This window comes from Sceloporus undulatus, chromosome 2 (assembly GCF_019175285.1).
Source record: "Sceloporus undulatus isolate JIND9_A2432 ecotype Alabama chromosome 2, SceUnd_v1.1, whole genome shotgun sequence".
Taxonomy (NCBI): domain Eukaryota; kingdom Metazoa; phylum Chordata; class Lepidosauria; order Squamata; family Phrynosomatidae; genus Sceloporus; species Sceloporus undulatus.
The window spans coordinates 313,765,402-313,826,349 of record NC_056523.1 but is presented as its reverse complement, the minus strand read 5'-3'; the positions used below and the strand labels follow the sequence as shown (position 1 = coordinate 313,826,349).

The following is a 60,948-nucleotide window of genomic DNA, read 5'->3' as shown; positions in this document are numbered from 1 at the left end:
TTGTTGTTATTCAGCCACCATTAATTACATTGGCGTTTTCCACCAAGAATAGCCCAGTTGAGATTATATGGCCAAGAAAGCTGTACATGTTAGCCCAAAACATAATGCAGAAATAATTCACTTTGAGATTGGTTTAAGTGCCCTGGTTCAATGCTAGGGAATTCTGGGAATTATTTTGGAGACATGCAGGATATTTAGCCTTCTCTGTCAGAGAGCTCTAGTGCCACAATAAACAGCAATTCCCAGTATTCTCTAGAACTGAGCCAAGGCAGTGCAAGTGGTCTCAAACTGGATTATTTCTGCAGTGTGTTTTGGACCATTTATACAGAACCTGTAGAACAAGTCAATTCCCTGTGTGGTTGGTGGACAATTTTTTGGGGGGGTGGGCGGATATTGGGCTATTTTAGGCTGAGGAAAGGCCTCTTTTTTCAATAAGAACTGATCAGGAGATCAATGTTGAGGTCAATTCCTGTTAAAAAATAAGGTCTCTTCTGGAGCTACAGTGACATAGGGGTGAAGAGGATGAGCAGAAAGGGGTGGCTAGAAGCCACTCCCAGCCTGATTGCCCCAGGGCCACAGCAAACACATGTTGCGGCCCCAAGGGTACCTCCTCGCACAGCCCCAAATAGGAGCAGAAAAAAATCTGTTTCTTTTGGGGCTGGATTTGCGCAGCCTTAGGTGACCCCGGGACATGTTTCAGGTGCTCCGGGGACATGTGTCATGTAAATGACACATCCCCAGAGCAGTGAAAAGCTGTCCCTGTCTGCCTGTCTGTTTCCAGCTTTAGTGAGACCAAAACATGCCAAAATTACCCCCATGCCTCTGATGTGCAGAAGGATATTGGAGTACATTATTTTCCTTTACAAAGTAAAATATTTGGGGCTGCACTTTCCCCAGCCCTATACCAGAAGATTAAGAGCTTTAAAAAATATTCACTTTTGCCGGACCATCATCATTCATGCTTCAGAATTATGTTCTGAGTGCTTACAAAGTAAAATCCCACAGCCAATTTAACATATAAAGAACAAACAAATTAATGAATCTTTGGTTACCTAAAAATTATCACTATATCTGAATAAATTAAAGGCACAAAGTGGCACCAGAATTATTTTGCTCCTCAGCCGTTTCATCTTTGGTGTCGAGGCATTAAATCAGAGCTTCAAAAATTGCTTTTTTGAACTACAACACCCAGAATTCCCTAGCCAACATGATCAGCGGGAGTCATACTTTCAAAAAGCAACTTTCTCAAGCTCTTAGTTGAACTTTATTTCATGACTGCAGTTTTTTTTTAAAAAAAAGGAATTGAAATCTTAAGTACTTTTTAAAAAACAAAGCCCTTAGAATGGCAGGGCTTTAAAGTTCGTGGATTATTTGTATCCTTCAGTTTCACACAGAGCATATATTTATACAAAGATCAGGATTTTTAAAATGTCACTCAGTTCTTCAGTTCGATAGTCCCAAACCAAGTTGCTTGGAAAAGAAAATCAGAGTGTCTTCATAATCTTGCATAACTGTCCCTGGTAAAAAGAATCCTGAGTCTTTCATTAAAAAACAAAAACAAAACTGTGCAATTGATTTTTAAAAAATCCTTCTTGCCATAGGACACAAGAAGTCATCAGCTGGCTTCTTCAGCGTGCCTGACTTCTGCCAAGTTGTTGCCAAGTACTGCAGTTAATGAAGCTCGCCTTTTTCGAATGATCCGCCCAGAAGCAATAAGATCAGCATAACCACGCTGATGTGAGAAGGCGTAAGCTGAACGACGCCCTGATATCCCACGACGGAAGACACTTGGCTTTCGCTTCCACTTTTCTTCTTCGGCTTTGTACTTCTTGCGATTCTTCTGAATCTTTAAAGGAGAAAGTTGTACAATAGGTTAAACTGAAGGAGTAAAAGAGGCATAGCACTTTGGATCTCCCAAATAATTAAAATTAAAGACATAAAGTTAAGATAACAACAATCAGTTAATCAGCAAGTGATATATGTTCCCTTGCTTGGCCATGAAATCTGCTGGGTGATCTTGAGCAAGTCACATGCTCTCAGCTTCACGAGAAGGCAATGGCAAACCTCGCCTGAGCAAATTTTGCCAAGAAAATCTCATGATAGGTTCACCTAAGAGTTGCCATGAGTTGGAAATGACTTGAAGACCCATAACAAATATAACACCACATCAGATCGCAATGATAAATAATTTCCCCCCAAACTGCTATCATGGATGTGGGCAAAAAGGGACATATATTCATATGTGGTGGTAGTGTCCATGTGTAAAAAAAAATTGGTTAGAAATTGGTTAGTGAAATAGAAAGACATGGAGAAACCTCCAATTTAATAAAGAGTTGTTTAACTTCAAATTTAAGAAAATCAGGACTGAATAAGATAGAGGAAACAGCAAACAAATAAGCAAAGTCGTATATCATGTTGTTAAACTAGTCAAATTGTTGCAGTGTGAGCTTTTAAGGGCAACAAACTACTTGAAGGAACTCATGGGGTTAGCAGCCTGTGAAACCCTGCAGTACAGTATTTGTGTACTGTATCTGTATACTAGAGGTGGAGAAGGGGGAGAAAGTGCAAGCCCAAAGCTCACCTAGGCTTATTTTCATCACAGTAAGCCACAGGTAATTGTAAGCCTTGAAACACAGCCAATAAGCCAGGTTTTCTGCCAACTTATTGTGTTTCAGAAACATATGTAAGACTAGCTACTGTCATGCAGCTCATTAGGTTCTGAGCCTCTCTTTCTACATACCTTATCACTTTCTGTAGGCCAAATAGTCATGGTCAAGAAACGGAGTGCTACCACAGGGAGCAAGCAAATTGCAACAGATAATATTATTGTCAACCAGATATAAGGCTGTCGGAGGGCATTTGGAGCAGTACCTGGAAGGATACAAAAAAAACCCTGTATGCAACTATACACAAAAGCCCACAGTATCATTCAGTTCACAAACATGCTTATAAGCCACAATGGCTATTATATGAAGGAGACAAAAATGTAGTGAAATTGTCTCCATACCCACTAGGTATCTCTCTCTCTCTCTCTCTCTTGGCCAAAAATATTTTCCAGGAAAAAATGGGGAGGATGTTAGGAAGCATTGGACCCTTCAAAAATAGCCTTGGGGAAGCTGTATATGACCCATGGGCTACACTTTCATCATCCTGCTATAGGTGTATTAGGCTGGCAGTAATGAAAACGTGCATTAGGAAGTATCCACTATCTTTTTATGTACATAATTCCTCACCAGCTCAGTAATGCTGTATCAAAAGCTTCAACCTACCCCTATCCACAGTGGTGACGGATTAGCTCATGGGTGTGCAAGGAAATGCCCTGCTGGGCTCTGGGACTGACCCTGCTGACACTAGGCTGGCCATTTCTGCAATCACCAAGTTAAGCACTTTCTGCTTCACAAGCTTTCGGTAGGATCCTGGCCAAATCTGGTTTCTTTTATGCTTGCTACTGTACATAATGTGACATTTTAAGGCACTAACACATTTGCAGTTAGAGAGAGTACGTTCTACTAACCTGTAAACTGAAAAATAGAAGGGAAAAGGACATGGATCCCAGAACTGTGTAGATCAAATGTAATACCAAAGTAAAGTGCAATGCTCCCAAATATTGAGAAAGCATTAACAAATGTCCAGTAAGCTGTATCCAGACCCATCTGCAAACAAAACAGACAACCAGTTAAAGACATAACAGATTTGGGTATTGGGGGGGGGGGGCACAAACTCTGGAAGCTACTGAAATTTGGTGACCTTTCAATTATAGCAGAAGGATTCTGATTTAACTGCTATGGATCCCTCTAAGAAGGAATCCTGGGCTTTGCAGTTTACAGAGGAGTGTGAAGAATTCTGAGACAGAAAGTTCTAGTACCTCACCAAACTACAAATCTCAGGATGCAGCCATAGCAGCTAAAATGGAATCATTGGGGCTTTCTATATTGCCCTTTGGGACGTCCGGAGAACGTCCCATTTTAAAAAAGGGGCGTCTCTTATAGACGCCCCTGGGCCTAGTACGGACTCTGTCCGTACAAGATGGCGCCGGCCCTTCTACATGGCCGGCGCCATCTTTGCGTATCGGACGCTGAGCGTCCGTACGCGTCACGTCGCTTGTGACGTAGCGAGTGCGCCCCTGGCGCCTCGCTACGTCGCAAACGCGACGGAAAAAGAAGCTCCATTTTGGAGCTTCTTTTTCAGTCCGCAGGGGAGCCGCGCCGTATGGAGGCTCCGGCTCCGCCACGGACTAACTGGCGGCGGCGGCAGACCGCCGCAAAGCGGCGGTCTGTACCCCGCCATTGTGCTGTATTTGTGTCATGTGAAAGGACCCACAGGAGAACAGAAAATGGGATGGATGCAGTTCTCTTCCAGATAAGGCTAAAAAAGAAGATTGGGCCAAAAGCTTACTACCTTTGTATATTTGTTATTTTTCACGCTGACTTTTGAGAAATCAAAGGAAACAAGGAGACATACCAGGTAGTCTTTTCTCTGCCCTCATGTCTGGTGCACTTCAATGCCCCTAGCTCCTCTCCTTTTTCTACATTCCAGTGTCTCCAAATAGATTCTCACGTTTCTTGCCTCATATCTTTCATGCTGGTTTACAAGCTAGTGAGCTGTTCTTGGACAAAAGGAAGTATGAAGCTAGAACTGCAAAAGGCCTAAACCCTTGGCACACGGGCACTTTACAAATGCTTCCTGTGTACTAGCTAGAGTAATTCTATAAAGATAACCCAAAACTAGTAATTTTTCTAAACTCTGCTCTCTCTTCTCTTCCAACTCACAGTCTTATTGATGGCATCATCATAATGCCCCACTCTAGAAGTATAGGACTTAGGATACGTTTTCCTAATTCCTCCTTTCCCTTTTGTGGAATCTGGCCACACAGCACTGGTATACAATGGCACAACTCCTGCACAGAGCTAGCAAACATCTGCTAGATATCTGTATATGTTCATGCTGCTTGAAAGCTTGGTTTGAAATACTGTATTTTCTGGAGTATAAGACTACTTTTTAACCCAGGAAAATCTTCTCAAAAGTCAGGGGTCGTCTTATATGTCAGGGGTCGTCTTATAGGGTGGGTGCTGAAACTTCCAAGCTGGACTGGAGAATCTGCAGTTGCCGCATATGGTGGGGGGAACTCAAAATGGCCACGGCCGCATCCCCTCTGTATGTGGCGAACATATGAAAGCAGCAAGGGCGGCGCTGTACAAGAACGGTAGAATAAAATCTTGGAGACAGGGAGGGCTGACCAATCCAAGCAGGCTTTGCATACAACAAGTTTTCCTCCTAAGTACCTGCATGTCATAAGCATTTGAATTAAAATTACCATATTGAAATCAAATCTGATTTTTAAAATTTTTAATTGATGTGCGTTGGAAGAGGGGTAGTCTTATACAGTGAATATATCCCAAACTCTATATTTTTAGAAAAGTTGGGGTTCGTTTTATACGCCCAGTCGTCTTATACGCCAGAAAATACGATAAAGTTTTGAGAGTGCATGTGGAAGGGAGAATTTGCCCCTCTCCTAGTTCTGCTGGAGAAATGACCAAGTTGTGCCCCACCCAGTGTTAGTGAATCTGGATGATCAAATTGCTCATTCCAAATATTTGATTTGTGAACTTCAGAGATCATAAAAATCAATCTACTTGCCTGAAAATTAACTGCAATTATGAGAGAAGAAGCTGCAGTGACAGCAAATGATTGGTAATCAGAGGGTGCTTCTCCGTCTTGCCCCATGGTTTGTAGATAAGCTCCGTATGGTATGAAGAAAATAATCAGGGATGTTACAACACCATGGAAGAGGCTGATGAAGAACTTCTTGTAATTAAAAAGCAAGTCTCTCTGACCCAATATGTATAAGGTAGGAAACCGTATGCTCAGCTTGTCACTCACATCCTTCAATGAAAGAAATATTAGATTATTATAATACAGTTTTCTCTTCATTTTAATCCTCCTAAGTACTCAACAACATTACACATCCCACAACAAATACTTATCTCTTTCTTTGATAAAATTACCAGCTTGGTAGATGAAGGGAATGCTGTGGATATAATATATCTTGATTTCAGTAAGGCCTTTGACAAAGTTCCCCATGATATTCTTGCAAATAAGCTTTTAAAATGTGGGCTTGACAAAGTAACTATTACATGGATTTGTAACTGGTTGACCGGCCGAACCCAAAGGGTGCTCAACAATGGCTCTTTTTCATCCTGGAGAGAAGTGACCAGTGGGGTCCTACAGGGCTCTGTCCTGGGCCCAGTGCTATTCAACATTTTATTAATGACTTGGAGGACAAAATTGGGGGCATACTTATCAAATTTGCAGATGAAACCATTTAGGAGGAATAGCTAATACCCCAGAGGACAGGATCAAGGTTCAAAATGACTTGAACAGATTAGAAAACTGGGCCAAAGCTAACAAAATGAAATTCAACACGGAGAAATGTAAGGTACTGCACTTAGGGCGAAAAAATGAAATGCACAGATATAGGATGGGGGTACACGTGGCTGAATGAAACTACGTGTGAAAGGGATGTTGGAATCCAAGTAGACCATAAGTTGAACATGAGTCAACAGTGCGATGCGGCAGCTAACAAGGCCAATGCGATTTTAGGCTGCATCAATAGAAGTATAGTGTCTAGATCAAGGGAAGTAATAGTGCCACTCTATTCTGCTTTGGTCAGGCCCCACCTGGAATACTGTGTCCAGTTCTGGGCACTACAATTAAAAAAGGACATTGAGAAACTGGAGTGTGTCCAAAGGAGGGCGACTAAAATGGTGAAAGGTCTGGAAACCATGCCCTATGAGGAACGACTTGGGAGCTGGGGATGTTTAGCCTGGAGAAAAGAAGGTTAAGAGGTGTTATGATAGCCCTATTTAAATATTTGATGTCATGTTGAGGAAGGAGCAAGCTTGTTTTCTGCTGCTCCAGAGACTAGAACACAGAACAATGGAGGGCAGGGAACCGTCCCATTAAAAAGATTGTATGTACAGCGCTGTGTAAATTTACAGTGCTTTATAAATAAAGGTTAATAATAATAATGCAAGCTCCAGGAAAAGAGATTCCAGCTCAACATTAGGAGGAACTTCCTGACAGTAAGGGCTGTTCAACAGTGGAACAAACTCCCTCGGAGTGTAGTGGACTCTCCTTCCTTAGAGGTCTTCAAACAGAGGCTGGATGGCCATCTGTCGGGGATGCTTTGATTGTGATTTCCTGCATGGCAGGGGGTTGGACTGGATGGCTCTTGTCTTATCTTCCAGCTACGATTCTATGATTCTATGAATGACAACCAGTTTGCAGATGGTAACGATTACAGTTAGAAGTTGCCAGATTTCAACTAGAGAAACAGGGAGCAAACCTTGTTCCAGGTATAATATATCTGCTTTGAACAGTGGAATATTACTCTCTGATTCCGTGTTATCCAGTAAAAGTCATGCTTTTATTTGTAGCCTTGCATACTTATACAATGGAATTAGAAAAGATTCAAACCCCTTTCATACTGCTCATTCATAGGTTTCTTCCTTGCCGAAATCTGTGCCAGTGCATGGACATCCAGGCCAAGGAAAGGGTGGCCAGGGGACAGGGCTACATCTGCATTCATCACAATAGCACAAAAAGCATGAAGGGGTCTCCAATACAGTATTGCTTAGAAGTACAGAAATACAATAAAAATGCCCAAAACATGTACATTAATTTTGTAGTTTCCATGTTGTGGGTAATCAACAAATACAACAGAAATGAAAATGGCAAAAGAAAAGGAACCATTAGTTTCCAAGCTGGATTAATTAAGAAAAAAATGCTGGGTATGTATTTTGCTCTTGGCTGAATTTTGCATACTTCTGAATTCATCTCTATACAGGAGTTTACAGTTTGACAGGTGCATTGACTGAGTTCTTACATATTTTCCTGGGAGGACTTTAATCTCAAGTTTGTTGCAAGGGGTTTCCTAGCCCAAAGGGAGAGAGGATTCGGGTCTAATGCAAGAAGTAGTGTTTGGAGAGCCAGTGTGGTGTAGTGGTTACAGTGTTGGAATATGACTCTGGAGGCAGGGTTTGAATTCCCACTCAGCCACCAAAAGCCACTGGGTGACCCTGGGCAAGTCACAGCCTCAGAGGAAGCAAAAACAAACTTCCTCTGAACAAATCTTGACAAAGAAACTCCATGATAGGTTCGCCTTAGGGTCTCCAGCAGTTGCAAATGATTTGAACGAACAAAACAAAAATGAAAGCCTTTATGAAATCTCTGTATAATGCAGTAGCAGACACAATTGGAACCTATGAAATTATGCAATAACTTGATTATTATTCATCTTAATCTTGTCAATCTTAAATAGTTTATAGTTTAATGATTACTTATTATCAAGCCTGTTAAAACAGCTAAATAGAGAGATAAATTCCCTATTTAAGTCTTTGTGAAAATTAACATCTGGAAAGCCGTATGATTTGATGTTATATAATGTAGCCTTACATGTAATGGAATACAATGAAGCTTAAATGCCCAAACACTGCTATGTCTACATTTCTCCCTAGGGGGAATGTGTATATACAGTATATTTATATCAAATGCTTATAATAAATAGGCTGAAATAATACTAAAGAGCCTGCTCATTGCCCATGTGAATATCATCAAATTTCAATACTTGAGGATATTTAAATTGAATGTTGGTGTAAGTCCACCTGTCTAGTTTAACCACCATCATGAGTTGGGCACTAAGGTGACCAGACGTTGATAAAAGTGAGCCTGGACACAATATAAAATTAGCTGACAAGTGGCAAGGACCCTCAATCCCTTGGTCTAAGAGATAGGGGTGGGAAACCATGCTTATTTCATTATAGTGACCCTACCATAGGGTTTTCTTGAAAAGATTTATTCAGAGGAGGTTTGCTTCCTCTGCCTTCTTCTAAGGTTGAGAGAGTGTAACTGGCTTGAAGTCATTCAGTGAGTTTCCATGTTTGAGCAGGGATCAGAATGCTGTTTGCCCAAAGTACTAGTCCAGTGCTCAGTCCACTGCACCAAACTGGCTCCCACCTCCTTATCCCAACCGTCATGTATGTTGGAACTCTCATTCAGATAAATAAATACCTTATTCTTCCTTTTTTAAAAATCCCGGTGCATACAGGGTATATTTTATTGCTTATATATTAGCTGGTACATACCTGGTCAAGCAACCCAACTAGAAGAACTGGAAGGCTTGAATATAGTACATTGTAGAGTGTGATAAACCAATCTTCATAAGCAGTCTGTAATTGTAAACAAACCAGTCATTTTTAAAAACATTTAAATGTGAAGAGACAGTTGTCCAACAATTAAATGAATAGCAAAAATTTGAAAAACCAGACAAAAGTAATAATACTTCTTTGGAAGCAGGTTGTATACATAAAATAATAAAGATAGGAATTTGGCAAGCAGAAGGAACAACTGCTGAGAACAGCATATAAAATTTTGCTGAATTCTCTCATGCATTTGTGGCCATTCTTTCACTGGTCCTAGGATCACTTTCGCCCATTATTTATACCAGGAATAGACAAATGGGGAAAGCTAGAGAGTGGCATTAGCTCTCCCCCACTGGAGACCTTGGACACCTGCACTCTCATACCACACCTGCTCTTGGAAAACATTTTTTGCCCCCAAATGCCTTCTAGAGGGCAGGGATGGCATTTTCACCATGTTTTGGGCTCTTTTGGCTAAGGAAGAGGCCTTTTAAAAAACAGGATGTGATTTACTTCAGGTTTTAAAAAAACTAAAAAAAAATGCTTTAAAAAGAAAGCCTTCCAGTTGACCCAGGAGGAGGGCAAGTTTGAAATATGGTGAAAATGCCTTCCAGGGACATTTGGGCACATTTTGGAGCAAAAAAGCCTATTCATTTACAGTGGTGCCCCGGGATACGAAATGATCGCGTTACGAAATTTCCGGGATACGAAAAAGTTAGATTGGAAAAAACTGTTCCGGGTTATGAAATATTTTTCGGGTTACGAAATTTATTTCGGCGCGAAATTCAAACGCAAAGCGCGGCTAGCGGCTTTCCAGCGCTAACGGAAAGCCTTTTCGGGTTGCGAAATTATCGGGTTACGAACGGAACGGCGGAACGAATTAATTTCGTAACCCGAGGTAGCACTGTATTTCATTTGTATGTTGCCATTCCCCCAGAGTAAGACCTAAGGCAGAGTAGGACCAGAGTAGGACCTCTGAGACAGCTTTACAATCAAGTTTTAAAAACAATTACATAAAATGGTATAAGATCATTTAAAAGACATTAGGAAAAAGTTAAAAATACAAATAAAACCTCCCAAAAAGAAGCTCTCCTGCTTACACATTAAATGCCTACTTAAACAAAAAGTTCTTTGCTTCCTGGCAAAAAGAAAGCAGGGAGGGGGCCACACAAGCCTCCTGTGGAAGGATGTTCAAGTCCTCACCAAGCAAGTCTGTGATAGTCATGGGACTGAATAAAAGTCCTCTGTAGATCTCAGAACTCTGGCAGATGTATGCGAAGATATAGGCAAAACAGACGGACAAAATAAAGAGCCGATTCGAAGTGGGCAAAAAGAAACCGGGATAGTCCGACTCAAGGTAGAAAATGTGTATCTTTGCTGCTGCATATAAATGGCCCAACACAAGTGTGGGGCTGCAGCAAAGCAAATAAATGAAAGTGCAACAACTCCAATGGATGTCATTACATCATACACCAACCAGACAGTCCAACAGGAGCTCATGGGGTGAAAGAGGCAGGTATGGGGCACCTCCATGATTGTGCTATCTCAGTGTATCACTTGCACATCACACATGTGAACGTGTGGCTGATAAAAGGGGTGGCCATGCAATGGGATGGCATCTGTGTAGATGTGGGAGGTACCTGGTTGCAGGTGGTGTGTTCGTGCGACGGTGTGCGTGTATGGTGGGCACACAACAAAAAATTACCCAGTGACGTGGCTTGACACCTTCGGCCCTTGCTTATTTGGCCTGCCTTGGGAGCAGGACATGTGGACAGTGGGGTTTTGACCCGCTTTTGGAAAAAGCAGGATTAAGCCATTTTTCCTGCCTGTCTGTTTTGCTCCACAGTCTTTAAGATAGTCTGGGCCTAAACTGTATAGGGCTTTATAGGCCATGGCCTCTGGGAGGGCCTTGGGCAGGGGCACAAAAACAGCCCATGGGCCACACTTTGCCCACCTCTAATGTATACTGTGATTGAGCTAGAGGAAGTAATGGGGAGCTCTGCACCTATTTATTATCAAAACTAGTTTACAAGAGAGTTAATAGTAAAAAAAAGCTAAGCTAATAAAAAAAATACAGAGCAAAAATAAGCAATAACACTAATTCAAAACATAAACTGAAGAAAATAACATGAAAGCAGACTAAAAACTGATTGCATCCTCTTCTCTCCTCTTGACATTCTAACAACTATTTCAAAATACCTTTACAGCACAATTCTGGAACATTTGTGTCAAAGAATAAAAACTCATAAATATTATTTAATAACTGATGCACTTTTCTCAATTTGAACTAATATCACGAGCCTTGTTTTTTCTCACCTTAGCTGAATAACCATTGAAGAAGGAATACCAGAAGTGAACTAAAGTAAAGGCAAAGTTTTTGTAGAAGAAATACCGAAGGAACTTGCACATCCTTATATATGACCATCGTCCATGAACAAGCAATAATCGTTGTAGGTATCTGAATTGGCCAAAAGAATAATCACTTGACATGACTGCTTGCATACCCTCTTGTCCACTTATTCCAACACCAATATGTGCAGCTAGAACAGAAAGGTACATAGTGGAGAATTACTTCCAGTAACTCTGTGGAACAAGTTATCACATTCACCCAAGAGCAACCAAGATTATAAATTACATAGCCTTCAGAATTTTTTGTAGATCAGTCACCTTTGTATTTACCCCTGCTGTATACAGAAGCTTGAAAAATGCATTTTGTACACGTGAAGAAATTTCATACATGCCTTCCTACTTTTCCAATATTAAAATTTGACTTTCATGAATTGTGCAGAATATAACGAAGTTTAGAAGCACCAGAAAGAAAAATATTGATCCAAAATACACAAACCGTGTAAACTTGCCAGAAAACAAAAAATGAAAAGAAAACAGAATAAAAGATTTACTAGTGCAAGAATAAGGGTATGAAACAGGATTGCCCCAAAACACTAGGGTACATTTTTCTGGAAGAAAGGTTAAAATGTAATGGAGGTTAAGCCTGTGGATAGTCAACCTTGTTTTTCTTTGACAGCTGTGCTCCAGTATAAGCCATATTTGATGTTTTCAATATATTTTGCAAAAAAGTGTTAAATTAATTTACATTAGTTTACTTATTCTCTTTTTTCTTTCATAGCTCATATAAGACGACATGAGAATGAAGGGTTTGGGGTTATTTTGGCACATAGTACAGGGCAGAAAGATCAAAGAGGACACAGAATTTGGAATGTGATTATGACAGTTACAGGAAAGAAAATGGTAAAGCACCTAAGTTATAAAAAGTGAAAAAGAACAGCACTTAGCATCATACTCCAACCAAACTACCTAAAATGATGCCTATTACAGCCCCACAGATTTATGCTGCTAATATATTTTTAAGCTTTGATACAGTTTTGACATTGACAATGGGACAGCATATTTTGACAGTGGGAGATAAGCTTTTGCCTGCAGAAGGACCCATGTCTAATCTCTGGCAATTCTAGCTACCCCCCCCCCCCTCATATTTAACAATACCCAGAAAGACCTTTGCCCAGGATCATAAAGCTGCATTAAAGCAGACAGTCCAGGGTGAAATCAAGCAATAATTTGATTCAGTATAATGCACTCCATAGGTTCCTTGCCAGCAGAAAATGTCAAAAATCACCACCAGTATGCAGTAACCTAACTAGAGTGGCTTTAAAAGGACAACTTACTTTTAATCATATTTACATCATTAGCGCCATCTCCAATGGCCAAAGTTATGGCTTTCTTGTATTTCTTCACAAGTTCAACCACCATGGCTTTTTGCTTGGGTGTAACACGGCAGCAGATCACAGCACTGCACTCGCAAGCTAAATCAACAAAATTCTTCTGCTGCTGTTCCTTATTCAGCTCTGCTCTTCTTTTACTCTCCATGTGTTTTTGTTTTTCTTCCATTGTTCTAGGAAACTTAAGTTTCAGGAGTTTCTTTTTTTTCTTTTTCTTTTCCAAAAGAATTTCATTCTGTAAGAAAAGTTCTTCTCTTTAAACTTTGAACATGTGTGACAAAAGTACATTACAGTCTACTCTTCTGTGTGCAAAGCAGAATATTAATAGGGCAAAAGTTGATAGTAAAATTGCTCACAGAATGCTGCTACTACACAATATATTAGGGAGGCAAATACTCTCTTTCATGCTCTTTCCTTAAGGAATGAAGAATTTTAAAAGTGTTCTCCCTGACTAATGTAAGTATTAAAGTTTATGCCCATTCTTAATGATTTTAAAAATATTTTGGGAGCTTCAATGGAAATTTTATTTATGCAAAAACAATGTACAAATTATATTTCCACAAAAGGCCAAAAAATAAAATAAATAAATCTTGCAGCAGCTGATCATTTTTGACAGGATGTCTCAATTGCCACAACACCTTTTCTCATCATTTGAGTATTCTTTACAAGCTATGTATGACATGTATGACATATATACATGGAGGGTGGTCCCACTGATTTTAATGGCAGCATAGTGGACATCTATGTGGCTAATGATGGAACTGGACTGAACTCAAGCCAAAAAGATGTTTAGCTGTTGATGTGCTCCGAGATGAAAGGAAAGTCTGAACTTGCACAACACATATTAAGGGAACGTGAAATGTGAATAGTATGACTCAGGGGAAGCTAGGCATAGTAAAACAAAAAACAAAAATATGGAATGTACACTACAATACTTGGGGTGAGTGAGCTAAAGTGAAAGGGAGTGTGAAATTTTGAGTCAGATAACTACACAATGTTCTACTAAGGAAATGAAAATCTAAGAAGAAATGAGGTAGCATTAATAGTGAAGAGTTGCAGCAAAAGCAGTCAAAGGATATAGTCTGACCAAATCATGTCAGTGAGACCTCAGGAAAAACCCATCAGTATAACCATAATCCAAGTTTAAACTCCAACTATAGAAGCAGTAGAAGAAGAAATGGAAAGATTTTGTGCTGGGATCTATCTAAGAGGAAACTGATCACACACCAAAACAGCACTTCTTGTTAATCATAGGCAACTGGAATGCAAAAATAGCAAACGGAGCATCATCCAAGACTGTTGGAGAACAAGGACATCACCTAATGTCCAATATAGAAATCAAATAGACTACATATCTGGAAGTCTGTCAGAAATCTAAGATCTTCAGGAGAGGTCCTGTTGCGTGTCCCAACACCTTGTGAAGTTAGGTTGATGTCCATCAATATGTAACAAGGCTTTCTTTATAGCAGCAATTCAACTGGAATTCCCTACTCAAGAAAGTTAGGCTAGACCCAGCCCTTTTAAGCTTCGGACAGACAGCCAAAACAGTTCTGTTCTGCATAGTATTCAGTGTTTGAAACTGTTGTTTTAACTATTTTAAAACTGGAGTCTAGGATTATTTTGAGATTGCTTTAGGAGTTTTAAAAGAGTATTTTAATGTGTTTTTAAATTGTTTCTATCTTCGGTTTTTATTTCTTCATCACTTGAGGAGCTCTTGTGGGCTGGGATGTGATATTGAAATAATTTAAATAAATAATAATATATGGATTAACACCACCTATTCTTTCCCACAAGATACTTCTGTTCAGAATTTTTAGGTATCTATAAACATTGAGGTAGATCAGTTCTAAGTATTCGTATTGACATTTCTGAGCTTTCTACAACTTCTTTCACCATTGTTTAATAGTGTGCAATCATTAACAATCTTATCAAATATAACATCTTTCTAAACAGCAGTCTGTATAAAAGGCATATATAGTGGGGTCCAAAAAAGAGGATCTGATTCTGTAAGCCTGCTGATAAGCTTAAGCAAATGGCTAAGTATCTCAGAGTGGTGTGCAAATCAGCAAGTTGAATGAAACAAAGAACAAGCTATTCTACTTCCATGACTCCAAAGGAGAGTCCTTGTAAAAGGTACAAATATTTGTTCCATTAAAAACACATATAAACCATGAGCTGATGATTAACCTGCAATACTGTGTTTTTGTTCAAGAAAGAGAGAGAGAGAGAGAGAGAACAGAACCATACTATCTGCATAAGAATTTGGGTAGGTTCATGGGAGCTACCTCTGAAAACTGTGGAAAGAGTTCTTCATACAGAGTATTGGTCAGTTCAGTGGTTTGTTTCTGAGCCTAATTCAAGGTGCTGATTATAACTTGTAAAGTGCTACACAGCTTGTAGACCAGACTATGAGCCTGCCCAGGTATTAAGATGCTTGGGAGAGATTCTTCTTCTCTCTCTTTTGCCACCATCAGAAGCACAGAGACGGAAACATAAGAGAGGGGCTTCTTGGTGGTTCTGGAACTTCCTTCCAATGGCTCCATCTCTGTTGTCCTTCCACCAGGAGGCAGATACATTTTCCAGACAAGGTGGGCTATCTGAACTGATTTTCTACACTTGATGTTAGCCAAAAGGCAGAGAAGCGATTTTCTGATGAAGTTTTAATCTGTTGAAAGCTCTTATTTTCCCTCTATAGACATGCTTTGGTTGGTGCTTTTATTGAGTGTATTTCTAACTGATGATTTTTTAAAAAAATATTTTACCCACAACTTTGTTTCTTATATCTCTGAATGTGGAGTTTTTGGAGTATTATTTTTATTTCTATTTCTATTTGTTTTTATTTTCTAAGTCCCTTTGAGCCCCTGTTTGGGGGGAAAGACAAGATATATACAAATCAGCATCAGCATCATTATCATCATCAGTATCATCTTGTTAGCTGCCTTAGGCAATGTTTTAGTGCAAAGTCAGCACATAGTTCTAATAAACAAATCACATGTGTGACCTAGGAGAACTATGTGCTGATCTATTTTAATTGTTGTGTCCTTAGACAACATTAGACATTAGGGATCTGGTGGCTTAAGCGGTTAAGACTGTTGATTGCAAATTGGCAAGTTGGCAGGTCGAGGCCCGGTTTAATGGATGAAAATGGGAGAAGGATGAGAAATGGCTGAGGAGTTCAGTAAGAATAGTCAGGGAATTGCTGCTGCCACCTCCTTACACACACGTCTGCCATCTGAGGCAGGTGTCTCACTCTGCCTAACAATGCTATCACTTCAAAGTAGCAAGTGTGACTATTCTGTACTTACCAACCACGAACCAGTGATAATGAGGGCACGGTTCCCACCTGGTGGGAAAAAACGTTCATTATCCCTTTCAGATGAATTCATATTCAGTCCAATTCTGTTCTTCTGGTTTTCCATCCTTGTTTGCAAAAGAGCACTGGGGAGGATGGGACAAACAAAAGATCTATCACATAAAATGTAGTTATTAAATTGGAAAGGTTAAAAAAGATCTAGGCCTACTAGTAGATCCCCTTGTTGATTTAAATCAGATCAACAAGGATATCTGAGATTCAGTCATTTAACAACAGGAACAAGAAAATGACTTTTCCCCATCTTAAATTTTATAGCTGAAGTGGGCATTTTTTGTGCAAGGGTTTTGACTTCTGTTCAGTTCTGTTACAGCGTGCCCGTGTTTTATGTGGGCGTGCCATACGTGGCTTTCAGCATACGCTGAAAGATGCACCGGAAGAGCCTGTTGCATGCCCTGGAAGAACTAATGGGGTGCGTGCCTGTGGCGTGCGCTCATTGCTACACTGCAGGCGCAAGCCCCATTACTTCCAACGGGGCTCCAGCACGCATGGAATTCCCCTTACGCGGAAGGAACTGGAACAGATCCCTGCATAAGGGGAGATCGCAATGTACTCAAAAACAAAACAAACCCCCAAAAGCTTGATCTCAGAATTCTTTAATTCTACAGGTTGTGTCTCCCTTATCTGTAATTCCAAAATCCAAAATACTCCAAAATCCAAAACTGTCCAGATGGATGGCTGAATAGTGGCATCTTTGCTTTCTGATCAATCACAACCTTTGTTTCATGCATAAAATTAATAAAACTATTGTGTATAAAATTACTTTTAGACAATGTATATAAGATGCATATCAAACATTAATTTCATATTCAGACTTGGGTCCCATCACTAAGATATCTCATTATGAATATGCAAATATTCTAAAATCCAAAAACCTCAAAGCCAAGTCACTTCTGGTCCCAAGCATTTCAGATAAGGGAGATTCTACCTATATGAGTTTATGCCTTTGCCCACCCACTGAAAAGATGACATCAGACAATGAAATGGTGTTGTTTTTTTTTTAAATAGACAGCTATTGAAATAGCAGAGTACCAGCCAAGAAACAAAGTATAAGGAAATGTGAATAGCCAAAGAGAGCAAGGACATTTGGTGGCAACCTAAGATGAATCGGGGCTCATACCTGGTGCAGAATTTGGTTATACCAGCAGGCATCCTCAGTTTGATACTGCATACTCATGCTATGCTTCTCTCCACCGGTTGGCACTTAGTAGACCCCTGATGGAACAAGGGATTCTCCCATGCCAGTTGGCACTTAGAGCTAAGTAGAATTACATCCCTTTACCCCCAAATAGACAGGAAAAGAATATTTAAAAATGCAGACAAAATATGGGTTTTCCAAGTTTCAGAAAAAACTTGAGGAGAATCCTTGACAAGAGTATCTTCACAGTATTCTGCATGAAAACTATGTGAGGCTTTTTGTGCAGAAAATGGCATTTTCTATGTAAATAGTAAGTTCCTTGTCAAGTCTTCCTTCAACATAGTGTCATTTTCTGCACAAAATTATGGCTTCCTCCTCACACAGAATAGATTGCAGACTGCAAATAGTCCTTGAAAAGCATGTGGTTCTTAAGAACCTCTCACAATGACGGGGAAAATGGTAAAATTATTTGTTGTGCCCTATGAGAATGAAATTTACAAAGATTTGTATTCCTACCCCTAGGTGCCTTAGGAGGCTTACCTCAGCAACGCCTCACCCCACCCACCAGCCACCAGAAGTGGTTATTATAAGTCAATTATCTGTTAAAGATGTTTAAGAAAACAATTAACCACTAGGATTTAGAAAGTAGACCAGTTGCCATTAAAGACACACAACAAGAAATCTGAAAGCATATCTCTTATTGGTCTTAGAGGCACTAAACAGAGTTTGCATTCTTCTAGAACCTCTAACATGTTTCTACTGGCTACAGGATTTGCTAAGCTTCTTAGTATTTATGGTGCAATCCCATTGGCTTCATCATGAAAGAATGTCTGTTCCAAACAAGAAATTCCACCTGAAATTGCATACCTGCAACAGGTATGGGCCTGAGAAACCATTGCTTCTCTTCTGAAAAGTAGCCAGGCACAGAGTGATTTGAACCAGAGAAGCGGCAGCTGGGAAGGAAACTCCCAGGCTGAGGAACTTCCTCCCACTGGAAACTAAATTGGCTCCATCTCTAGAGTCACTGTGGAGGCGCGAGAGGTGGGACCACACCGGTTGACACCCAGATGGGGTTGACACCTGATTGGCCACCCTTATTTCTTCAGGGCAGGAGGGGTGCACACACTCTGCTCTGTTCAGGGTTTCCTCTCTGGGGAGAAAGCCCAGAACAGAGGAGGAGGGTCAGACTGCTGCCATCACTCCCCAGCTGCCTTCCAAATCTCTGCTTCACTTGGAAGGCATGGGATTGGGAGCCTGCCTCTGAGTCCCTGCTGGACTGGGAAGCCATGGGAGGGAGGCTGTCCTGAAGTAAAAGTTTGTGGAAATAGTAAGGAAGTACTAAAAAGATGCCTCTCAAGAAGGTAAAACCCACTTTGGAAGGAACAGAAGGGATTACTAATGAGATGAAAGCCAGTGTGGACCCCTCCATAGCTGAGACATAGCAGTGTGGAGATATGGAAAATTAAGGAAAGGATTTAATTAGCCAGAAGTGAAAATGAAAAAGCCTTAAGAGAAAAGGAAAATGAGAGGTTTTAAAGACAAGCAGAGCTTGAAAATGAAGGGAGGAAAAAATAACTTGATTTTACATTTCAGATTATCTTGGATTTTGGAATATTTGCATTTACATAATGAGCTATCTTGGAGAAGTTATCTTCAAGTTATCTTGGAATCTAAACATAAAATTCATTTGGTGTATATAAACCTTATACACATAGACTGAAGGTAATTTTATAAACAGCATTTTAAAATAATTCTGTGTATGAAACAAAATTTGTGTACTCTGAGCCACCATGAAAAATGTTTTGGATTTTGGAGCATTTGGGATTTTGGAATTCTGGATGTGAGACTCAACCCATGCGACCACCATCACTGCTGTTATTGTTATTATTTTTGGCTTTTCTCCCAGAACCAGTACCCAAAGCAGTAGTAGAAAGTATTGTTTCTTTCATTTGTTCACTTTCTCCTATGTTTACATTCCATCTTTTCTTCAAAAATTTCAAAATGGTGTGCATGATGTCTACCCTCTTCAGTCTCCCCAGCAATACTGTGAGCTAGATAAGGCTTGGAGAAAACAATTGACCCAGGTTCAACTGACCCAACTGACCCAATGGGTATGACAACTAAGGCTCAATTCAAATATGGGTCTCTCAGTCTTAAGCTCTCTTTCCAGTCATTATGGCAGGTATGAAGAACATGTGAACCTTCGTTGTTACACTGCAGTTCCCATTAAGCCCCATTACAGGCTGGCTATCGCCCATGCCACAGTTTTAATAGTTTTTTTGTGGGTTTTTCAGGCTATGTGGCCATGTTCTAGAAGAGTTTCTTCCTGATGTTTCGCCAGCATCTGTGGCTGGCGAAATGTCAGGAAGAAACTCTTCTAGAACATGGCCACATAGCCCAAAAACCCACAGAAACCTATGGATGCCGGCCAAGAAAGCCTTTGACTTCCCAGTTTTAACTTGCACTCCATTCTAAAATATAACCCACCTGATTCCTTTGAATTATTTTCAATACAATATAAAAAGAAAATATTTCATCAGAAAGAATAGTAACAGGATGCATAAGAAAAGCAGCAAAACTACTGTTTCATGCACTAGAATTCTTTGCATGCAGAAACATCTTTTCTTTTTACCTGATATCTTCTCCATAGCATATAGTAGTTTCATCTGTCAAAAGTTCACAAGAAAACCCAATGTTTTCTGCAGTTTCTGCAAGCAGAAGATAATAATTTGTCAGTTTGCTTCCTCCTTTCCCTGCCAATCCCTCTCTCTCACACACATACACACAGTAATACACATAGTGCAAATACCATGCTTAGAGAACAATCAAGTGTAAAAAAGAAGAAAAAAACACTTCACAATCATATACATGGACTCTTGAGAACACAAGAACTAGTTATTTATACACTTTACCTTTTTTGTCACCAGTCAACACCCAGATCTTAATATCTGCCTTTGACAGTTTGGATATTGTTTCTGGAACTCCGTCTTGTAGCTTGTCTTCAATTGCTGTGGCACCTAAGAGCTGTAGATATTAAAAGAATAGGTATATCAAATGTGATCACATGACTGATACACATATTTGCTTATACTATCTATCTGGCCTACTAAGATACTAAAGCTGGCCTATCAGGAACTCTTGACAGAAAAACATAACACCCAAGATGGAGGTGATACATGGTATTACTGAGGTATTATGGATTATATTGATATCTTGACTTTCATCCAAGGAAATCAAGGCCATGTGCATGCTCTGTTTTCCATTTTCTTCTGACAATAAGGTTGAGAGAGAAGTGAATAACCTAGTCAGCTTTATGCCTGAGTTGGGTTTGAACTTTGGTTGTCCCAACTCTAGACTTATACTCCAACCAAGCTGGCTCTGTGCTTCAGGGTTTGTTTTTTTTCCGTTTGTATACTCACTGAAGTGATAACTTAAGCCTTAAAACGTTACAATGGCCATTTTTGCTAATAGGTGGAAGAGATGTCATTCACACTGCAGTCCCTAGATAGCTGGGGAGCCCATGGAACTGCTGATCCATCACAGGTTCTCTAAATAGAGATGTATTTTGGACTACATGAATACCATTTGTACTACAAAAACGTTGCACAGGTATCTATTCTCAGTGTGCACTGGTAGTATAATAAAGCGACCAATAGGAAGTGTGTAAGAATGATGAAAAAGAAGCTATAGGAGAACTCATGTGCATTTAGGAAAAAAATAATTTTAGTCACCCCATACAGGAAATACTGCAAAGTCAAACTCTGAAGGTCTCACAAGCCTGGCTTCCCATTAGACTTACAATTAGATTTTGCTCAATTTCTTCATATACTTTGTCTAGAGCTTCGTCCCGGTTTCTTGAAGCAACACTAGCAATCATGAATTTTTTATTCCATTCTTCATACTCCTCATTGCTGATATCCTTGTAGCAAAGGCATAATGTTCTAAGGGTTTCATTTGCGAAGACCTATTCAAGGAAAGGGAAAAGAATATCTCAGAATCATATTTAAATATAATTCGAGAAAATAGTTTCTTAATTAATCACACTGAAAGGAATAGTTTGTCCTGTGAGAATATGATTACTGGATCCATTTTAGAATAAGAAAAAGAAAAATTGAAGTCAATTCTACAACTGTACAAATACCTCCTTAATTCAGACTTGTGACAAAAAATAGTCAAGAAAAACAAGACAAAAGCAAGAACTTTTCAAACAATACAATTCTGCACATGTATACTCAAAGGTAAGCCCTACAAGGCTTACTTGTCCCCAATGAGGATTCCTTTCAGTAAAATGTGTATGGTACAATGAACTATCAGTCTCAAATGAAAGCTGCACTGACTTTGGATAGTCAGCAGTTCAACGCCAGTTTTAACTAGATATCCAACAAAAGTTCTGGAAATTCTGAAATTTGTCAATGAAACCAATTACATACAAAGGCGTTAAGACTCTCCATCACCAGAGATCCTCAGACAGATGTTAGATAGCCATCTATTTGGGTTACTCTAGTTCTGGATTAGAGCCAGTGTGGCAAAGTGGTTTTAGAGTTGGCCGGTGACTCTGAAGCCCAGGGTTTGATTCCTAGCTCAGCTATGATGATCTTGGGCAAGTCACATGTTCAGCCTCAGGAGAAAGCAATGGCAAACCTCTGAACAAATCTTGCCGAGAAAACCCCATGATAGGGATGCCTTAGGATCGGCATAAATTGGAAGTGACTTGAACACATACAACATCCCTGGATTAATGCATCAAGCAGGCTGGCTTACCTGACCTACAAAGTCCCTTTCATCTCTATGATTCCATGAGCACAAGCAATCAACTGAGTTGTAATTCACAAAGACACTGTTTCTAAGTCTGGGATATTATACTCTGATAATTTATAGGCATGGATTTATTTGATTTATATACTGTAAACTGCTTAATGTGCATTAAGAACTTGAGAGATAAGAAGCGTAAATTATTTTTCTTATGAATTGTCGTTGTGTGCCTTCTAGTCCATTTCAAATTAAGGCAACCCTTAGGTGAACCTATCATGGGATTTTCTTGGCAAGATTTTTTCAGAGGGGGATGTGTCATTATCTTCCATTGAGGCTGAGAAAGGGGATTTCAACCCTAGTTTCCAAGAGTCCTAGTCCAACACTCAAAATCACTACATTATGCTGGTTCTCTTTTATTATGTATGTCCCACTTTTAAGATTAAGGGTTTTCCCAAAGTGGTTTTCCATCTCCCCATGAATAGAACATTTTTTAAAAATATATTCATTATAATATTTAACACAGAATAGCAATCAGGAAAAGAGGGTTAAATATCACACACACGACTCTACAACAGACTTATTCATCCCTCCAGAAGCAGTGGACCACAGCTTCCATTATCCTTCACTACAATTTCACTCTGTCTGGAGGTGATGGTTTTTTGTTTTTTGTTGGGGGGGGGGGTTGTATAGCACACATAGAGGACACTGAGCTTCTCTAATGAGCTTCTCTCACTTCCATACTGGCAAACAATGCATAACATCTCCAACCCAAAAACCTACTTACATCCAGTGCTGTTTCTGTAGCTTGCTTTTGGGGATTATTTGGATGCAGTCGTTCATAAATCACTGTATCTGCCCCTTTACAATATAGCTTGATTGCTCCATTTGGTTCTCTCGCTATAAAAAGAAGACACAAGTCAGCAATGTAAAAAAAAGATACTTTAAAATGCACCCACCTTCATTTTTATGAAACACTTCTATACTGTCCTTTAAAACAACATATGGCATAATGAGAAAAATTTTTAAAAAACCAAACAAGTTTCTCTTTCTCTCACACAAATACTCTTGCTCCAGGAAAATAGTAACCAAGCAATAATGATTTTTTTAATGAGAGGAACTGTGCTTTTAGACTGAATGAAAGCCTTTACTATTAGATCTGCAGGATCCATTTCAGGTTCCTCAGAATGGAGAGAAATGTACTCAACTGAGTGTTCAATATGCTTCACAAAAACGCATCAATAGGGTCACAAGCAGGGCATTAGTGTTAATGCAACCTGATAGACTGATGTGCTGTTACCAGCAAAAACTAGTGGCTCCCATGTCAGTCTGAATGGTGAAATCTACTTCAGGTCTCAGTCCAAACTTTATAGGGGCTAATCAAAGTACTGAAACTATTTGAGCAATAGAGATCAGCACCATGGGAAGTTCATCGCTCCACAGATATGGAAAACACCAATTTCCACTGTATCTTACACTGGAACAATTTAAAACTGTTTCTCTTAATTGTGTGCCTTCATGTCATAGAATCATAGAATCACAGAATCGTAGAGTTGGAAGAGACCACAAGGGCCATCCAGTCCAACCCTGCCATGCAGAAACTCTTTGACTATCATGGGATTTTCTTGTCAAGATTTGTCAGGGGAAGTTTGTGCCTTTACTTCTATCTGAGGATGAGAAGGTGTGACTTGCCTAAGGTCATCCAGCAGGTTTCAGTGGCTGAGTAGGGATTCAAATCTTGGTCTCCAGAGTCCTAGTCCAACATTCAAGCCACTACACCACGCTGGCTGTCATGTCTCTTAGTATGCATCTTTAATATTTTGTTAAGACCAAGGGTGTTTGTTGAATAAAATAACACATTTGAAGTACTTCCATCTTCTTTTGTTCTTGAAATAAACACTTTTAAACAAACAAAAGCAACTGTTTGACTTACTGATAACTGACATCCGTTTTCTGTCACTGTTGAAGTCCAGAATAGCAAGAACATCATACGTTCTTACAGTTCCCATTTCACTTATTGTAATAGTATTTTGTGTCCGTGAAAGAAAAACAAAACCAAAATTTCTGGCAGCAGTTACCAATGCCCCTTCATCAGGTGAGGCAGCTTGATAGGTGAGCTCACCTGGATTTTTAAGAACAAAAATGCAAAGTATAATCATCCAGAGCAGACTAGAGTTTATAGGATGAGGACTTATGATACTGGGAGTAGAATGATACTTTGAACAAAAAAAGAGACAAAGGAACTTCTTGGTTATATACTTAAAACATATACTTGCCATCAAACTGCAGGGCAGCCAGATTGGCCCTAAGACCTATTCCAAAATCCGTACTATTTTAGTATGTTTATTAGGGTATTACTCTACATTTCCCCACTAAACATAACATCTATCTAACGTCTGCAGCTTGATGCTAATTCCTGATACAATGAAGTGCAAATATTGCTATGACAATGCACCGTTTTGTGACCTAAACATGGCTCAAGAGTTTCGGGTATCTTGGGTTTGCCCAATATATATCAGATGAAGACTCTTCATGGATTCTATCACAAGAAATACACCACTTACCATCACTATTGTCCACCATCACTGTGTGACAGATTGCAAGCAGGAAGAAGAACTGTTGAATTTCAGGTTCCTTCCCTGACCTTATCTTCTCAATCAGATACTGATCATAAAAAGTGAACTTCCCATCAGCATACATATTCCAGCTGAAATCAACTTGCTAAAAAAGAAAATGAGAGAGTGGCAGTTTCAGGCTATTCTTGCTGGTAATGTACAGCTAGTTCAAAGTATGAACCAATGCACTGGGCCATAGGACCATTTAGCCTGTGGTCTAGTAAGCTAGGAGACACCAGTTGTGAAGAAGCGGGTATAGGCTCAACTTTAACATAGAGGCTCTGGAATGACCTGCTGGACGAGATCCACCATATTACCACCTTGGAAGCCTTTAAAAAGGCTATTAAAATGGATCTCTTCCAGCAGGCCTTTCCAGACTAGGTTAGATCCATTAGACTTGCCTCACCCTCCCTAATGATATCTATATTGTTTCGATATCAAAAATGATATATACCATCCCCCCCCACCCCCACCCCACCCCTCATTTCTTGCGCTAATCTACCCCAAATTTTAGTTTTTTTCCTTTTGGACAGTTTTAAATATTGATGTTTAATCTCTTTTTATGGGGTTATCACTGTTTTTATGATTTGGGGGAGGGTTGGGGTTTTGGGATTTTTACATTGTAATTTTTAATTGTTCGATGTTTTAATTATACTGGTGGACTCTGCTTTGATTCCTCGTGAAAAAGCAGAATACTACTACTACTACTACTACTAATAATAATAATAATAATACAGTTCCACAGTGTTGCCTTTGCCTTACTCAATATCCTCCCCACAGAGCAAATAAATCAGTCATAACCGAGTAAATGTGGTATGAGTTCCTTGAATTCTTGTGGATAATTTAACGTGCAGTCTTCTAAATATTGTTTAATTACAACATCCATCATCCCCAGCTTCAGGGTGATGGTGGGAATTGCAGTCCAACAATATATGAAGATATGGTAGTCCTCCACCTCTGTTGTAAAGACAACTATATGCCTGGATAGTAATAATTTGAGTATCAGACTATGACTCTGGAGACCAAGGTTTGTTTCCCCGCTTGGCTATGGAAACCTACTAGGTGACCTTGGGCAAGTCACACACTCTCAGCCCCAGAAAACCCCATTATAGATGTGCCTTGGGGTCACCATAATTTGGGTGCCTTCAACAACTTGAAGGCACACAACAATGACAATTAATAAAAACCATTCCTGTGCTCAGGACTATAGGTCCTCACTCTGTTGCCCAAAGGTCCCACAAAGTTCTGCTTCTTATGCCACAGAAATCAATGCCATATCTGGCCACCTGGACTTTAGAGTGAATTTCAGGTAAACTTATTCATCTTCAGAATTGAAAAGGAGACATTCAGGAGATGCAGGAAACTAACATCTGCTGAAACTCTTTCCCTTTACAGATAAACTGTTTTGCTGTTGAAAATTACTTACTTCATGACGATAATTTTCTTCACCTGTTTTATCTCTGCACTCTCCTGAAAACCAAAGCAAAAATAATATCAAGTGTGACAGAAGAACTGGCTTACTGGATCATACCATGAGCCCACCGAGTCCACTATTCTGTTTCCAACCATAGCTAGCCAGAGACAGAAGCCACAGCTGTCTCTTGTCTGTTCCCAGCATCTGGTGCTCAGTTATATACTATCTCTGAATATGGAGTCACATTTATGCAAATGAGTAGCTAATAGTTAACAGCACTGATAGGCTCACCTTCTTTGGATGACATCTGAAGTTGCATGAGCAGAAAGCAAATTCTCCCCTGCCCTTTCCTCCTCTCTGAATCCCCCTGTAACCCTTCTTCATAGGTTAGTGGGCTATGTCTTATGTGGCTGCATATGGAAACAAATTCTCATAAAATTGGCAGAATCTTACATTCCTTGCCCACTGTTCCTGATTTCAGCTAATTCCACCTTCCTCTGTAATACAGCCCACAATGCTCAATAGGTCCCTCCCAAACACAACACTGGGGGTAATGGTTTATTCAAGAGGAGGGAAATATACACCATGGAAGCAGCTTTCTGCTCCTCTTGCAATGGATATCAGCCCGTGAATTTGTCTAATCCTAATCCTGTCCTACAGCATCCTAAGGTAACTACAATAGTGAGTGTAGAAGCAACCCCTTTTGTATGTCATTAAAATGTGGGCAGTTGGTCTCTGGGAAATGCCAGCAAATCTATGACTTACCATATGTTTGTCCATTTATGCAACATTTTTTGAATGTCATGATGTTTTGTGTCAGTGTACCCGTCTTGTCTGAGAAGATATACTGGATTTGTCCAAGCTGTTCATTCAAAGTGGTGGTTCTTGCTTTAGCAGCTGTATCTTTTTCCGGATAATACATTTGTAAGTCCCAATTGATAAAGTAGCTTTGTCCCAAACGGATCACTTCAACACTGAGTAAGAGATAAGAAAGATTACGGTATTCTCATTCTGAGGCCTGCAACATGCAGAAACAAAACATTTACCAGATTTAATAGGTTCCAGGCAAATCCTGAACTGATGAATCTGGAGAAGCTGCCCAGAAAATTATAATTATGTGGAACTATACGTTAAAAACATTTAAAATAATCGATATTGAGTTCCTATGTTTGTAATAGATATAGTCATACAGAATAATTTGTGTGTATGTGCCTTCCAGCTGCCAGTCAATTTATGCCAACCTCATGAATTTCATAGGGTTTTCTTAGGTAAGAAGTACTGAGAGGTGAATTTCCCAGTTTCTTCCTCTGAAATATAGCCTACAACATCTGTTAGTTGGTGGCTGATTCTGGTCTTCAAAGTCAGAGCCCAATGCTTAAACCAGTATACCATGTTGGCTCCAAAATTCCCTCACATTTAAAATTTTAAAATTATCAGCAGGAACAGTGATGGGGATGAGATGTAACAGCTCCTTTTAACTATGTTGTCTTTAATTATCTTAGCATAGAAATACGCTTCCCACAGTTTGTTTCCAATCATCTAAAACCAAAGCTTAGTGAACTGCCTAAAAAGGCCCCAAAGTAACTAATCATGGTTAAGACTAGCAGGTGATCTTGGCACAATAGGAGAGAGAATGGACGAGAGAGAACACAATTCTCTACAGTTTCATCCTGAGATTTCTTTAACCTTTAAGGAGCCAACATAAGTGTACAGGTGTATGCATTTAAAAGTGCAGCTGAGAAGTATAGTAATATTTAAACTTCAAGGCATTTAATTCCATTATAGGTTTCTTTCACTGGCAGGTTTGACAGATTCAAATGCTCAGTAAATAGCCTTATTTGACAAGAAGTGTTCATTTACCAAAAAAAAAAAAAAAGCTTAAAAGTAGTACAGTTATAAGTGAGGGGGGGTGTTCTGATGATCTACACTTAAGAAAAAATTACTCTAGTTAACCTCATGGTTTATGGAAAACCCAAGAATGAAGTAAACTTGTTGGAAGAAAATTTCATCAGCCCCTAACCACTTACAACAATTTCATTGTTTACACTCTAGCTATGAGAAATTACACACTATTTACTGAGCCATTTTCAAGAGTTTAATACTGACATGCAAAGTTTTTTAAAAGTTTGGATAAGATATTGAGCTACCAGCTTGCCCCAACTGACCACAAGCATCCTTGAGGGGTCTTGTTGACCATTCCTCAGTCGATGAAATTATTGTGTTATGTACCTTCCAATTTATGGTGATTTAATCATAAGATTTTCTTGGTAAGATTTATTCAGAGGTTTGCCACTGCCTTATTTTAAGACTGACAAGAGTGTGTGACTTTCCCAAAGTCACTCAGTGGGTTCCCATGGCTGAGCACAAATTTGAATCCTATCCTCCTATCCTCCAAGTCTCCCCAACATTCAGACCACTAGACCATACTGACTAGCCAATGAAATGTTGCCAGGTAATGTTATGGAAGTGGCCTTCCATGAAATATTCCCCACATTTTGAAATACTCTACCATGTCCAGGTGAGGAAACAGAAAATGTGCTCAGTTTTAAATGCATTTTGAAAAACTCACAATCTGTACAAATTTCCCCCGTCTTATTATTTCACCGTTCTGTTATAGTTTATAGTATTAACGTGTCTTTTATAGTACTTTCTATGTGAACCACTCAACAAATTTTATTAATATTAAACGCAGTGCAAGTATAATAAATAACAAATATATTAGTTACCTCACATAGAGGGATATGGGGACCATAGTGTTAAGAACAATGATGTATCCCCAAAAGTTAAGAAAGCCACGATATGATGGTGAATAATCTTCTCCATCATAGAGGTACCAAGAAGCATTGCCAATCTGCTGTTCCCAGTAAGTGTGTCCAATAGCCAAGCCAGCAGAAACCAAGATGAGTAAAACGAAGATCTGGATTTCAACATAACACAACAAAGCTATATAAACATGAAGCAGACATTCTTTATATTTCCCTCCCCAATAAACCACTACCACCCAACCCCTCCCTTCAAATTAGCAACTTGATGACTGAAGAAAAACAAAAAATGACAGATACAAATCATTCATCACCAAAGCCAAAACCAAAAAAAGAAAGAAAGGGTCCTAGATGTTGTTTTTAAAGTTGCCCAATGATGGCTGGTAGCTCTAAAATCCAAGAGGTGGTGAATTTGCTCTGGGTGTAAGCATGAATTATAAAGGAACTAACCAAGGAGCTGGACTCTATCCTCCCAAACAGATTCATAACCCTGGATCCCTTCTTTAAAGTTCAGACTGAACTATGGAGTTGATTAACTGCTTTACTGACATGGGAGCCATGCAGTGACTGCTGTTCAGAGAGCAAAGCAGTATCAAAATATATCCATTCAGACTTTCCTCCTTTACTACCGATGTGAATTGAAAAAGAAGAGTTTGTAATCTAACGACAGATACAAGATTTTTTTAACTATTTCCTTCCAGCACCTCTATGGCATCATCACATGACCTAAAATTACAAAAGAGCTAAAAGTATTCATTGTACACTATGTAGGTGAATCAACTGCACTTCTACAAAGGGAATCCAGAGTGGTAAAAATGGCAAATGTAATCTCTGGATTCTCAAAATAACACTAATAAAAGACCCCGTCTGAAACCATGGAGACCCTGAACCAACAGCTCCACAGAGATAAAGAGAAAATAGGCAAAATATCTATTACTGTATCATTTCTCAGAAGCATGTCTTTCAATAATATGATACATTAATCAGTACTGTGGGTTTTTTTTGGGGGGGGCTACATTGCTCAACTGGAAATGTGTTGCAGCACTTCTTCCAACTGAAGAGAGAACCTATCACTTTGTTAAAGTGGTTTAACTCTTTGCAAATGAGAGAAATGCTGAAGAGAAAACAACAAATTAAGATCTGTGCAGGGCACATTTCTTGGGCTGTCTCTATCCATTTACCCTCACAAAAAAGCATAGATACAATGCCGATCACCAGTATTCAGCCATACAAATCTTCACTTAATTCAGTAAGGAAAAATTAATTAATTAATTAATTTGTTTTATTTATACCGCTATTCCAAAGATCATAGTGGTGAAGAGCAAGTAAGCTAATTTGCCCCCAACAGTCTGGGTACTCATTTTAGTGACCTCGGAAGGATGCAAGCCTGAGTCGAGCTTGGGCCCTTTTGCTGGTCTTGAACTCGCAACCTTGTGGTTTTGAGTGAATGGCTGCAGTACAGGCATTTAACCACTGTGCCACCAGGGCTCCTTGGCAAGACAAGACTTCGGAATCTGTGCTCTGGTATCAACACCAGATCCTTCAGAATGTGGTCGAGTAAATATTTAATTACACAGGAGTGAAAACTAACAAACAGTACAGTTTCTAAGAGAAAAAAAAAGTAAATAAACTGAATCACCTTACCGTATAAACCATATAATTCATAAGGGAGTCAATTTTAGTCCTTTTAAACCGTGTTTTCCCACTGTTTTTCATTATTTTTGTATCTGCTCCTAAAATTACATGAATACTGCAGTGTAAATGTATGTAGGTTTTAAACAGATCTTTAAAAGAAAACTTTAAATGTGTTTTCTTAGAAACTGAACACAACTACTGTATATACAGACTCATGCATAAGTCTAGAAATTTTAATCAAAAATTGATCCAAAAAAACCTGAGTCGACTTATCCATGGGTCAAAGTACTGTACTTTAACTCTTATTGAAAAAAGGAACCATCCCCTGGTGAAAGGCAAAAATGTAATCTGTCCTGGAATCACTGACACACACCCCCCCCCCCAAATCTCTCATGCATACAGCCTTTATTTTGAGCACAAACGGTTGTGGTTGCTAGAATTTTGTATGTTCTTTGGCACCTTTGCTTCATCATTTATATCCTTTGTTACATGCCCCTAGATTTTATCCTCAAGTTATCCACAGATCATATCAAATTCCATAATTTTGACCCCAAGACTTGCCCTCAACTTATACACAAGGTCAACTTATAGTCGAGTATATACGGTATGTATAGCAATACTTTTCAGCAATATGTAGTATATATTTGACAATGCTAATATTGTGGAAACTCTTTATCAAATGGAAATCTAATTCTGGTCAGTAGGAAAACTGGCCTGGGACTGGCAATCACAGCATGTTCCATGTGGGCTTATTCTCTCTCTAAGATAAAGTTCATAACTAAGAGGTGCTCTTGGACACATTGCTGCTTCTGGAAAGTCAGGCTGCTGCAGTGACCAAGAGCACCTTTGTCCAACTTTAGCTGGTGCATCAGCTGTGCCCTTTCTTAAGGAAAGCAGTCTGGCCACAGTGATTCATGCTATAGTTACCTCCAGATTAGATTACTGCAATGTGCTGCATGTGGGGATGCCCTGAAAAGTGTTCTGAAGCTTTAGCTAGTTCAAAATGCAGCACCCAGATTGATGTGAGGTATGCATTTTAGAGACCGTATAACACCAATCTTGCAAGAACTACACAAGCGTCCAATTTGCTTCCGAACTCAATTCAAGGTACTGGTGTTGACCTATAAAGCCTACAACATGGGGCCACAATATCTGAAAGACTGCCTCCTCCCACACAAGACTGCCAGAAATTTGAGCTCTTCAGAGAAGGCCCTGTTGTGTGTCCCAAAACTTCATGAAGTTAGGCTGGTAACAGGGCTTTCTCTGTAGGAGTGTGTCAGCTGTGGAACTCTCTATCCAAGGAAGTTAGGCTGGCCCCACATGGCATTCACTGTTTAAAACTGCTGTTTTTAACTGTTTCAAAATTGGATTCCAGGATTATTTTTACATGGCTTTTAGGACCTCTTCAAGAGTATTTTAACATATTTTTAAATGGTTTTTAAAAAACTTTTGCATTGTTTTAATTCATTTTTATTTGTTCATTGCCTTGGAAGCCCTTGTGAAATACAGTAAATAACTTATAAAAGCCACCTTCTCTTGCACAGTAAACAGCTATGAACAATGCTTCATTCATTACATAGGTACCTGCAAATATGACCAGCCCATGACACACATCTGTGTTCCGGATTTTACACCCACGTAACAAGATTTTGTCAGCATCCACAGCGTAGCGCCTTCCTTTCCATATCAATGTTCCTGTGAATTTATCTAGCCGATTGTTGGGTTCTTCACATTCTACTAAGCCTGATGTGATATTTAAAAACAACAAGGCGGGGGGAGGGGGGAGTACTAGGTCATAAAATTGCTTAAATAGTTTCATGACAAGTCATTCTATTTAAAATGTTACATTTTGGTTAATATCCAGTGTCATGCTAGCAGAAGGAAGTTTCAGGAGAACAACTTTGCCACCCACTCATTCACTGGCAGCCCCATGAACATGCTACACAAAATATTCAGTGATCTATCAGACTGGGGTGGGCTATAGCATTGAAGCTGAGGAACATGGGGAGAAAACCTGACAAATATTCTAGATTTCAGCTCCCCTCTATCACAAAGGTTATGTATACTTAAAAGTGCCACAGCCCTCTAGAAAGGCAGCATGCCCAGAAGCATTTAATGTTACTTTCCTTGGGTTATACACAAACTGCAGAAAACTTGGGAAAAGGCTGTTCTGTCAAGCAGAAGTGCACAGAAACCTATGTGTACTAGAAATCCCAATGCTACATGATATCTCTCACTTTCTTCTCTTATGCATGGGGACAGAGGAAATAGTTATGCTTCTCTGCTGCAATGCATTTTGGGGAGGACACATGAAGTTACAGATGTACTGTACTTTCATCCAATCCAAAGCCTATTTGTGATAAATGGGCACACACAATCCAAGTCTTCTTGTAGGCATAGAGATTTTTTTGGGGTTGTCTAGTGCTGAATTTTAGAATAGGAGGAATAAACATAAAATACCTTTACAGCTTTTGCCTACTCCTCAGCTCACTATAACATAAGATGTACTCATTACCATCCTAACCCAAATCTACTGTTATGTGAGAAAGATTTGGTGAAAGGACTAGAGACAAATACACTAGCTTTATGCAAGTGGGACAACCACCTGAAGAAGGTGCCTCTGCCAAATTTTCAGAGATTCCCAAAGCTTCAGAATGTTACTTTTGAGGACTTGTTTCAATAACACAATAGCAATTATGGCCACTAGTTAATCTGCTGACGGGCAAATTATGGGAGTTGTCTCCAAAATCAACTTTTCAAACCTCTTGGGATTTCCTTCTCTCCTCCCCCACCCCCGCCTCTCCTGACTTTCTATTTAGAACTGAAGTGTGGACCTTCAGGTAGCTGCCAGAAGGAGAATGAAAAATGTATCTTCCTGGAATTCCCTTCCCCTAGCACAGCATTGGAGGTTGCTCACTAAATTTCGCACAATATTTATACATAGATGTCTGAAACAAATACATATACAGCTTTAAAAGCAACAAACAATATATATATATATATATATATATATATATATATATATATATTAAAATAAGAGTGCAACCCAGTCATTAAAAAGAAGAAGAAACTTAGTGATTCTATTCTTTAGTATATCCATAGTAATATAGAACCATTTGAATGAAGAACAGTGTAGAGAAACTCGTTAACTATTGCTAGAATTAGGGTGTGCACATTAAGTGGTAATAGAGGGGGAAAGTGTTTTGTTTGAATGGATTGCACTCAGAAGTCTGAGAAATTTCCACAGCAGAACAGAACGGAAACAATTTCACAATAACATTCTAAGAATGGGATTTCTTGCCTGTTGCATCTGTATCCTACTTTTGGACTTCCCAAAGGTATCTGACTGCCCTAGTATCCAAATCAGGCTTTTCTTCTAAGAAATAGAAATTGCTACAGATCAAGGCAGACCTTACAACATAGAAGATGCCACCCAAACTGAAACAAGTCTTCTATACATGTATTCTGGGGAAACTGAGACTGGTTTTTGATAACTTAAATTAGATATTTGTAGCTGTAGCCCTGTAGTAGACCACATGCATTGCATGAAGAGGCCCCATTTTCAGCCCTTGGCATTTCCAGTAGGGCTAGGAAAAATAACTCCTCCTTAAAGGCTGGGAAGACACTACCTTACAGAGTGGACAATATTAAAGTAAATGAAACAATCGTATAGGGCAAATCTATATGTTCACTCATTTATATACAGAATAGAAATAAAAGGAAGATTCTACAAACCATCAAAGGCTGCCAATGTACTTTCTTCTTGAAGATATCGGTCTGTTACTTCCAGTGACATTTTGAACTTTAAGTTAGTTTCACTAAAAGTGGAACAAAATGTATGGAATGTTATGCTTGACATTCTATGAAATCAGTTGACTCTTCTAATTCTTTAGAAGTAATTCTCAAGAGAAACTTCTGCTTGCCCAGACTAGCATTTTGGTTCTGCCTTTCCTGTTCTTCAGAAATTATTCTATGGTTTTCAGATATAAAAACTATGGAACAATACACAACAGTGGCAAACAACAATGACAATAATCTCTGAAGTCTAAACAGAAGAGATCTAAAATGTCAAACAAGAATGAATTCTCAGCTAGTTATGAACAGTGATCTGTATTACATAATACAAGGTTATTTGCTTCAGGGAATGAGGTGTGAGAATAAGCTTCATGAATTCATTCATTCATACGAGGGATGAAATAAGATATAGTGGTGCAACTTCTCAGTGCTGAGATGGAAATGAGTCATAACAGGACAGACTAATGAACTTGCTACACATAGATAGGTTGAAACAGAGCTTGCAGAAACCTATCTAGAACCAGTTGACACATGAAAGCAGTCATCTTTCATATTTAATATGAGATGTATCCATAGGATAAAAAAATATTTAGTCGTGATCAGAGAAGTGGCTACTTCTATCCTTTATCACCTTTTCCCTGCTACCATTAATTATTCAGGGTATCCTGGCTTCAATAACATCTTATACCCTTATACCCCCAACACCAGGTTGCTTCTGTTTTGCTATGCTTAAACCAGTTTTTTCCCCACGATTGTGTAGGACTACACCAATATTAAATAACAAAATACAATTCAGATGTTATGGCTGCTAGCTTAAATAATAATTGTTCTTTTAAAAGTTCTCTGTTAAAGCAAGTTGATTTGACTGAACTTATGTCAACTGAAGGATCTGATTATGAATTGTATGTCTTACACTGTCAAATAAAGTATTTTAAAAAAATAACATCTTGTGAAAGAGGAAATTGTAAGTAAAAGTCTTGCCAATAGGCTGCACTTGTAGTTCCCAATGAAACCAACATTTATAAATTTACAAAACAGATCATGTGCTATATTTGCTTGATTTTAAAAATGGGTGCAAAATGAGTAAACACATGTTACAGCTCTAAAGAACTGTGAAGCCATCATGTTACACAAGTGTACTATTTTAACTGAGCAGTTCTTCAGCGTTGCTTCCATCTTGCTGTATGCAGCTAAGCAGTACAGATATGCATACTGTTGTTCATTTGCTGCTGCTGTTGTTATATAACTTCAAGGTGACTCTGACTTAAGGTGACCTATCATAAGGTTTTCATGGCAAAATTTATTCAGAGCAGGTTTGTCACCCCCTTTTTTTGTAAGGCTGAGAGAGAATGATTTGTCCAGTGGAGTTCCATGGCTGAACAAGACTAGGGTTGTTGTTTTCAAACATGCACGCACAATACACACAAACGTGCTTTTCTGATTCCATAGAATAAACAGAAGACACATCTCAAGGTGCCTAAATGAGAAATATTTTGCTGCTTAAAAGCCCAATGCATTTCACTCTATATATACCCCAAGGCGTTATTCAGAAGCTGTTTATTCAGTAAATATTTTGAGTTTCTGCCCCAGAAATTGCTAAAAATTTGTTCCTAAATAGCATGCAAGAAGAATGCCTTGACAATCTATACAGGACAAAATGTGTTAGGCTTTTTCTTTTCTTTTTAACCAATAAACCATCCATCAACTGAGCACCTTAAGACATAGCTCCAATTTCTGTGCTGGGTTTTATTGGGTGCTCCCCAGTTTTTACTGCTTTTCTCCCATTGACTTCACACAATGTCTTAAAATGAACCCTTCAAGTTTTTTTTAAAATGGCACAAAAATTCTTCTACATGAATTTAGCATGGTTTAAAACATTTTTAGCATATTAGGAAAACTAGGAGAGGCCTTACCCATCTAATTCAGCAGTCTCTACATAACAAAGGCTATTAGGTTCTGAACTGGAGAGCAGCAAAATATCAGCCTGATTAAATGAAGAACAGATGGAGTTAAATGTACAAAAAATGATACTAGTATTTCAGTGCATTTTTTTAAAACACAGCATTTAACTTACTGGGATAAAAGCATTTTTCTTCAGACGGATAACATCTCCAACTTTAATGTCTTTCCATTTTGTATTTTTGAACCTGAAGTGAAAAGTTAGCAAATTATCAAAGTCATCAAGATAGATATTACCAAATTCGTTTTGTGATTTACATATGCCTTTTAAAATACTATTGGTAAGTGTAGCAATCAGTCAGATACAGAGCACCTGTGGTGGCAGATATTGTTTAATTGCGGTTGGCATCTTTGGTGACTTGTGGTATTTGGGGATAAAGGAATCCACACAAAAAAAGTCACAAGGGTAAATGTCAACAACCAGATAAATTGTCTGACAGATAGTGTCCTGTGGGGGAATTAAAGAGATATAGCCTCTGACACAGGGACCATTGGATCATTTAGAAGAACTCTGTGTTTGGTGGTATTGAGTGAGATCCCCACAAGTGGTGTTGGCAAGTAGAGTTTCCAATGTTGTCTTCTTCTGGTATAAATTCTACTGCACTTCAGCCCCATGCATAGAATGCTTAACTGGTAACTCAGTTCCAAACCTACTAAATGAACATACTTCTATGGAAAGCATTACACAGATTACCTACACTTCTGTTCCATGCAAAACAAATTTAACTTTAGGATGTAAGAAAAATAGGCAGTCCACACGTTCATTTCAGAGGCCAAGTTCCTATACACACTTTTTAGTGTAGAGTAGATATAAATGACCATAGAGACTCTAGACCCCACAACTGTACAAGAATTTACATAACAGATACCAAGGTCTTGAGCAAATCTGTTGGGCAATGATTAAATAGCTTGCCACCTACCAAGAAACAAATGAGAGGGGGAGCTTTATGTGTGTTTGTGAAACAACTGGATGAACTAGAGGCTGCATTTTATGCAACCTATTAGAATCACTCATGCAACTGCACTGGAGTAATGCCCCCAAAAGATTCCAACCAGAGATTTTGTATTCAGCTTATTATTCTTTATCAGCATAGCTGGATATGATATGAGCCAACAGTCTGAGGAAGGCTGGTGTAAACTATATATAGGACAGAGAAGAACACATGTTCCATGTTGCTGAATCCAACTACCCATGGAAAAAACGTTAAAACTAATTGTGTTGCAGTCTGTGTAGCAAAATCCCCAAGCCAGCACAACAAATCAGAAAAGAAGCTTTCTCCAACTTTTTTCTGGAAAACAGACTGTCCTCTTCTCACCATAAACAAACAACCCAGCCATTTCTGCACATACAGATATACGTGATATATACAGTTCAGCTGTAGTACCTCTCTTCCCTAATTACATCACACGTTCGGTTGTTAATTTCATTATCCATCCGATGTCGAGCCTAAAAGAGGGAAAGAAAAAGAGAGGTGTAAGGAGGCTGCATCATCATCATGAATATTTATTATTATTAATGATGAATGGCTGGATGATGGTGATGATTTGTTGTATTTTTATTTTTATAGCAATAAACACAGGTCTGAAAATATCTACCGACAAATCCATTTTGCTACGTTTGACTTTCATTTGAGGGACAAGTGTAGAAACTCTTTTTTTAATCATTATTATTCTGGGAGTAGTAATCCAAAACAAGCAACGTCCCCAAACTTGGCTATAATGAATTATCATGCTAACTGCTTATATCTTTCCCCATTTTTGTTGCAGGGCACCAATTAGTCTGATTTTTTTATTTGTTTGGTTGCTTGCTCCCTTTTGTCCAGTTACATTTGAAAAAAAAAATCTGTACTGTATTTTGTTTTGGAAAAGTTTCTTATGATCTGTAAATTATCCCAATGCAAGGCTTAAAGAAAAGTACAATAGTCAAGTAAAAAGAAAAAAACAGTTCTTACAATATCATCCACTAAATCTTTAATTGCAGTGATGCCCAGAACCAACAGTAAAGGGACCAGAGTTGTATACCATGAGAGGGTAGTTATCTGAGGAATTGTCTGCAAATAAACACACAGAGAAACATTTGTTTACTTATTTATGCAAGATATTTGTATCCTGCATTTATATCCTAAGTAGTTTACACATTTGTGGGAACAGAATTCTGAGACATAGCAGTATTAGTCTGGAATATCAATAGGCAAAGGTATCTTGTACCACCTTTGAGACTAACTGTGCAAAAATGTATTTATTTATTTAGAGTATTTATGCCCCATTCTTCAGCCACAAAAGCTTTCAGAGTGGCTTACAGACGACTTACAGCTCCCTGTGCTGAACTGTACAATCTAAGAGGACATGAAACAAAAAGAGAAGGGAATGGCAGCGGGGAAGGGGATCAAGTCCAACAGATACTGCCAGTTCTTCTCTCCCTCCCTCCATGTTGCAGGGTAATAGACTTGATCTACTTCCTCAGATGCATGGAGGTGTGATGCTCAGGAAAGAACTTTATATGAGTAGTCATAGAAATGCAAAACTTGTGGGTACAGTGATGAGGTGACACGTTCAGTTTTAACTATGGTCACTGAGGGACAAAAGCAGGAGGAAAGATGTCGCCTAAGGCCAGGGTGAGTGGATGGCCATATGAATTGTGGAGGGAGTTTTGGAATGTGGTGTGTGCAGGCTGGGAACCAGAATGGAAATGTGACAAACTAGCTAAAAGTGTCCTCTTGAGGTTGACCAGTGTTATACTATGCATAGTGTGCCAGGAAACCATTGTGATTATAAAGATTCTTCCTGGGCCTCAGTTCACTCCCTGCAACTGAGGATGTAGACCAAGTCTACACAAACTTATGCGACAACTTTTTTCACACAGTTAGTGTCCAAGGTTCTATAAAATCCCTTTGCATAAACCTGTAGGAGCCATATGTCAATGGATAGACCACATACTTTGTATGCATAAAGTTCTAGGTCCAATCCTTAGCAGCTTCACATATGCATGAGAGAAAGACAATAGCTTAGCAGTGCTATGAATGCAGAAGGTTGCAGGTTGGCCCCAGCACCTCCAGTTAAGATTAGATTCCTTTATTATTTCTGAAAGTGGGAACATGTGTGCATCAGACAGAGTTCAGCATGGTATGTATGCTAAAGCATGGCATATACCAAGTCAATATATATATATATAAGATTCTGCCTGCCCAGTGTTAAAACATCTTTACTAAATGGGCAATGTCAGAAAATACAGCAGCTGCACACCAGTATGCAGAACTAATGGCTAGATGACCCATGCAAAGGCAGTGTCTTGCTCATAGTACACAGCTTTTAAATACAACATCCTGAATGTTAAAGAAGTAACATGCAAAGTGAGCTTCATATACATTTGAAAAGGTAGTGGCAGTTAGGAGAGCTGGGTCAGCAAATAAACAAACAGAATGGGAATGTATAATATGCTGGTAACAGAAAATGCTATTAACCAGACACTAGTACACGAAATAGGTCTATGTTTTAACCTCAAAAACAATTAAAGCATCATAGCTGACCACCCAATAAAGTGTGGAACTGCAATTATGTGGAAAGACTATAATTTTTGAAAAGGATTTAAAGGTTAATTATTAAGCTTAAACCAGGATGAAATTTTGTGCTGATGCAAATATGCTTCATTTATCTACTTATACACAGATAATACCAATGTAATGTCTTCCACCTTGAAGTCACTGAAGACCCTTATTGGTCCAATCCTTGATTTGCAAGGCAAATCAGACAAGCTAATAAACATAGGGTCATTGCACTAGTATAACATCATGAGCTGAATTCCACACAATTCCACAAAACATCATGAGGTGAATTCCACATCCAGGTCTGATTCACTCATGCATGTTATCAATTGGTCATCTCCCACCACAGATGAACATGGGAAATAACTCGCTGCTTAGTGCCGTTTTAACCATATCAGGACAATGTTATAAACCCAAAGCATGTGTACTTGGATCAGTGGCCAACAACCCAATCAAAGTTCCAAGAGGCAAACAAAGAACAAATTGTCAGGCATCTCAAAAGCACTGCTTCAGTAGCTGCTCTTTACTGTCACCTATGTAATTTTGAAAAGGAACCAAAAAAACAAAACAAAAACCAAGCTCCATAATGAATTCTACAGACATGTTTTACCTGTAAAATAAGTAGAACCAGGAAATAAAAGTTGGCTGCCCTTTTAAACTGTTCAAATAAATTCAGTGGCAAGAAGGTGATTGGATTATACTTGTAGGTTTTAATTGCATTCCCCTGTTGAAGAAAAAAAAAGTCATTCCAGACAAAGCATTAATATAATAATCCAATTTGTATTTCATGTAAAACATTTCATTCAGTTAAATTATCCTCCAAACTGCTTCAGTTAAGAAAGTCCACTATGCAAATCAGTTTTCCACAGGTTGCTGCCTTGGGACAACTCATATGAAACAGACTTTGGGATTTTAATGTTTTGCAGGAAGTTTTACACGCTCTTTATGTTATAATAGGTTTGGTTTTATTGATTTCTAAAAGGCAAAAATAAAAAACCTGAAATGAATAATTTAATTTTAAAATTATATGGAAAGTGCCTTCTTAGAAAAGGGTTTCCTTCTCATTTGAGAAAGAACAGGGATCACTTGATACCAGGAGCAGGTGGGGGCTTCCATTTCAGTGGGGTGAAGAATCTACTGGATTGTAGTCTGAACATTAAAGGAACTTCCCCCTCAAATAGACTCACACTTTGGATAACTCCTTTAAATATTCTACTAAACACTGGTGCAGACTCAGCCACAACTACCAGCTGCAACGTTTGAGGACTATGTGTACATGCATGCAGGTAAATCAATCAATCTGCTCAATCTCAGATGATTAGGAAATTAATCTATCCTTCATCGGGTAACATGGTTAATAAATTACCAAGTGTTATTATCCTGTTAGCCACAAAGAAATTCACTTACTGCATATTTACTTTTCTTAAGGCACAGATAGGTTGTTTTCATAAAGTGAGGCTGTTCATGGAAGGCTCTGTCATTTGCTTTAACTTGCCAGCTGCACTCTGAAACACAACACAAAATTGATATTCAGGTGCCTCAAAGAAAACAAAGTGATTCGGTTCTTCTTGTATGTACTATCTAGGAAGTACCATTTTCTCATTTAGCTGTCCCAGTACATACACTCACACTTTTTGAAGATCAAAAAGAAAAGGGGTGCAGAGAAAAGGGAAAAGGAAAGTAAAATACAGTAACAAGTTTCAGAGCTGAGCAAATGGTGAATAGTCATTTGTACTTTTATCTCTTCCTCTGATATTATGAACAGGGCGGACTATCATCCAATTTCAAATATACCCAATAATGCATGAAAACTATTGCACTAATGAACCAATCTTGACAAAGAAATACCAAAAGCAGGCAAACAGGTGAGCTGTAGGACCAAAAATACATTTTACTTGAGGGGGAAACAAACCATTCCAGGTAAATATCATGCAATGCACACTTCTATCAGCCTTTCTCTTTTTTTAAATTAGGTGCTATTTTTGAAGCCCATCAAACATCTTGATTTAAGATCATCTATGGCTGCATCTACACTGCATAAATTAGCTGGTTTGACACCACTTTAATTGCCATGGCTCAGTGCTATGGAATTCTGGGATAGGAGTTTGTTACAGTTCTCAGAGTTCCATAGCATTGAGCCATGGCAGTTAAAGTGGTGTCAAAGCAGATTGTTTCTGTAGTGTGGATGCAGCCTATGTAACACATAAACTTGCAATTTGGGTATATACCAAATTTGGAGGACATCTAACTTGCTGTTGCTGCTGCTTCTCTTTCTTTTTCTTATTCAAATCAATAATTATTTGTCATTACCTTGAAACTATTTTTCACATTAGCATGTGGCACAGCTACTTCTTAATGCTATTTCATGTCTGACTTGTGTGGATGCATTATTGTAACAACAGGCACCTGAACATTACTTTTGAAAGGCTCTCTCCCTAAAACATTGATTTTTTTTCTGTTCTTGTTAATGGAAATTTCTTCCTTATCAAAGTGGGTAACAAAGACTAGAAGATCTGAGGATCCTTGGCTCCTCTCACATGCTCTTCTATTTAGTTCACTGGCAAGCACTGATCTGGTAAAATTAGGTAGCAGCCTTTTAATTCCAACAGGATTGGAAATGTATTTCATGTTCTAGTATAGTGATGGCGAACCTATGGCACATGTGCCAGAGGTGGCACTCAGAGCCCTCTCTGTGGGCACATGTGCCATTGCCCCGGCACAGAGTTTGCCAGAGTTTGTTACTAGAAAGCCAGAGGACACGGCACTTTGCAATAAATAAGTGGGTTTTGGGTTGCAGTTTGGGCACTCTACCTCTAAAAGGTTCACCATCACTGTTCTAGTGGGTGAAATGCTAGAACACCTAAAACAGCAAATGCATGCAAAATTGTGATTGCTTCTAGTGGTCACAAGTGAAAAGACAAATTGTACTATATTGCTTTTCAGTAGCCTAAAAACTTTCCAATACCACATGTAGCATAACTGTATTTTTAGTCAGTCATTCAGTTGATGTAATTAAAATTTTTTATCCTGGACCGGCATAAGTGAAATTGTCCCGCAATGCTTAGTGTTCTACCTGTTCTAAAACCATTGGTCAATCTAGAAACATATTTGTGATGTTTTTGCAAACAGGGTAGGGAAAAAAAATAACATTTAAAACAATTGCTCCCCTCTGCAAACATTCTCCCCATCCTCACCTTTTCTAAGTGTCTCTCGAGTTGCTTCCACTTCTCTGTTAATGCGATTTTGCTCTGGTTCAACAGCAGGATGGATGTCCAATTCATCCTCTGTTTCATCGTCACTGTATGGCACCTCTTCATCGTTGGGTTGGGAGGAATCCTCATCAAAAGTGGTTTCCGAATCTCTTTCTGAATTCATCCTAATAGCAGCTCCTGAACAGACATGAAGGTAAATCAAATTCAGCTTAGCATGGGAGACACAAAACAGAATTCCTGATTGCTCTGTATCTTAAGGTCAGACTTTACAAACTGGAACACAGCCATCATAAAATTGTTTTTTAAAAGTGTGTATTAACTTCCTTCACATAGAGCATGTCCATACTTTTATTGATGATTCTAATCCTCATGATGAACTCTCCACTAATCCTTATGTTATCCAGAGGACCTCAGTTCATTGCAGATGTTTCCGGGGGCTAGTTCAAATAATAGGGCACCCAAATTACTAGCCAGGCTAGCTGTTCCTAATTATTTCCATAAAACACACACACACACACACCAGTTCCCTGTTTGAAATCTCACCAACAGCTAGCACAAGAAGCCAAGGATTCTAATTACAATGACATTACACTAACAACATTTTTCATAGCAGCAGAGATAAACACCACATATACAAGATAAAATCAGATAAAAGGGGAAGAAAGGAGAAATGACAAATACTACTGCCTTAGAGAATAAAATGTATTAAATTGCTTTCTGAAGGATGTCAGTGTTGCTATCTCATTAGCTTGCATGGGAACATTATACCATTAATGGGTTATGCTATAATTAGAATTATGTGCATATATTATAATCAATATAATTTAATACCATGGGCAGCAACAGAGAGCTCCAAAGTAGTTCCTAAAGATCAATCAAGATCCACATGGATGAAAGTGACCATTTGGGTACCTCTGTAAGACTTTTCAAAAGCCAAGAACCACTTCTGAAAACACACAGGTTAAAAAAGGGTGATTTACTAATAGGGGTGGAATACACTGAAAATAGCATGTTCATTTTACCTGCTGTCTTCTCAGTCATATGAATTTTCCAAACACTCTTAGCAATAGCAAGCAATAGCAAGTACATTTCTATACCACTTATCAGTGCACCTAAGCACTCCCTAAGCAGTTTACAAAGTGTAAGCTAATTGCCCCCAACAAGCTGGGTACTCATTTTAGCGACTTTGGAAGGATGCAAGCTTGAGTCCAGCTTGAGCCCTTTTGCTGGTATTGAACTCGCAATCTTATGGTTTGTGAGTGAGGGGCTGCAGTACAGGCATTTAAGCACTGCGCCAACCAGGGCTTCTTCAAGGACAGCTCCAACTATAATGTACTGCAGTAATCTAATTTAGATAGTAAATGAGCATAAACTGTTGTGGATCTATGTTTGCCTAGAAGAAGCTGAAGCTGGCACATCAGCCTAAATCAAAGAGAAGTACTTTTCCCATGGTTGCTACCCTTGCATCCAATCTAAATGCCAGCTCAAGGTTGAGAAGTAATTAAAATTAGAATGAGTAGAATTTAGGATTTTTAAAAATGCTTTGAACAAAGGTCTCCAGAAAATATTACCATTCTGATTTATTATTCCAATCAAGCCAAAAACAGCTATCTCTATCTATCTATCTATCTATCTGGCCAAGTTTTCTGGAGGCTTTTTTCCTTTCCATATAAAACATTTAGAAAAAAAAACCCTTTTAATTTAGTGACAGTTTGCCTTTGACGTTTCCACAAGAGGGTGCCAGGCATGTTTATAATACAATTCAACTCAAAAGAAGCTAGACTTTGGTCATCTTCCCATGATATAAACTTATTTGCAGCATTCAGAAGTAGTTTCTATTAAGAATTTGGATCCATGCTTGCCTATCTACTTTCGGTGGCTTTATTAAACATTTTAACACTACTGTTAAAAATATTCCTCGAACGAAATGAGATAATTTTGCAAAAATATTTTTAATAAACAAATTAAAATGTAATTTTTAAAAAGCCCCAAACTGTACAATTATAAAAGCAGCATCAAACAGGTTTAGGACAGGGTGGTACATAGTTCTGGCATAACACAGATGAAATTGTCAAACAGGGTTGGACTAAGTGTTTTATTCTTTTGTACCTGAGTAATAAAAAGTAAAGGAAAAAGAATCATGGAAAAAAATTGTTTCCAATAGAAGTGCAACTGTTAGCCATCACTTCTTTAACCAGCTTCAAAACGGAGTTGAAGACCATCCTGTTCAGAGAAGCGTTCCCTGGCATTGCATAATTGTCACTTGCTATTTGATGTTCTTTTGTTGCCTGTTTTATTGAAGCATTTCCTGTATTGCTATGTATTTTATATGTATTATCCTACTAGAGAGGCAGGCTAACTCCAACAGGCCTCCCTGGAAGAAGATTACCCATCCATTAAGAAGCCAAGCCCTCCCTCCAGTCCATCTGCCTTGGTCCAGGCCTCGGAGGTAGAGAAGAACTGCTGGCCCTCATCCTCTTCCCCTCCACCACTCCCTTCTCCTTTTGTGTCGTGTCTTTTTAGATTGTAAGCCTGAGGGCAGGGAACCGTCCAATTAAAAAGATTGTATGTACAGCGCTGTGTAAATTTACAGCGCTTTATAAATAAAGGTTAATAATAATCATCATCATCATCATCATCATCTAGTTTTCTGTAACAGTTGCAATGTACTTTGCAGAGGACAGGAAAAATATTTCCTATATAAAGCAACTGCTTTGATCCTAATTCTAGCTTTCTGTAAAAGTTGTAATGTACTTTGCAGAGGTTTATATTGACTCACCACCACTGCATGGAAAAGCTGCTTTTAGCAAAGCGGAAAAACTTGCTTTTCCAAACTCTGTTCACAACCCAGACAAAACTTAACAAACCAATCTCTATGCCAATTCTCCTTTTTCCTGAATGTCAAACAATTTAAGGATTAAAGTTGGATTAAATGGGCCACTATCCTTATTGAATGAAGGGCAAAAGAAATAAAGGTTGGATGAGACATTCATTCATGCAACTCTGTTCCACAGGGGCTTGGAGAGCAAAGCACGCCAGAAAACAGATGCCAGATCTTTATTAGAGATCGATCAATCATTGTTTGCAAATCAATGTAAAACTCCTGCATTGATATCTCTTTACTTTATACTTAGGTTTTTAGAAAACATTTGCTTACTTTACTGCTTAGACTGAGGCATTCAATTAGGAAAGCAACTGAGTAATGAAAAGAACTGGGCAAGTGTTAAAATGCATGCTGCTGAATAAAATCTCCCATAGTGCAAAAAAAGTAAGCATATAAGAGAATGTGAGTGCAAAAAATACAATAATAAAGGAAAGGAGAAGGAGAGTTCACTGATATGCTTCACATACGGCCATAAAACAATCCCTCCACAAAACCATGCAACACTCACAACTGAAAGCACATGTTGTAGCTTGCTTTGTTTAAAACAAAGCTTATTAGAACAGAATATATTGTACTGTGTTCAACATATGACTCAGTCTTCTAGCGCAGGCAATTAAACAATGGTTTTACAGTATACTGGCAATTAAAAGAAGTTACAGCATTATATTTGGTATCTACCAAACACTGCAGCAGGTACATGAATCTTTATTTTCTTCTCAAATGCAGGAATGATTATTTCAAAATCTTCTTGCTGCCATATGAGATTATTAGTTCATTTATACAATTTTGATTATTTTTGTACACTTCAGAATGCATTTTGTGAAAAATCTGTAAAAAAAAACCCAAACAAACCCAAACCTGTTTGTTGTGGGGAAAAACTTGCGTTTTTGCATATTTTTGTGCAGAGTTGTGGGGAAAAAATGTGGCACATCTTGCTTCTGTGCCAATATTTTTCCTGAAATGCAGAAAACTGCATTATGGCTGACAATTTTCTCAATAGAATGTCTTGCTATGTTGAGACACCCTTCCTTGCCAAGGGAGGTAAAAATTTGTAGGTATTCTTTACATCCCTATACTATGCAAACACAACAGAAACCTTACATTGAGCAGCAAGCTAGGTGTGCATTTTAACTTTGCCTTTGATAAAGAGATTATAGCAAGCACATATTGTGGACTGCATGTAGGTAGTCCCAAATTAGGCAGGAATCGATGGGAAAAAAGTTCCCTTTGACTATAGAGAAGAGCCTCTGCCAGTCAGTATTGTGTCAAAGTAGTCATCCCAGGGATCAAGTGGTTTGGGGGTGAAAGTGCACACTAAAGATTGGATTATTAATCTCTGGGGTGAGGGAGTGGTTAATTTCAAGTTAATTTTGTCCTACATTATAAATAAGGTGGCTAACACTGTCTCCAAGCTTGTAGCTCCATCTCTAAGGGCAGTTCTGCATCATGACATAGTATAATTCCCAAGGGAACTGTGTCCCATGACTGTTGTTAAGGAAAAAGGGAAATTTCTGGCCAGCTTATATTTAAGGCAAGAAGAAAAAAAGCAAGCCTCTGTTATCAGTAATTTACAAATAGTGCTCTCTGCCAAACGTGGATGAAGCATCTGAACAGGAAAACAAAAATTAGGAACTAGACAAATGATTACAGGTAAAAGAAAATGTCAAGATCAGAGCTCATTACACTTTCTCTCAATGTAAACATAGTTATTCTGTCATCTGCCATCATTCATTCTTGTGACTCTTGGGAGTATGGGAACAAAATCAGTTTGCATGTCAACAATTAATGGTGCAGTTTTAGAAATCCTTGCATTCTGTCTACAAAAAAAGCATCTATTTAAAATAATATTTTAATTGATAGGCAGAACATTTCACTATAGACTGCACTTTCATTTTGCAATTTGTAATCAAAGGTAATAATAAAAACTATCAACAATGAAAGTCATCACAACCCTCAATAAATAATTTAAGCACCTTAAAATTCAATTAAAGTAGCTACACTGCACCTTTCTTCCCTTCCTCATCAATGTTATATATAGCTATTCTAATACACTTGAAAAGTGAAACAATTTATGAATATATTCATGGACTGACACTGAAAACATCAAATCCTAGCAAGAAAGCCTAATGTGTTCAATACCAAAAAAATAATCAAAGCAATAAATGGGATCATTTAAAAGAAGTTATTTTTCTCTTCATCTTCAACAGTCCATGTTAATTGAAACTGGAGATTAATCCATTTTATTGCCATGAGTCCTTATTCTTCATTGAATGACACTGTTTTAATTCTCCTTTACATGAGTAGGCTCAACATGCTTGTTAAATTCATTTTTCTTAAACATGTAACAAATGAGATTATCATACACAGACGAGACAAGGATGGGATCGCTGCCCCATCCTTATCCAGTCTATAACTGCAATCTTGCAAAATGCTTTCAGATCGCAGTGCTGTTGTCCCATCATTGAAGTGGCATTGCATTAATGCAAACTCACATTAATGCAAAATGCCAGGCAATGCTGCTTCAATGATGGGACAACAACAGGATCTGCATACCACTGTTTGAAAGTCTTTTGTGCAAGCATGGTCAATCATGCTTTCTGGATGGGATAATGATGGGATAAGCAACATCATATGAAAATCTTTTCGCAATCGTGCTATAAGAACTGGAAAAGGATGGACAAAGACGTTCCATCCCCCATCTGATAATCTTGAAAGTGCTAAGCAGTTTTAAGAGAAACAAGCAAGAAAATGCAATCCAAACCAAAAAAAGATTAGAAAAGAACTGAGTGACAGTAAAGAAGAAAAACGCAGAAGGAATAGATGAAATCTTTATAAGTCACAAATACATTGAAGTTGCAAAAATCCAGACTAATGAAACTGAAGAATATAGATCAGCCCTTATACTTTGTCCATGTAGGCTGAAAAGGCATTTAACATTTCCGTATGAATGCATAAACTTTACATTAAAAATGTTTAAAGAGAAAAAAACTATGTGGTTTTTTTGCATATTTAATTTACTTGATGGAATTCAGACCAATAAAGAACCATATCACAAGAGAAAACACTATTGCATAAAATGTGCTTATGATTTTTATGCAATCAGCATCATTACTTTATTAATATATTTTATTCATTTTTGTCCCACCTTTTCCCAGTAATGGGACTCACTGTCACTTATTAAAAATCTGTACAGACTAAATGAGAGCCAGTCTGTTATAGAGGTTTGATCACTGGACTATGGAGATCAGAGTTAGATTCTCTGCTCAGACATGGACACCCAATGGGTTATTCACTTGGGTGAGTAACATAGCCCCAGAAAACCCTGTGATAGGTCCACTTCAGTGTCGCCATAATTTGGAAATGACATAAAGGCACACAACAACAACGATTTAAAACATACAAATAAGTAGATTTTTTAAAAAAATTAAACAACTATAGAGTTGAAACCATTCATTGGAATACGTTGAAAATTCATTAAAGGCACAATACAGTCAGCCCTCCTTATTCACAGATTTTTTAATTCATGGATTCAAGCACCCACAGCTTGAAAATATTCCTTAAAAATATAAATTCCAAATAGCAAACCTTGATTTTCCATTTTATATAAGGGATACCATTTTGCTATGCCATTGTATTTAATGGTACCTGAGCATCCATGGATTTAGTTTTCCATGCAGGGTCCTGGAACCAAACTCCAGTGGATAAAAAGGACCCACTGTATTTTAAAAAATCAACAAAATGGGCAAAGCATTTTTTAAAAGCCCATCATGGTACATTCCTAAAAACTAACAGAATAGCAGTGTGTGGCAGAAAAAGATCAAGAATGGACCCTAGGGAGGGAGTTCTAAAGTCCAAGAGCAGCCATTTAGAATACCCTTTTTGACATTAAGAAATAAGAATCCATACCTTAGATCAAATATAGACCAAAACAGAGACTGCAGTCCAGAATTCAGAAGGAGACTAGAAATGGAAAAGGCAGCTATGAAAGAACTGGACAAGATTTTAAAGTGCAAAGATATAACCCTGGACACTAAAGAGAGGATAGTCCAAGCCACTGTATTCCCCATCAGAATGTATGGGTGTGAAAGCAGGACAGTGAAGAAAGCTTATATAAGAAAATCAACTCATTTGAGATGTGGTGTTGGAGAAGATACCATGGGCAGTCAAGAAAACAAACAAATGGATTCTAGATCGTGCCTAACTCTCTCTGGAAGCCAGGATGACTTTAACTTTGGCCACACCACGAAAAGGCATGAATCACTAGAAATGACAATGATCGTGGGAAAGGTAGAGGGCAATAGAAAGAGAGGAAGACCACACGCCAGATGGTTAGATTCAGTCAGGGAGGCCACAGTGAGTCTGTAGGACCTGAGCAGAGCAATAGATAACAGGGAAGCTTGGAGATGTCTCATCCACAGGGTTACAATGAATCCAAGTTGATTCAAGGGCAGTTAACAACAAATCTAGCTCTTTATGAGACTATTCTACCATGCCACAAGGGTTATAATCATGTTTTCTTACGTCACCCCATACAGGTTGCCTTTGTTCCATGTGAACACCTACATATTCTAGAAACTTTGCTTTACTTACAAAGGCTAGGGAGTGGCACTGTTAATACTTAACTGGGTAGTTTTAAAAAATCCGTTATTGCTTGCCCTCCCTAACTGTTCTCCAACTCTTTGTGCTTGGTACCAGATAGTCACAAACAAAGGGAATTATGACCTTGGGTATTTCCTCAAAAAGATAGAGAAGCATACTAATTTAGTTGTGCTAACTACACACACACATACACACACCCCATCAGACTTTTGTTTTATACCATGCATTACCAGCATATTAAGAAGCCAGCCAGCTGTCATGCAAGCACTAGAAATTATGAAGAGTCTAATTGCGTAGAAGAATTACATATTTTTGAAGAACAGAATCTCACTTTATCCTCACACTTATATATAAAATACACACATTATGCTTTATTATGCTAAAGAAGTATGCATAATAAATCATCCTTTAAAAAATCCAGAGGTCTCCTCTCCTTTGTCAAAAAGTCCCAAGTTCTAATATCTCACAGTAGTACTTCTAAATGCTTTTACCTGTTGTCTTGTGGGCCCTGATAGGCTGGGAAGTGATACTCAGATACTTTAAATAAATTAATGCACACAAAGTATTTTGCTGCAATCTCAGTGAGGAAAAATGCTTTGCTATATATGCCCTTCCCTTTTTATATTTAAAAGAAACCCTGTAGATACATTCTGTAATACATTGCACTTCTACAAATAATTATGTTCCTACAATTAATTCTGCCCCTGGAGTTTTCTTCCCTCAGGGAATGAAATTCTTTATTTGGACATTGGAGGTGCATCAAATGGAACAGAAAGTTAAGGAAAGTTGATTCACACATTGCTCTGTACAGATTAATGGCTTTAAAAAACTCATCCAGAGGTGAAGCTCTAAAAGCCTCAAAGCTCTTCATTCCACAACCTTCAACTGTGCCTATTTGGCAGGGACAGTCCCAATTAATCATCAATCTCCATTTTTTCATCTACTTTGAAAATATCCCAATTTCTCTCACCTCCTCCTACTTTCCCCATTTGTCCTCCATTTACTTCAGTTCCTGAAAACGGAGTAGTTTGCACTAAGTTGACTCGGCAAGGAGGAGAGGGAAAGAATCTCACCCTTCCCAGGAGAGGCAGGAAAAGCAAACTGCTGCAGCTTCTCTTAGCTTGTGTGTCATTAGTAACTTTTGTCACCCTGACCACACTCTGATGTCACTTCACCACATGGGCCCTGGTTTTCAATTGTGAAACACTGGAGAGAATGCATTCTGTATGTGAGCTCCTGAATTAGGCAGCTTAACTGATTATAAGGAATTCTGTTTTGTTTTTTTTAGTGTGTTTTGTTTTTGTTTTGCAAAACAGCATAAAAACTATAGGTTCTTAGAAAAATATATTGGATCCAAACTGAATCTCAACCCTCTTTCTCTTCTCAGCACCCCAAACAACACTGGACTAAAATAATGCATGCTCAACTGCAGAGAGCAGTGTACAGGTATTCACCCTTGGCCCACCTGGACGCTAGGTTTTACGAGCTAAGAGCAAGAAAAGCAAGCTGACAGTTCCTTCACCTGGTGACTGGTTTGGGAGCCTAAGCCTGCCGAGTGCATCAAGCTGGATTCACACTTGACCAGTTTGCAGGAGACTTATTACAGTTTGTAGGAAGTTGGAAGTCTGACCTTTAACATGCCCTTTATGAACTCAAGAGAGGAGCAAAGCAGGCTCAGTCTTGAATATCTGTAGAGGAGGGGTGGGGGATTGATTTCAATGGAAGTGTAACCTCTTTGAGCCCAGTATCTCCCTTCTCTCCTCAAATGACAAATTAGTTGGCAATGAAATCTCTCTATGGGGATATTCAGATGGGGAAACAAATCCCAGTAGAATGTGGATTGAATCTTTGTTGTTCACATCCATTTCGAATGCATCTGTGTAAATTGAGGACTGTGAAAAAAACCATTTAACCTGGGATAACCGATCATGGTTTTTTTGGGTTTTTTTTTTTTTGCAAGTTTTCCGAAAAGATTCACAGTGTCAGCTGCATGAATAACCAATGCAAATAGACCTGGAACAAACCAGGATAGAACGCTGCATGCCTTGAATGTGTTTCGAATACATCTACATAATCAACTCCATCTTTATTCGTAGTGCTGATACGCGTGTGCAACACTCGCAGAGATCCACACAGATATGGTTCTGATGGGAAAAAATAGTGTGAACAGCAAAACCAGCATATGTAAGATTATTCATGTAGTCACGCTAAAAAAGGACACCTGAATAATCACTACATTTGCTTGCAGATTACCATCTTATTATCCATAAAGATAACTACAGGGTGTAATGATAAATTGAGAGGTTCAAAAGCTCATCAAGACACTTCTCATAGTCTTGCCTCCAGGGACAGTCCAAAAATAATAAATCTTTACCTATCATATTAGGGACACACTTTTCAAAGGATCCAATAGCACTTCAGACAAGCCTGCCCTAGGCCCCAGAGAGATGCAGTTGATCTCTTGGAATGATTTCTTAAAATGGCCAACAAAACAGAAATATTTATACACATTTATTAATGCAAGACATCTCGGCTGCTTGCAACATTACACACATAGAGAGCCATACCAAAGCACAATGTTGTTTTGTTCTTTCAAATCATTTTTAACTTACGGTGACAGTGAGGTGAACCTATCATGGGGTTTCTGTCAGGATTTGTCTAGAAAAGGTTTGATTTTGTCTTCCTCTATTACTGAGAGAGTATGAATTGTGCGTTTCCATAGCTGAACAGGGATTTGAACCCTGGTCTCCACATAATTTTATTAGGATCATTTGACAACAATAGGATAGTGAACTGGCCTTGTTCTCTAACTTTATCTTACAGTTGCAAGCAATAATAAAATGTGAAAATCTTGTCATTACAGCATTCATTTGCTGGAAGAAGAAGGTATCTTTATTGCTCTGGCACTGAAACAAACAGCTTTGCTCCTGTTCAGCAAAAAAGACCCGGAACTCTACACCTGGCACTACCCCTCCACAATATCACTGAAGATAAGAAACTAATCTAGTCCTAGACTGAGCAATTTAGAATTCCTGACCTTACACATCAACATAGCAGGTCAAAAGGCAGGTAGTAACAGAGATTCCACTACTTATGTGGCAACAGTATGTGTTACAGATACATCATTACTATACTGACAATGGTTTTAAAGTAAATGGAAGTTGTATAAAATCTGCTCATAATCAGTGAACTCCAGCCAGGAAAAAATGTGTAGCACTAGCTAGCATTCAAGCAAACAAATAAAATTGTTGCATTAAATCTGGAACTAATTAAAGTTCCAGAATCAATGTTTGATGGGGCAGGGCGAAACAACACTTTGTGTCACTCTGAAAAAACAGCACCAGCACAACGGCAGCCATTCTTACAAGTGATATACTTCTGTATTTAAGCACACTTCCTTTGCTTCTCTACACTACTCTTCTTTTTGCAAAATTTGTAGCTAAACAAGACTGTCATTTGTCCCCATATCCTCACCTAAACTCATCTGATTTTGAAAACTAGATATGGGTGGGCTGTTAGTTGAATATGGAATAACAGGGGAAATACTGGGGAATAACAGGAATCTCCAAGTAGAAAAGAATTTCTGCCTGAAACCCTCTGACATCGGTGGCACTCAAAAGTTGAAAATAATGGACTTGGTGAAACTCAGTATAAGGCAGCCTATGTTCTTGAGCTATTCTGTCCCAGGCTATATTCCAGAGGAAGGAACTGACACAACCACCTTCAAATTTTCCTTGCCTAAGAAATCTCCATGAAATTCATAGGACAGGGTCGCCATATGTTGACAGGCTACTTGAAGGCACATGTACATACACAAGTCTTAGTGAATTTTAAGGAGACAGGGGCCTGTATATCCTGAAGACAACCAACTCCATCTGATTTGTGAAGCTAAGCAAGGTTAGTACTTACATGAGGAACTGCCAAGGAATATCAGGTGCTGTAATTCAGAGGAAATCAATGGTAAATCTTCTGCAGCCAAAGAAGACCGGGTTGATCACAACTTCCCAGAGGACCTTTTCATCAGCCACTCCAAAATCGTGGAACGACCTGCCAGAGGAGATCCGTCAGATTAATACTCTTGGCACCTTCAAAAAGGCAGTCAAGACGGATCTCTTCTGGCAGGTCTTCCCCGATTGATTTCAAAATTAGACTGTCCCTCTGCCTATAGCTACCCTATCATCCATTGGGAATGGGTTGGGTATTGTAGATTTTTATGATTTCTGTACTATTTTTTGGAACCTGCCTCGATCCAAATGGGAGAGGTGGGCTTATTATTATTATTATTATTATTATTATTATTATTATTATTATATGACCTGAGGATCCCTTACTTAAGAAAACCCTATGAAAACCATGGTGTTGCCACAAGGTGACCGGTGACTTGAAGGCACATACACACACACAAGTACCCAGTGGGAGCTAGTGGTTCTGATATCAATGGCAAAATGAATTTGCTCCAGGTTTTTCTATGAACTTTAAAGGAACTTACGATGTTTCCAACATATCTCCAAAATTGTTTCAGTGCTCTCTGAATTTTGGGGTGAAACCTGGAATGGCTTGCAGCCCCTTGAAGTGGGGCAACAGTCAAGAGTGACAGAGGGACTCATACATTCTTGCTCACCTATTATTGCCTTGCAGATAGTTTTTTTTTTCATATATGAGCATTAATATGCTATGAGCATTGATAGCAGAAATAAAATTTTACTGGATTCGGGGAGGCTTGGATAATAACCGAAAGCATAAAGCCTAGAACAAGCCACAGACAGTCATTGAGAACATACTGTGAAACACATGTTCTAGTTAATAATAATAATAATAATAATAATAAAATTTATTTGTATCCTGCCCCTCTGAGAACAATTGGGGCGGCTAACAAGTTAAAAATACAAAACATATCAAATCCCTAGTACCCTTCCCCCCCTTAAAAAGGTATTAAATCTAATAGAGAATTAAAACCATACAAGTTAAAACTGACCCAAAGGTCAAACAACATAACAATAATCAATATAACAATAATCAATGGGAGCGGCGGTATCTATTCATAGGAGTTTCCTGAAGCCGGGTTCTCTATTCTGGAAAGGCCTGCCAGAAGAGATCCGTCTTAAGATTCTGCCTTCCACCAGTTCACTAGTAACTTAGCACAAAATTAATTACAGCCATTTTCTCTCATACCACACTCAACATGATCTTGCTAGCTCTTTGGGAAAGAAAGCATGTTCGCAAACCTTGTATGGTGGAGAATTGTGGGTCAGAATTGATAGCACCATACTTGTATGGAGTTCTGGAAATCTGGAAAAAAATCTAACTTAATTTCTCAAGCTTTATCAATGTGAACAAGCTTGTAAAAGAAAACTCACTTTTAGAAAAAATACACTTTGATATTCTGTGTGTTATGAGGAAATTGTGCACATCCTTAATTCTCATTGCAAGCAGCTATACTATATTGAGAGAGAGAGAGAGAGAGAGAATATGAGAAGACAGGACTCATTAGAAAATACAACGATGCTCAGTAAGTAGGAAAAGAAGATGACTGCATTACAGGTGGATAGACTCAATCAAGGAATGAGTCTGATCATGTATCATAGTAGTTCCTGATTTAAATCAGATATTAATTCAAGGACATCAGAATTATAATAATTTCCACAAACATAGTCTTAGCCCCTGTGTGGTGTAGTTTGAGGACCTTAAAACAAGCAACACACATATGCATACATTCACATGGAGTGAGAGAGAAAGAATTACAACATAGGCAAATAGTTCCAGAATCCTTTGGGCTTGTACAGCTCCTCCAAGCTTTTATACTTTTGGAACTGTGGGCATCTTTCGCAAACTGGCATGATGGTCTTTTATCCAAGAAGCAAAAGAATGGAAAACCTAAGGTACGATATCTATTCCAATCCAAGCCCTTCTCATTTATTAACAGGATTGACTCAAGATATTTTGCTATAGGAGGCAACGGACAAGAATGTGCTCCTTTCTCTCATCCTAGGTAGTGAAGTTCACCAGACTGCATGTCAAATCTTACCTCAACACTGCTCAAGGACATCTGGCTTAGATATGGTGGGTGGGCCTGTGGCAAACATAGCTCTGTTTTCCTACAAATGAAACAACTGGAGGGGAGGGGAGGCTGAACTATTGCACTTTACACACCCAGCATCCTATGCCTGAGGCTGCTGTTTTACTCTGATTAATCCATCAACATTATGATGGGGAGCAGTTGCAGGTTGCAGCTCCTACAACAGCAGGACTGAACTTGCTGCATATTTTGCCCTGAACATTAAAGAATCTATGCGGTGCCAAACTGATTTTCTAGATAAGGTTCAGAACCTTGTATAGCTCCTTCAGTGTTGGACTAAAATATGTAGTAAATTGACTGCCAGACTGGTATAAGAGCCATCTGGCTGGCATGAGAAGGAACCCCTACAGAGAAGGGCAAATACATGACCCATACTTTCCTGCGGGAGAACTGCAATTTCCGCCAGACATAAGAGCAACACTGCCCTGCTTGCCCTGATAATCCACTTGTTTTTTGGTCATGCTAAAATGTGTCCGAGGTCACGTGGGACTTTTATATGTCTAACAAGGCAGAAATTGTAGGCAGGGGGTTATTTACACAGATAAGCACGGATCAAATACAGGACAGTCAGATGGGAACTGGGGAGAAGCCATGATGAACAACTAAAGGAAAGAAAAGCTAGGGAAGCAGATCTTGAGAGAAAAAACCTGAAGGAAAATATAGAAGGCAGTTCTAAAGAAATGGAACTGTACTGTAGGAAAAGTGGCAGTATAGCTGAAAACACCCGAGGAAGGCCAAGTGTAATGTTTAATCTTCATACAGGAGCATCACAAGACCTTTAAGGACTGACTTCAGGCACAGCAACATCAAGCAGGTAACTCAGGCTGAATACATACTTCTACAGTTCCTTTTTTCCATTTAATCCTTCACAAAAGAATCTGTCAGATGCAGATCTTATTGAAGATAAGCAATTGCTCTTGTCATTTTCAGCAATCCCAACCAAACAGCCTTTTGTGGAATATTATCCTTCATGAATGTTGTATTAGTTGCTTTAATTGCTTAAAGATGTATTAATTGCACCTGTAACAAGAGATTCTGCCAGAAGAATCCAAATAACATAACCAGATATGCTTCCAAAATATTAACAAGAGTTCAAAGCAGGTCAAGCACAACATTAACTTTTGTCAAGCCAAAGATGAGTGTTCAGCAATCTGCCTATTTATCACGTAGATCAAAACAAGAAGATAGGATATCCAAGACCAAAGTAAAGCATAGACCTTCATAGTGAATTGACATTACTGGGAGATTGACATTCCATGCTTTTCACATCTCCTTTCCAGAGATCATTTCTGAAAGAGTATGATTGCAAGAAGGCTTATTTTAACAGCAACAAGACGAAGAGCAGAACCCCCAACTTTTAGTCCAAATTAATGTTGAGTTAAAATTCTAGAGTCTTCTTGGCAAAAATGTATTCAGAAGGGGTTTGCTTTTGCCCTCCTCTGAGGCTGTGTGAGTAGACATTCAGATCCTGGTCAACATTCAAGCCACTAAACCACACTGGCTCACAATACATAAATATGAACTAGTAAAACTACACAAGGCAGCCAGTTAATTTCTACACCTAATGAGCCAGTCATGAGTTTTAAAAATCTATACAACCACACCTCTCTAATCTCACTTCTGTTTGCTCTCAGAATAGTCCTGAGATATAGCTGTATGCAGCTATACACAGATGGTGCAAGGATGTGAAAGAAAGCAAATTGCCTTAGGTCAAGTTATTATATATGGTAGAAACCATTATTCTAACTGATAAAAAAATAGGTTCATCATCCTATACAAACCACTGAGAAATTAGATTGGTGGAAATAAAAATATTTGAACACAGATACACACGCGCTGTTTGTTCCTGTACCTGATATATTTTAATATTACAGTCATCTACCAGCTAACATTAAAGACAACATGATCTAATGAAAAGATTATTCTTAAGTTTGGTGCTGGGATCACTGACTATCCTGATATGTTGGCAATGTGGCTAAAAATGTGGCCATGTGGACAACATTACACAGGACAGTTCCCTTTCTAGAAGGTCTATCAAATACAGTTGCTCTTTAATGATAATCTAAAAAGAGATGCCAAGTTGTCCATTAATAGTTAACATTTGGATAGCAGACTGGACATCAGGCACACAGGTCACTTGGTCACAGTGTTCTTCAATACCGAGAGATGTTCTGTATTTTTATTTGAATGATAGCAATTGTTTCTCTATATGCACCTATACCTATAAATTAGCACATGTAAATGTATAGGTAAACCTATGTCATCTTTTTTTAGCAATAATTGTCTCTTTTGTGGTGAAACCACTCTCTCTCTCTCTCTCTCTGTCTCTCTCTCTCTCTCTCACACACACACACACACACACGGAGTAAGACCCTCCTTGCATTATCATCCAACAGTTAATATAAATTCTCCCTCTTCCATGTATGTGTGGAGATGTTTTCAGACCAGCCCAGAAAATACTTCACCCTTTTCTACTCCCACTTTACAATGTTTACACCACCCTTCAATAAGTATATTATCTCACAACAGGGTTTTTTTAAAAAATCAAATACTAGTGAAAAACCATGAAAAAACAGAATGAAAAATGAAAAGAATGAAAAATAAAAAAACTAAATGAAAAAACAGAAGAAAAAGATAGGCTCATACCAAATCTCACAAGAGGAGGGCCTCTCACAAGATCTGAGAACTCAAGGGAGCCTAAAACTCTTGTGAGAGGACCTCCTGTCATGATGAGTTGGGTTGTCAGATCAGGACTATCACAGGCCCTGGGATTTCCACACCAAACTGTGATCTGAGGATGATGTGTGGTATCACAAAGGTATGGGCCCTAGTAATGTTAAAAGGTGTTACAAGGGACAACCCAGGGTGATGTCATTAAGCATGAAACATTAAGTATCACAGTTGCACCAAATATGTTATTCAAATAAAAAAGCTTACTAAATATAGCCAATGAGGAAAATACAATACACACATAAATACTTATTGCAAGACAGCACACTTGCCCTGAGATTTCTCACCCTTTTCCTTAGGACTGAATTTGGAAACCTTATAACATGTGACACAGGCCATATATAGGTTTGCCTCCTCTCAGTTGCATGATCCTGGAAAGCTAACAGTAGGAATCAGAGGTGACAGCTACGCTTACAACATCTGGTACGTTATTTAAGGTCACTTTTGCTCTGTACCACTTCTTTGGAGACCAGTTTGTTGCGAGTGTGGTTGGCACCCACTCTTCCCTCTCAGAACAAAAAATACTGTACAGGATTTGGGATATCCCATATTACTCCCAAACAGAACAGCATTTGTAACCCACAAATATGGGACATCTCATGCAAAACAAGATGCCTGGGAACTGTATATGAAACAGATATTAAAAGTAAGTGCCAAGCAGGACCATTGGGGTAAATGTTGCATAAATGGTACCAAAATTAGGGACAGCTGAGAAATTTGAGTCTTTTAGGAATTCAGACCTACCTACTTTCAACTTTCAACCTACCTACTTTCAACTTTTCACATATCTCTCAATTTTCAATGAAATAATTTAATCTGAAAAGTGTAATTATACAAAAATGTTTACATTGGGAGAAAGCGCTTACAAAAATGAATATTATTAGTGAAAATAATTTACAAAAATGTATTACATTGGGGAAAAGTGCTTCTAAAATGTGTGTACTAACTAATGAAATAATCTTATCAGATTGTGTGCAAAACATTATGTGTGGCCAGCATGGTACATTGGTTTGAGCATTGGATTATGACTCTGGAGACTAGGGTTCGATTCTCAGCTAGGCTGTGGACACCCGCTGGGTGACATTGGGCAAGTCACACTTTCTCAGTGACAGGGGGAATTCAAAAGCAAGTCCCCTCTAAACAAATCTTTCCTAGAAAAGCCCAAGACAGGTTCACCTTAAGGTCACCATAAAGCAGGAAGGAATTGAAGGGGCACAACAACAGCAACAAACTACAGTAGAAACATCCTTCTCCACCAAGTGCCATTTACCTCGCTTCAGATGGCAGAGGTTCCTGGGAGATGACCTCACAAGAGTATCTCACATGCAGGTTAACATGATAGCATCTATTCTCATCAAGCACTTCAAAGATAAATACTATAATTTTGAATTGTTCCTAAAAAAATAAACCAGGGACTAGATACAGGGATTAGTTTGGAAGAATTCTAATCCCTATTATCTGGCCACAGTTTTGTCCTTAAGTAACTTTTTTTGAACAATGTGTACATGATAACAATCCAGCATGGAGCTTGTTA

At 38.6% G+C, this 60,948-nt stretch overlaps 1 protein-coding gene and 1 long non-coding RNA gene across 2 annotated transcripts; one reads left to right on the top strand and one right to left on the bottom strand.

The window, feature by feature from the left end:
- Positions 1-945: 945 nt before the first annotated feature.
- ATP8B1 (ATPase phospholipid transporting 8B1) lies at positions 946-43,976 on the bottom strand. Its single transcript, XM_042454675.1, has 28 exons — positions 43,957-43,976; positions 43,108-43,302; positions 41,321-41,418; positions 40,524-40,637; positions 38,324-38,422; positions 37,757-37,818; positions 36,487-36,559; positions 36,326-36,396; positions 34,353-34,435; positions 32,202-32,360; positions 30,627-30,715; positions 28,947-29,137; positions 26,986-27,194; positions 26,233-26,276; positions 24,756-24,912; positions 24,125-24,313; positions 22,979-23,091; positions 21,242-21,406; positions 20,355-20,466; positions 20,075-20,150; positions 16,240-16,372; positions 12,881-13,169; positions 11,514-11,737; positions 9,144-9,227; positions 5,638-5,883; positions 3,515-3,653; positions 2,741-2,871; positions 946-1,846 (listed from the first exon to the last, which is right to left on the bottom strand). The coding sequence occupies exons 2-28, from the start codon at positions 43,286-43,288 to the stop codon at positions 1,616-1,618; spliced, it is 3,762 nt and encodes a 1,253-aa protein (XP_042310609.1). The 5' UTR covers positions 43,289-43,302; positions 43,957-43,976; the 3' UTR covers positions 946-1,615.
- Positions 15,144-45,521, top strand: LOC121923833. Its single transcript, XR_006102468.1, has 3 exons — positions 15,144-15,200; positions 43,174-43,318; positions 45,472-45,521. It is a non-coding gene; the product is annotated as an uncharacterized LOC121923833 (long non-coding RNA).
- The last annotated feature ends 15,427 nt before the right edge of the window (positions 45,522-60,948 follow it).

Coding starts and splice junctions, on each gene's coding strand:
- ATP8B1 (XM_042454675.1), bottom strand. CDS start 43,288: ATGAATTCAGAAAGAGATTCGGAAACCACTTTTGATGAGGATTCCTCC. Junction 34,436..36,325: donor GAGACTGCTGAATTAGATGG/GTAAGGCCTCTC, acceptor TTCCACTTTTAG/TGAAACTAACTTAAAGTTCA. Junction 32,361..34,352: donor TACATTGGCAGCCTTTGATG/GTTTGTAGAATC, acceptor ATATCACATCAG/GCTTAGTAGAATGTGAAGAA.